A 70910-nucleotide genomic window follows, 5' to 3' on the forward strand; every position below is an offset into this window, starting at 1 on the left:
TTGTCAGGGGAAATAGCGCCTTCGCCTCTGTCTGAGGAGCCTCTTTGTGCAGACGAAGCTTCAGTGACTTCCTGGGGCAGGTGCCGGTCCCCCCTCCTGCACGGCCTTATCGTCCCCAGGACCGTAGCTAGGGTTGGACCCTGCACTGGCCGAGGCAGAGGGGCCGGGTCTTCAGAATAAACACCGGCAACTGCTGAACGCTGCCAGCTCGCGGCACCGGGAGTCTGCTGGGCTGGGAGCACGCGTGGGAGTCAGACCAAGGGCGATAAAATCTAGGCTAGTAATGTACTGATGTGCAAGCACTCATGGAACATTGTGGACTTAACATGTTGGCATGAGCCCTGGGAGTGGCGTGAATTGTCTGCCCAGTTGATCTGCTTAGTTGAAATCTAAACTCAATCAGTGGCCGTCAGTCCGTGAGGTTGAGGCGCCTGGAATTTCCCCGGAACCCTGCGGGAGTCTGACGGCCCGGGGAGCGGGAAAGGTTGGGGGGTCTGGTACGTGCAGCTGGATCAGTCGCCCCAAAACAAGCCCCTCTGGAGAACTCTGAGGACAACTCCTTCACTGAGAGGTGTGTTGGTAAGGAGGTCCCAACGTTCTCGAAGAGCTGTGCTCCGTAGGTTGGAGGTGACGGTGGGAGACGGGGCCGTAGTGTTTGGTTCCGTGTTCCGGCAGCCACGTGGGCGCCCAGGGCTGGAAGGGGGCAGCTGGTGCTTAATCGTAACAGACAGGCGGGAACAATTCCCAGGACATCAGCATGAGCAGAGCGGCAGTCAGAAAGTTCTGGACCACCGGGATCAGTGGGATGGTGGATTAATACAGAATATCTAGAAATGAAATAGAAAAATTCTAGGCCTTGTGGACCAAAATTTGACTTGAGTCACCCTGGTGAGGACTTGTGACCCCTCTCCCCAGACCGAGCCCCACGCGCAGACGTAGGTCCCTCGGTTGATGTGGAGCCTGTGAGGACGGCCCGTCTGACTTGGCCGTAAGTTTGTATTTTAAATTTCTTCTAAGCATTTCTCAGAGGGACCCGTGGCCATCTGCCAGGGAGACAGATCGTGCACTTGGAAGGAAATACCAAGGCTTTGCAGCAGTTCTTGAAAACAGTCAGAACTAAAGCGAATTCCCGGAGACCCAAAGGGCCACTCGACTCACTGGTCATTTGGGGGCTTATCAGAGTCAGGTGGCGAGAGTGACTCCTGGTGGGTCCAGCAGGATCGCAGACCCCCGGTGCTTCCTCCCCTGGTCCCAGAATGTGCAGTCGGCAAAGATGTGCTCCGTGATTGGTGGAATCACCACACTGGGGTTTTCACCCATGCAGTGACGGCTGTTCCTGCCCCGTGGAAGTCCCTGGAACTGCCTCCCTGGGCCGGAGCAGTGACCCACAAGCAACGCTGCATCTTCAGGGCACTGAACTGGGCCCCACCCAGGACTTGAGAGGTGGGGCACGTGGTTCACCGTCAGCATGCAAGTCCCCTGTCTGGCTGGGTCCTAGAGCATCACCAGGTGCTTTCACAAGAATAATCGGGAATTGACGCCGATCCCAGAGGTTGTTCTGGATCTGGTACCTGCACTAGAGAAGACCCGTTCAGCCCCAGCACCTGGCACGCACCTGGCACGCACCTGGCACGCACCTGGCACACACCTGGTATGCACCTGGTACGCACCTGGCACGCACCTGGCACGCACCTGGTGACTGACTAGACAGCAGCTCTCACAGGGTGGTCCTGGACCAGCAGCCTCAGCCTCGCCGTGGAACCTGCTAAACATGCAATTCATGGGCCTCCGCCCAAGATCACCTGAGTAAAGTCTGGGGCTGGGGCCAGAGGTCATGTTAGCGCAACTGCCCGGGGGATTCTGGTGCCAGCTAACGTTGGGGACCACGGCACTGGCAAGTACCTTGTACCGAGCCACAGTCACTACAGGTAATCAGGAGTTCCCTGCAACTGCTGGGAGAGCACGGGTCACCGTGACTGCGTGGCCGAGGGGATGTGCCTGCTGTCTGCCGTGTCACGGGGGACTCCCGTGATCTGGACGGCCTGCAGAACTTGGTGACTGCCTGTTGTACTTACGACATGGTGCTAACGGGATCTGGTGGGAGGGAGCTAGCGAGTGCCATGAATGGCTCGTGCTTGCCAGAGGGGGAGAGAAAACCCGTGTGTAAGTCAGGGACCTGCCACATCCGTGAAGTTTCTTGGGTTCTAGCAATCTGGGGCGCGGGGTTGAAATCCCCGCTAACGTGAGAGGCACGTTGCTTCACCTTGCATCATCTTCCATGAAGAAAGGGGCTCAGGGATTGATGGGCTCTGGATTTCTGAGGCTTGTGTAGGACGTCTGTGTGGCTCTGATGCACTTACTGGGGACATCATAGCCGCTGGTTTGAATGGGGCTGTGGGACAGGTCGGGCTGTGGGGACGGCCACCCTGCCATTCGGGCCTCAGACCAGCAGACGCAGTGGTCCTGGGCGCCCACTGCAAACGGAGACGCTGCGTGGCACCTGCCGCCCCCGTGGGAGGCCCGCCGCGCTGCCCAGCTGTGCGGGCGGGAAGGCTCAAGGCAGCCTCGGGACACGTGTGTGAAAGGACATCTTTGAAGGGCCCCGTGCGTCCAAGTATTCAAGGGCCATCGAAGCCCCTGCCAGAGGGCGCCCACTGCAGTCGGGGCTCTGATGAGCAGGTGGGTCAGATGACCCAGGCTGTCCACCTGCTGTCTCCTCAACAGCACCGTGAACACGGTGGCAGTGGTGGAGGGGACAGAGGCCACCTGTGGGCTCAGCAGCACGGGCTCACCCTCACCGGGCTCAGCGGTCTCCAGCACCCCTGGGTACGCAGCTGCCCGTGCACCAGGCTGTCGGGTGGGTGGGGGCGACAGGCCAGCCGCTGGGTGGCAGGTGGTGACGTTGGATCCCTTTCCTTACGGCGGGCAGCGGGAGCAGACACACGTTCTGGAGGTGGCTGGGCCATCCCTGTCCTCTCCGCCGTTGCTGTTCCGTCTGTTTCGTGGGCTGTAGCAGGACACTGCAGACTGCGTGATTTATAGCGAACAGAGATTTTTTGGCTCACGATGGTGGAGGCTGGGAAACCCGAGACTGAGGGGCCGGCACCTGGCGAGGGCCTTCGGCAGCGTGGTGACGTGGTGGAAGGCATCACGTGGGCAAGAAAGAGGGAAAATGGGGCCAAACTCCCCCTTTTGTAACAACCCGCTCCGAGGTAACAGCACTAATCCGTTCTCTCTGCCCTCATGGCCTGATCTCATGAGGTCCCACCTCCCGATATTGTTGCTTGGGGGTCAGGTTTCCAACACATGAACTTTGGGGACACATTCAAACCATCTCCGCGTCTCACACGTGACCTTTAATCGAGGAACTCCTCTGTGAAGCGAGCGCAGCGGTAGGGTCAACCCGCGAATCCCACTGTGTGCCACGGGTCTCGGCACCCAGATCCGCTGGCCCGGCTAGATCTAGAACCGCCTTGGAAGGCTCAGTCCTGGGGGCTGACCTGCGGGAGGCCAGTATAGAGGCTACGCGCCATCTCACCCCTCGCTGGGAGACCCCCAAGAGATGGTGGTGGGAGGGACTCTTCTCACCATCGTACCTAATAACCCGCCTGTGGAATTTTGTTTTCCATCCTTATAACCTTAGGTTTGGTGGGTTTGGGAATCCCTGGTGACCAAGAAGAAATGCCGCCACCAGGAAACAGAGTTAGGGTCTGTTAGATTCGAAGCTGACGTGGTCCTGTGCCGTTTGGGGCTCCTCATGTTGAACCAGGAGGCAGAGAGGGGGTCACCATGCTGTCAGGGTGGTTCACCCCACGTCCATGGGAAATGGGGTTTCTGCTATACAGCGGGGACAAGGAGGACTAACTCTGGAACCCGTGTCCCCTGTGAGTCTGGGGCAGGGACGTGCGTTCCGATTTCCAGCAGACCTCCCAGAGATGCTGAAGTTGTCCGTCCTCGGACACTAGTTTGAGTGGCACTGCCCGAGAGCACCTGGCTTCCAGGTGAGCCCTTCGAGGCGTCTTCATGTCCTTTAGGGATCTGGGGGCCGTCTGGCAACTCAGGAGACAGTGCACCAAGAATCTGGACCCTCTGTGAGTGAAGATCGGGGTCGTTCCACCAGATAAAATACCGCAGCAGGCAAGGCGCGCTGGGAGGGCGAGGGGTGGGGCAGAGCAGGCTGCGGTCCCCACCCTGGGCCTCGTGACCAGCTGTGCTTTCCACGAAGTATTTCCCGTACCTAGTGGGGGCTGCACGACAATTTAAGCTCCAGGTGGGTGTAGGACTAAGCTGGTATCGCCCCCAGACAACACGGTGGCTGGTGGGACTTTGTTTCCCCTTTGCTGGGGACAGATATCCCCTCCCCGACACTAGATGGTAATGGGGGGATCGTCTGGTTATCCACTTTTGCTCCAGTGTGCTGACTTGTACGGGTCACCCCGCGTCCCCTGAGCTGCAGCTTCTGTTGTTTGGGACCAGTGGGAACCCAGACGAGACACTGCAGGGCAGGAGGTGAGAGGTCAAGGCGTTTATTTCCCGCCTCCCTCCTACTGGGTGCAGTTTGGGGGGTTGATCCTCTCCCCGTGCTCTGCAGCGCCCTGCCTTCTCCGTGCCCGGCCGGCAGAGGTGGCAACGACCCCACCTGGGCCCGTCCTGCGTATTCACTGTTCCCTGTTGCTTCCCGTAACCTCGCCCGACCGCTGCAGACCCTCCTTCGTCAAACTCCCTCCGGTCAGCGCTTGGTGTGTGCCGGCTCCTTCCTGACCGAGCGCTGACAGCCCCAAGGGAACCCCCCACCCAGAGAGGGAATCCGGTCCGGCCGTCAGGGACTTAAGGGGCTGCTGTGGCTGAGGCTGTCGGTGTCTCCGGACATGGCAGCCTGTCTGTGAGGGGACAGGACAGACCGCCTGGGTGTGTGCATGTGACCAGGGACCTCAGTGTGGCCCCGGGACGTTGCAGGCAGCCGCCCACCACTCAGGGCCGGACCCGTCCAGGACAGCGGGGCCGAGGGGCGAGGCGCATACTGGGGGACACACCAGGCCCCGCCATTCTCGCCACTCCGGGGTTGACACCAGGCCCAGCCCCTTCGGAGCTGAGTTGCACCTGGGATTTCGGGACAGCTTTAGGAGACAGGGTGACACTGGACTTCCAATAAGAGCATGTGGCCATCGGAGCAGCTAACTGGGAAAAGTGAGATGACAGCCGTGATGGGAGTTGACGTGTCCGCGAGGCGAGGCAAGGCCCTCATCTCCATCCCGCCTCTCTCCGTGTCCTCGGGGCCTTTTTCCTTTGGGCGGGAGTGGGGAGCATGCTGACTCCTCGCGCCTGCGCACTTCCTCGCGCCTGGGGACTGCGGGCCCTTCCTGGCGGGGGTCCTCACGGTGCCACCACCGAGACGGCTGCGCTGTCCCCACACCCCTGCCGCGGAGCAGGCTGCACATCAGGCTGTGGCGGGGCCCGAGTGGCACGAGGGGCTCAGCCAAGCGCAGACAGGCAGCGACTCGAAGCTGTCCCATGTCCTCAGGACGTCATCGTCCGGAGCGTCCTCGGCCGCGCTCTCCGCGAGTCCTGGGCGGTGGCCGACCTCACAGCCCTGCGTCTCTGGATGCTTCTCGCGGCCGCCCAGCCTCCCGTCCCCGCCCCCCACCCCCACGCCCCGTCCCCACCCCCGTCCCCACCCCCCATCCCCACTCCCCACCCCCACGCCCCGTCCCCACACCCGTCCCCACGCCCCACCCCCACGCCCCACCCCCACGCCCCGTCCCCACCCCCGTCCCCACCCCCGTCCCCACCCCCGTCCCCACGCCCCACCCCCACGCCCCACCCCCACGCCCCACCCCCACGCCCCGTCCCCACGCCCCGTCCCCGCCCCCCGTCCCCACGCCCCACCCCCACGCCCCACCCCCACGCCCCGTCCCCACGCCCCGTCCCCACGCCCCGTCCCCACCCCCGTCCCCACATGCGTCCATTCCTCTCGCGAGCGGTTTCTGTCTCTGCGACCCCAACCTTGGCTCGGCGGGAGCCCGGGCTGCCCCCTACCACACAGGACCGTGTCCTCGCGTCTGCAGCGACACACGACAGCAGAAGCCGAACTGCAGCGGGTCCCTCCCCTCACGGGATCAGATCTTAGACCTCCCTCCCCGTCTTGGCGGGTATGAAATATTCGTTGTCCCCCGGGCGCCACCCCCTGTCTCCATCTCTGTGTTTCTGCGCGGTCCACGGGCAGCGGGGAAAGGAAGGAGATCCAAGTGCGTAATCGTCGCAGTCTGTCAATCACGTGTGTACTGGATGTCGCGTTCTGCGGCCATCAGAGGGAAGCACGGGGTACCGTCAGGAGAAAGAGCACGATGTCAGATCGTACGTGAGGGCATCTATGAAAAACGCATCTTGCACGAGGACAGTGGTCAGAAGGGAATGTGGACACAAAATGAAAGTCAGTTTCCTTGGAGGCTTGGGGTGGGAACCGTCTTTATGTTTTTCTGAAATGTCATTATTTCCCCTTGCCGTCAAAAAGAGTGAAGAGATAAAACAGGAAATACTGGCAAGTCTCGGCATGGAAAGGAATCACCTGGGACCTGAGCCCCAGGCAGAGCTTCCAGAACTTTCACGAGCATCCAACACACCTGGGGGTGCTGCTAACACAGATTCCTGGTTCCGGCCCGGAGACGCTGACTCCGGCCAGAGGGCGGTTCTGGGTGGCCACCAAGCCCAGGGGTTGCAGGTGCCGCCTGCCCGCAGCCGGCTTGAGCCGGACCTTGTTCCCACTGCCCAGTTCTAGGGGACTGACCTCTTCCCCCTCCTTGGGCCCGTTATCAGCTGACTCGGAGTTGGTTCTGATTATTTGGTAACCCCCTCCGCTGGGCTTTCCACGGCAGCGCCTGGCGTCTCTGAGGTCGGCTTCGGGCCAGGCACAGGCTCATTCGCGGCTTCCCGCTTATCCGGAGCCTTCCAGGCACCTCGGCCTTTGCCAGCTGTCCCTGAGTGTCCCGCGTAGTGGGTGTGGGCAGAGGGGAAGTGGACACACCCTGGAGTGCTGCCCCAACAGCTCTGGCCTTGTCCACCTTCAGGGGTCACCTATGGTGACAGTGCTTTGGAAACCCAGTTCCCGAGTGGCCGGGGTGGGGTGGGGACCCTTGGCTGGGAGGCGGGTGATGGGAGGGCAGCCCTGAATGTCGGCACAGCTGCAGGAGTCGTGGGACAGGGGAGGCCATGCCCTGGAGGGAGGGGACGAATGGGCGCAGGGGAAGGGGACTTCGGGAGGTCTGCTTCGGTGCCTTAGCATGTCTGTGGGCAAGCTGATGACAGTGACAGTGATGTCAATTGGAGACACCACATCCCTGGCGGTCAGGTGCCGGGAGGTTGCCGTGAGTCCTCCTCTGCCGGGGGCTCTGGCTGGACATCTGCCGGCGGGAGGTTGCCCGGGAGCTGAGGACAGCCCAGGGTGCCGGGCTCTGCGGGGGGTGGGGGGGGACCCTGCTGTCCCCCCGCGCTTCTCCTGGGCCGCGGATCCAAGGAGGAGCACTGCTGCTTCCCGGCCCCCTGCTCGTCCTCACAGCCACCGCGGGAGGGAGAGCTTATTCCCGCACTGAAAGACGAGGAAGTTGGGGCTACGCGAGTTATCTGGGGTCATGTAACAAGGAGGTGGAGGGGTTGGGACTCGCCACCAGGTCTGCGGGCTCTGGCACAGGGTCCTTGCTGCGAGGTCACAGATGTGGGGGGGGGGGGGAGGGGAGGGGGTCCAGAGAGGAGCCATTACGACATCATCGCCCCCCACCGGCACGGGGCACTCCCTCCCGCCTTTCATTCACACCAGGTAGATGCCAAAAAAAAAAAAAAAAAAAATTAAAAACTGGCAAGGCTTTTCTTCTCTAATTTACAATGAGGGAACTGAGGCACAGAGAGGGGAAGTCACTTGCTCAAGGTCACACAGCAGGACTAGAACCCAGGTCTCCCTGTCCAACATTCATCTCGCGGACTGTGCACCCTCAAAAGGTTACTGGGTGACATAATTTTGTGGGAGGAAAAGTTGGTTAAAAGAAACCGTCCACTCAAAGGACATGAGGAGACCGTGACCTACCCCCAGTGGGTTCCCTGCGGCCACCGGGAGCGGTGGCTGGGCGTGCTGGATGGAACGGGCCGTGTTCCTGCTGTCCTGCGAAGCGACACACACCAAGCACGGAGCGTGAGTTTGACTCAAACACGCGAGCAAAAGGCTGGGAGGAAATGTATCGGAGCGGTGGCTTCTGGGAGGGTCGTGGCTGTCACCTTCCCCCTTTGCTTCTATTTGTCTGGGTTCCTCCAAATTCCTAAACTGCACATTGTATTTGTAACGGGAAAGATAAGATCCCTCTATTTTCGTTTAAAACAAATACTGCTGGGCGCTGCCCGGGCCACATGCCTCTTGTGCGTTTCCAGGCGGGCGCCTGGGCCTCCGCTCAGCCCTCGCCACCCTCGCTGCTGTCCCTGGGCAGGGCAGGGGCTCCGCGGGACCCTTCCTGGGAGTCTCCATGTGCCACTTTGGGTTTCAAGGACAGAAAGCCCCCCCCCACCCCGCGCCCCAGGAGGTGTCTGGTGTGCGATGTGGGGAAGGGGTGTCTGTGCCGGATCCAGTTCCAGAAGGTGCCAGGAAGGCCACCACCCGTCACCCTGCGGTGGCTGCCCCACCGGGACCCCGGCCTCCTGGCCTGGCCCCTGCCCTTGCCCCCAGGCCGCCGCAGAGCGCCCCACTCCCTGTGTGCTGAGTGAGGGCTGGACCTTCTCCCCCGGGGGCCACGTCCACTCCTGGCCCCCACAGGCTGGCAGGCTGGTGGCAGGGGACACGGGCTCATCCTGCCGCCACGCGGGACCTCAGTCGTCCAGGTGCTGCTCCTCCCAGGTGGACGTGGGGATGGCGCTGTAGGGGTCCATGATGACCTTGGCGCAGCGGATGATCATCACCACGAGGAAGAGGCAGAGGAAGACGAAGCAGGCCAAGGTCAGCCCTTTGTCCACGTCCACGAAGACCGGCTCCGGCGTGGGCTCCTCCATCTCGCGGGGGCTGCTGCGGGCTCCTGCTGGGGCCTGACTGGAACCATTTTCCACCCCTGCGGAGGGAGCCGGGGCGGGAGCGCAGGGGGTGGCCATTCACCTGGGCAGGTGAGGGCACCCCTCTCCCCCGGAGCGTGCCACAGGCGCTAGGGAGGGGAAGGGGACAGCCCTAAGCCTTGCGGGTAACCGAATCCCACCTCTGCCACCGCCCGGCAGCGCAGGTCTGGGCACCTCGCGATTATCCTCAGGACCCTACTGCTGACGCCCACGCTGACACAGCGCTCACTCACCCGGGATGACTCACTCACTTCCCCCGTCCCACCTCCCTCCCTGCTGAGGACAGGTGACAATACCTGCTCCGTAGGGGTGTGAGGGCTAAGTGCACAGTCCCCCCTGGCAGGTCAGCTCCCTGCAGGCCCAGCTGCCAAGGGGAGTTTTAGGATGAGAACCCAGCTCCTCCCTCTCCCCACATGGCACTCATCCCCTCCTCCCTCTCCTCACAGGGCACTCATCCCCCTCCTCCCTCTCACACGGCACTCATCCCCTCCTCCCTCTCCCCACACGGCACTCATCCCCCTCCTCCCTCTCCCCACACGGCACTCATCCCCCTCCTCCCTCTCCCCACACGGCACTCATCCCCCTCCTCCCTCTCCCCACACGGCACTCATCCCCTCCTCCCTCTCCCCACACGGCACTCATCCCCCTCCTCCCTCTCCCCACATGGCACTCATCCCCTCCTCCCTCTCCCCACACGGCACTCATCCCCTCCTCTCTCTCCCCACACGGCACTCATCCCCCTCCTCCCTCTCCTCACACGGCACTCATCCCCTCCTCCCTCTCCTGACATGGCACTCATCCCCCTCCTCCCTCTCCCCACACGGCACTCATCCCCTCCTTCCTCTCCTCACACGGCACTCATCCCCCTCCTCCCTCCCCTCACACAGCACTGATCCCCCTCCTCCCTCTCCCGAGACAGCACTGGTCCCCTCCTCCCTCTCCCCAGACAGCATTGATCCCCTCCTCCCTCTCCCCACACGGCACTCATCCCCTCCTTCCTCCCCCCACACGGCACTCATCCCCCTCCTCCCTCTCCCCACACGGCACTCATCCCCCTCCTCCCTCTCCCCACACGGCGCTCATCCCCTCCTCCCTCTCCCCACACGGCGCTCATCCCCTTCCTCCCTCTCCCCACACGGCACTCATCCCCTCGTCCCTCTCCCCACACGGCACTCATCCCCTCGTCCCTCTCCCCACACGGCACTCATCCCCTCCTCCCTCTCCCCACACGGCACTCATCCCCTCCTCCCTCTCCCCACACGGCACTCATCCCCCTCCTCCCTCTCCCCACACGGCACTCATCCCCCTCCTCCCTGTCCCCACACGGCACTCATCCCCTCCTCCCTCTCCCCACACGGCACTCATCCCCTCCTCCCTCTCCCGACACGGCACTCATCCCCCTCCTCCCTCTCCCCACACGGCACTCATCCCCCTCATCCCTCTCCCCACACGGCACTCATCCCCCTCATCCCTCTCCCCACACGGCACTCATCCCCTCCTCCCTCTCCCCACACGGCACTCATCCCCTCCTCCCTCTCCCGACACGGCACTCATCCCCCTCCTCCCTCTCCCCACACGGCACTCATCCCCCTCATCCCTCTCCCCACACGGCACTCATCCCCTCCTTCCTCTCCTCACACGGCACTCATCCCCCTCCTCCCTCTCCTCACACGGCACTGATCCCCTCGTCCCTCTCCTCACACGGCACTGATCCCCCTCCTCCCTCTCCCCAGACAGCACTGATCCCCTCCTCCCTCTCCCCAGACAGCACTGATCCCCTCCTCCCTCTCCTCACACGGCACTCATCCCCTCCTCCCTCTCCCCACACGGCACTCATCCCCCTCCTCCCTCTCCCCACACGGCGCTCATCCCCCTCCTCCCTCTCCCCACACGGCGCTCATCCCCCTCCTCCCTCTCCCCACACGGCACTCATCCCCTCCTCCCTCTCCCCACAAGGCACTCATCCCCTTCCTCCCTCTCCCCACACGGCACTCATCCCCTCGTCCCTCTCCCCACACGGCACTCATCCCCTCCTCCCTCTCCCCACACGACACTCATCCCCCTCCTCCCTCTCCCCACACGGTGCTCATCCCCCTCCTCCCTCTCCCCACACGGCGCTCATCCCCCTCCTCCCTCTCCCCACACGGCGCTCATCCCCTCCTCCCTCTCCCCACACGGCGCTCATCCCCCTCCTCCCTCTCCCCACACGGCACTCATCCCCTCCTCCCTCTCCCCGCACGGCACTCATCCCCTCCTCCCTCTCCCCGCACGGCACTGATCCCCCTCCTCCCTCTCCCCACACAGCACTCATCCCCTCCTCCCTCTCCCCACATGGCACTCATCTCCTCCTCCCTCTCACACAGCACTGATCCCCCTTCTCCCTCTCCTCACACGGCCCTCATCCCCCTCCTCCCTCTCCTCACACGGCCCTCATCCCCCTCCTCCCTCTCCTCACACGGCCCTCATCCCCCTCCTCCCTCTCACACAGCACTGATCCCCCTCCTCCCTCTCCCCACACAGCACTCATCCCCTCCTCCCTCTCCCCACACAGCACTCATCCCCCTCCTCCCTCTCCCCACATGACACATCCCCTCCTCCCTCTCCCCACATGGCACTCATCCCCTCCTCCCTCTCACACAGCACTGATCCCCCTCCTCCCTCTCCCCACACAGCACTCATCCCCTCCTCCCTCTCCCCAGACAACACTCATCCCCCTCCTCCCTCTCACCACACAGCACTCATCCCCTTCCTCCCTCTCCTCACACAGCACTGATCCCCCTCCTCCCTCTCACACGGCACTCATCCCCCTCCTCCCTCTCCCACGGCACTCATCCCCTCCTCCCTCTCCCCACACGGCACTGATCCCCCTCCTCCCTCTCCCCAGACAGCACTGATCCCCTCTTCCCTCTCCTCATACAGCACTCATCCCCTTCCTCCCTCTCCTCACACAGCACTGATCCCCCTCCTCCCTCTCCCCACATGGCACTCATCCCCTCCTCCCTCTCACACAGCACTGATCCCCCTCCTCCCTCTTCCCACACAACACTCATCCCCTTCCTCCCTCTCCTCACACAGCACTCATCCCCCTCCTCCCTCTCCCCACACGGCACTCATCCCCCTCCTCCCTCTCCCCACATGGCACTCATCCCCTCCTCCCTCTCCTCACACGGCACTGATCTTCCTCCTCCCTCTCCCCACATGGCACTCATCCCCTCCTCCCTCTCACACAGCACTGATCCCCCTCCTCCCTCTCCCCAGACAGCACTCATCCCCTTCCTCCCTCTCCTCACACAGCACTGATCCCCCTCCTCCCTCTCCCCACATGGCACTCATCCCCTCCTCCCTCTCACACAGCACTGATCCCCCTCTTCCCTGTCCCCAGACAGCACTCATCCCCCCCTCCCTCTCCCCAGACAGCACTCATCCCCTCCTCATCCCTGCATTTGCAGAGGGCTGGAGCTGTGGATGGTGCTTTCACGTTGAGTTGATTATTAACATTTAGAGTCCACAGTAGCCTTGGAAGCAGTTAGCCACGCATCGACAGGCCCATTGTTAAATGTGGAAACTGAGGCCTGGAGCAGGGAGATGACTTAGCCAAGTCCCACATCCCACACCCTGGGTCTCTGCGAGTCTCTCCCTCCCCGGGGGGCAGACCGAAGGCGGGCTGGTTTCCTCTGCTCCCGGTGGGGCTCCGGGAAGGCGTCTGCACACTGTTGGCCTGTCTGGGAGCACAGGCAGCCGTGCCGTCCCTCCCTCACCCTTGTCTCTGTCCTCCCTGCTCCTGGCGACAGCTCACCTGCTGGCTGGAGTGGTCACCACTTCATGAGGACCTGGCCATTCCAGGGGGAGGGGAGCCGTGGAGAACTGGCCTTTCACTCAGAGAGCCGGCGCTGGAGGGCGGCTGGAACAGAAAGGGACAGAGGAAGAGGATCATTCCGGGGACGCTGGCCCCGCTGCTCTGTGCTGGCGGGAAGGGCTGGCCTGGGCGCTCCTCCCTGGGCTCGAAGGTGGGACCTGCCACATGGTTGGCTGGTGCCATTTTTCTTTCCTGTCTCTCTTTTTAAAATGTAGGTTTTAGAAACATGTGGCCAAATACATATAAAATTTACCATCTTAACCATTTGTATGCGTACAGTGGCATTGAAGTGTACTGTCTAGTGGCGTTAAGGACATTCACACTGTGGCGCGACCATCACCACCACCCACCTCCGGGACTCCTTCCCTCTCGCCACACGGAACTCCGCACCCGTTAAGCAGTAACTCCGCTTCCTCCCCCAGCCCCTGGCAGCCCCGCTCTACTTTCTGTCTCTGAACCTGACCCTGCGCACCTTGCGTGAGGGGACCGCACAGGGTCTGCCTTCCTGTGCCGGCTTGCTTCCCTCAGCGTGACGTCCTCCAGCTGGTCCGTGCCGTAGCCCGTGTCAGAATGTCCCTCCTTGTCAGGGTGAAGAACATTCCGTTGCAGGACAGACCCCATTTCGTTTACCCGTCCATCCTTCCAGGGGCGCCTGGGGAGTTTCTGCCTCTCGGCTGCTGCGGCCGTGGCCGTGCGGGTCCCTCTCTGGACCCTGATTTCAGCACTTCCAGGTATAACCGGAAGTGGAAATGCTGCGTTTTATGTGTTTAATTTTTTAAGAGTTAAATTTAACATTTTTGCATAAGTCACACTTGTATACAGCTCAAAACTCAAAAAGATGAAAAGAAAACCGTGAAAAGCAGCTTTTTTAACTGCCTCCACCCCCGGCGACCCTGTTCCTCTCCCGAGGCAGCGGCTGTCGTCAGGTGCTTACACGTCCTTCTGATCTGGGGACGGTCACGCTCGTAAAAGGATATATGAATATTTATGAATTTGTTTTTCATACAAATGCAAGATTATTATACAAACTGTCCCCAATGTTACTTTTTAATTTAACATATCTTGGAGATTATTTCATATCAATGCACAGAAGACTGCTGCTTTTTAATGGCCGCGTTGTATTCCATTGTGTGGATACACCACAGTATTTTTAACCGTTCTTCTGTTGATTAGACATTATTTCCAATCTTTTGTTTGTCATACAATGATAGAACTAATGTCCTTGTAGATATGTTATTTTGCTCATGTCTGAATATGTCTGTAGATTAAATTCTTTTAGGTAGAATTATTGTGTCTAAAGATAAATGCATGTTAATTCTCATTGGTATTATCATCCCTGGAAGCTGTCTCTGTATAAGGTTCCACTGGCAAAGGTTGAGAGAGACTGTTGTATTACAATCTTGAAAACAGAGTTATCCTTTTGTATTTTTATGTTTTTTCTTCATATTATAAACGTTTTCAAACATCAGAGAAGTTGAAAGGATTGTACAGACACCCACCATCTCAATTCTATGGTTAACATTTTGCTATATTTGGTTTATTTCATATTTGTCTTCCTATACATTTTTTTAAAATTTTTGAATGCATTTCAAAGAAAGATGCAGATGTTAGTACATTTCTCTTCAAAGCACTTCAGCACATAACTAGAATTCAATATCTGTTTATAGTTTTTTTTTTTTTTTTAAAGAGACAGAGTCTTTATCACCCAAGCAGGACTGCAGTGGTGCAATCAGCTCACTGCAGCCTCCAACTCCTGGGCTCAAGCGATCCTCCTGCCTCAGCCTCCAGAGTAGCTGGGACTACAGGTGTGCACCACCATGCCTGGCTAATTTTTAGAATATTTTTTTGTAGAGAAGGGGTCTCGCTACATTGCACAGACTGGTCTCGAACTCCTGGCCTCAAGCAAACCTCCCACCTTGGCCTTCCAGAGTGCTGGGATTACAGGTGTGAGCCATAGAGCACCCGGCCTATTTATAGATTTTTTAGCAGGTAAAACTTATGCACAGTGAAATGTATAAATCTTAAGTGTATAACTTTTGAGATTTGACAAATGTTTATATCCCTCTAACTCTCAGGGTGGTTTTAATTTTCATTTCTCTCAATGAAGGAGGCTAAACATCTTTGCATAAGCTTAAGATCCATTTGCATTTCCTTTGCTGTGAACTCTGTTAAAATCCTTTGTTCACTTTTCTATTGGATTTTTGGTGTCTCTCTTCCTTTTGGCCTTGGAAGCAGAGTTGGGATAAAATATACTGATTTTGTTTGTTTGATCTTTGCTTTCATTTAATCCTTTACCCCTGAATACAACTCTCATTTCTCTTCCTCTACCTAATGGGAGTTGCTAGAGCAGCTTCCTTGTTCACTTTTGTTCTTTTAAACGTGCTTCAGTTTCTGTGATTTGAGCTGTCGCGTAGGTGACTGTTTAGTCCATACTGGGACACGAGGGAGCTCCTCTGGCTTCCTCCTTCCCTGTCCCCGCCGCCGTCGGGCAGCTCTGTGCACGTGGCTGGCGTGTGTGACTACACCTGCTGCTCCTACGTCCACGTCACTTTCTTCTCAGTCTTACGGCGAAACCGACGTAGGGCTCAGGCCTCAGCTGCAGCATTTCCTCTCGGCGCCGCTTGGCCGTGGACGGCCGTGTGGCTTGTCCTTCAGGAGGGCGCAGGCAGTGACATTCCCGCGGTCTCACTGGCGCCTCCGCTGCAGGTGACGCACGTTCTCCTCTACCCACGTTAAGGATTTTCTGTCCTTGGTTTTCAACAGTTTCACTGTGGGCGTGCCTGGCGTGGCTGTCTCTGTATTTTCCTACCGAGTGTTTGTATCACTTCTTAAATCCGTCTTGATATCGTGTCAGCTGTTGAAAGTTCTTGGCCCTTTTCCCTGCAGATATTCACCCACTTCTCTCCCTTCTCTGCGCACTCCAAGCACACTGGGACCTTTCCAGACCTTTCCAGCGCGGTCTGTCTGCCATGCCTGCCTTCTGCATCCCCCGTGCCTTTGGTGCTGCAGTCTGCATGTTTTCTGCCGGACAAACTTCCAGCTCCTCAACCTTCTCTTCTGCTGCGTCCAGTCAGCTGTTACCCCTGCCCACTCGGGTTCCGCTCCAGCCGCACTTTCCAATTTCCGAGTTTCCATTTGATGCTTTAAAACCATTTCCATCTTTCCAGTGAAAATTTTCACCTTGTTACCTGTTTTTTTGGAACATATTAATTATTTTTTTAAAAGTCCACATTTGATAGCTCTAGTATCTGGGTCATCTGCCGGTCAGCTCCTATTGTTTGTTTGTTTGTTTGTTTATTTTTGGTTCGATTTCTTGATACGCCCGACACAAATCTCAGTGGGATGCTGAGCAGCGACGTGAAACGTGGCCGTGGCTCTGGACGCCACCCTGCAGAGGGTCCCCGCTCGCGTGGGCGGCCGGCGCAGTGCGGGGAGGTCACCCTAACTCAACACGGACTGACCCCACTCTGGGGGGGGGGGTTCACGTCCTATAAACAAGGCTAATGTCCACTGTTGGTTTGGCAACACAAGCGTGTCACACTCCAGAGCTCTGCGTTGCGAACCTGGGGTGTTTAGTTGGCTGTTCACTTGGCTGTTCCTTCCTGGCCTATCTTGAATTCTAGTTTTTTTTTTTTTTCTTAGTTGCTTAAGACAACTGAAAACCGTGTGGGGGACACTAGTCAGGCTCACTCAGCACCTGGCGTCCGACCCTGCGCCGTGGGCTGCGAAAGCACGACCTTGAGCACGCCGGCCGCCTGCTAACAGGCACCCGTGACGCATGGCCAGGCCCGAGGCCGGGGAGACTGGGTCTGGGCCAAGCTCTGCTGCGCCTTTGCTCTGGGGTGTTGAGAGCTGCTCACTGCAGTGTCGCCACAGCGAAAAACGGGGAACAAAATTAACTTCTGTCAATAATGAAATGGTTAAAACAGCCTGGTGTGTGTCGTGGAACACTCTGAAGCTATTAATAGCAACACACATGTGCACACACAAAAGAGGGTGGGAAATTGTGTTAAGTGGAAAAGCTAGTTGAGGAACAGTGATTCAAGGATGATGTCATTTATATAAAACGGAAAGAAACTGCCTTTGTCTGTGCGCACACGCATGCTGGGACGGGAGGCCAGCGCTTCCCTCACTTCTAGGTCGAGTCCGGCCCCTGCGCGAGTTGTTTCACTGTTGAGAAATCCAAGGCCTGGGACAGTCCACGCCCTAGCATGACAAGCACTTACAGCTCTGTCTCGCAGAATTTGCAATTCTTATGTAATTATCTTTGCTTTGTCTTTTTTAAAGAAGCAAATCCTAATATTGTCACTCCTAACCTACGAGCCAGTCCCCTCGCCCTCTGCGGCAGCGTCACCGTCGCGAGTGTGGCGTGCACGTTCCCCTGTGGGCGTCCGCCGAGTCTCTGGGGTTCCTCGGACCACGCTTTGGAAACACACTAGCCCACCTCCCTGCGTCTCCCAGACGAGGAGACGGGAGTGCGGGGGCAGGGCGGGCTTGGCTGAGTCTCCAGCAGGCGGCACAGCTGGGCCTGGGGCAAACCCTCGTTTCCCGCCCCCTCGCCCGAACCCCGGGCCGCAGCACGGATTCCACACGGTCACTCAGTGGCTGTCGGGGAGGACGGACGTGCTGGGGTTTCGTGCTCCGTGTTTGGCAGCAGGACGCAGGCTGGCCTCGCGATCGCCGACTCTGAAATCCCAAGCTGGTATCAGATGCGTCATCCCGGCTGTGGGTCAGACTTCAGAGGGGTCACCTTGTGACCCTCCCCCGTCTTGTCGGGGACCAGGACTGGGTCCTGTAACCCGGAGACACACCCCAGGGGACGGTTGCCAGTGCCTCCCGGCTGGGGCGACTGCCAGGAACGGGGCCTTACGGGACAGATTGGCCTCCCTGCCTTCCAGACGGAGAGTGCTCAGTAGCCCTCATCACCCGCGGCCCGAGCTCTGCCCGGCTCTGCTTGGAAGCGGGGACACGGCACCCAGGAGAGAACTGACTCCGAGCTCCGCTGCGGTTCCCTGGGCGCTGGTGGCCGGCTTCCCAGCGGCTGCCGCGGTCCCCGCGTGGCTGCGTCGTCCCTCAGCACCGAGCTGCCGCAGCCCAAGGCTCCGTCTGCCATCTCGGGGCGGCTGGAGGTGGATTTGCCGAGGAGTCGGGGATTCTAACCTGCGGGAACGAGTGGCCCTTAAGGGCAGTGGCCTCTGGGCTGAGCCAGCGCCTCGCGGCTCTGGGACTGTGGGGAAGCAGGTCCAGGTGGGAGAGCGTCCTGCCGAATCCCAAGGGAAAGCCAGAGGGAAAATGAAAAATCCAAACGCAGGACCCGACGCAGGCGTCTGAGTCAGGGTTTTAGGGGAAATACCAGCAATAAGGCAGCCACAGTTCAAAGGCTGCACAGACACAGCCTTGCGTACAAACCCGTGCGCCTCTCCGGGGCGGAGGGTGCTCGGGGGACGCGAAGGCCCCCACCCGTCCGCTGTCTTCGCAACGATCTCTTAGGGGGACCGACTACTCTGGACTCACCGCAGGTTTGGTGACATGGACTAAAATGCCAATCGGGGCAGTTTTGCATTTCAAAAATATGGCACCTTATTTGTATTTTTAAAATCACTGTGTAACTACTAAACTGAAACTTGAACTCAATTTTTTAAAAAGTTGTAGATTAGAAACCTGCTTGAAGCAGATAAGAGAAAAACGTCCTCAGCATTTTGGCTCCATGTGGGGAGTTCCGTCACTGATCACCCGGCGGCGTGGACACAGGCCTGGCCGGGCCCTTGTCCCTCCCCTGCCTGGGGACTCTGCGGTCCGTTTGCCGCTGTCCTGACGGTTTCCTCAGCTCTCTGGGGGCAGAGTGGTCTGAGGCACAGCCGGGCTTGTTCCAGCCGGTGCACCAGAGTTTAGCATTAAGTATTAATACTACATTAAATATTAATACGAGTAAGTATTAGTGCTCCCCACGTGTTTCTCCCCGGAGAGTCAAACTTTCCACCCTTGCTCTGCTGGATTCAAACCGGAACGAGCCGGAAGCTGTTCCCCGCTGGTCCCCACTTCCGTGGGTGTGTCCCCTCCCCGGCCAGAGGTCGTGGCACGTGGACGCCGCCTTTTCCGTCTTCACGCTGTTGCCGCCACGTCCCTCGCTCCCCCCGGACGTGTACCTGATGGAACGATACGACGATAAAGCTGCACCGTGAGCTTCGCTCTCTGTCTGGGGGATCCGCGAAGGGGCCGGCGCGAGGCTGTCCCTGCCCAGCCTCCCTCTGTGCCGTGAATTTATTTCTGCGTTTCTGTCTGTGCGTCTGCTGGGCCGCGTAAGGGAGCGCCGTAGACTGCGTGGCGAAACTGCGGGAGGGCATTTTCTTGCAGAGCTGAGCCTGGAGTTCCAGCTCAGGGTCCGGCAGGCTGACGCGTGAGGTCCGCTCGCGGCTTGCAGGTGGTGTCTCCGCCCCGTGTGCGCACAGGGCCTGTCCCTGGCGTGTGTCTTCCTACAAGGCCCCCAGTTCTGCTGGATTGGGACCCCGCCCTTACGACCTCATTCAACCCCCATCACCTCCTAAAAGCCCCATCTCTAAGCACAGCCACATTGGGGGTTAAGGCTTCAACATATGAGTTTTGGGGGAGGGGACGCAATTCAGTCGGCAGCGGACCTGCGGGCAGAGTCTGAGTCTGGCCGAGGGGCTCCACCCCTGGGCCCTCACCGTGGGTGCCCGGGATGAGAAGCGGGGCTTGGCTGGTGCCTGCAGCCACCCACAGCAGGAAGGTGCAGGGACTGGAGCTCCCGCCACTCATCGGGGGGATGGGCTGGGCCGCAGCAGTGTGACGCCTTCACCCAGGACAGCGAGGCCCAGCTGACCACGAGCACTAATCAGCCGGCTCCGTAAACAGAAGTGCAGCCGTCATGAAGGGACCTGTCGGATCACGTCCCCCAAACCGGCAAATGGGTCAGCAGACGGCGTTTGCTCAGGACAGAGATGTCCCGCGCTGTGACCCCCACGAATCACACTGTCCCCCAGGACTGTCCGTCAGAGCCATCCGCAGGCCTGTCAGAGGGAGACGACGAGTTTATGTTAACATGATTGAAGCCATGACAACGGCCAGGGCTGGGAAGTGTGGAGGGGCTGGGACTCATGGGACGTGGTGTTTGGCATTTGCTACCTTCCGACATTTAAATGCCCCCAGCCCCTAAGGACCCTTCCGGCGCTGGGAGGCAGGATAGAGCAGCACCATGTCAGATAACAGTGAGGACAGAGGAGAGACGTCATCATCCCCGCCTCAGACTTCTGTGAGCACCATGTTCACCCCGCTGGGTCACCCCATGACCCGGTGCGGATGCTCGAGTCCCACTCAGACCCCCGTGTTCCCTTCACCGTCCACAGGCGCATTTTCCTTCTACCAGCCGACACTCACCGCTCCCCAGGAGGCCACCCTCGGGGGCCACAGCGGCCGCGCCCATGCATGCAGAGCCCTGCAAGTGTCGGGACTTTGTGTCCCCCTGGGGCGGCCCATCGCTGACAGCTGGCTGCAGCGGAGGACGAGGGTCCCGCTCACAGCCCGCGAGGAGGACGATCTCTGCTGTGCCAGCCCCGCTCCAGAGGGCACTGGGCAGAGACCGTCCACCACCTGAGCCGCCCCTGCCGGGCTCCCTCCCCTCTCCGCCCTGCTCCCGTCCCAGAAGACAGAACAGTAATAAAAAGAGAAAGGTTCCCTGAGATGAAGAAAGCTTTACCTCTTTGGCCTAAAAGGACCAACTGCACACGAGGCATTTTTAGTGGAAAGAGACCTACACCTACATTTTTCCTGGTAATCTCTGATTTTCAAAAATAATGGGGAAAATCCCTATAAGGATGTAAAGAGAAAGAATAACAGATTATCTGCAGAGGAGGACGATGGTGTCAACTGGCTGGAGGCTGATTCTCGCCCCCGGCAGGGACGACCTGAGCATAGATTTCGACGTGGAGACCGTGAACGAGGAGCCTACGCCAAGTGGTGCCAGTCGCCGTGAGAGCAACAGGCGGTCTCAGACATTAACAGATTTTAAATCCCCCTCGTGCGGCAAGACGTCCACAGACCTTCCCGGCAGTAACAAATCGCGTGAAGACGAGTCTCTACCGCCAAGAAATCAATCAAAGTGAAGGATTCAAGGGCGGGAAAGAGGAAGGGAACAAGAAAACCAACCGGGTGCAGATAATTACAACAGGGGCATAAAACAATGTAAATGTTAAAAATAACTTGGGGAAAATGTTACATGACATAAAAGCTTTATACCCATAATTTGCATCTAAAATTCTATATTATTTCAATAAAAATTAGTGGGGGGAAGGTGAAGGAAAATTGGAGTACAATACATTTTTTGTATTATTTGGGTAAGGCCAATAAATAGTGTTTTATTGTAATATTGACAGAAAAGTGTAGGTTCAGACGTGTGTTTGAACATTGAAAGATAACACAGAGTGATGTAAAATATTTGAATGATGTAATTAATAAGTTGAACAGACGTTTTATTACCTGTAGGGAACACACATTGTTTTTAAATGGTCATAGAACATTTACAAAAGTTGACTAACAATAGATTTACAAAAGAAACATCCATAAGTTTTAAAAAGTAAAAATTCTGTGGGCTTCATTTCTGACCACAAAAGATTAAACAAACTAACAAACCAACAAGCTTCTTGATTTAAATAACATTAAAAAATAGTTACTGAGTCAATGAGAAAAGTGAGCTGCAGTTACAGAATATCTAGAAAGTCACTGTAATGAGGACACTACATACGAAAACTCACAGGGTTTTATTTAGGTGAGTGACAGCTGTTTACTCTGGGGCAAAACCAAAACTTCCATCGTTGAACAGAGGAATCACATGCAGCAAAAACAAGGCATCGACTTAGGAAGTTAAATATAAACGACATCAGGAAAATCCGGAAGATGAGATTAGTAGAGTTCAAAGTACAAATTAATGATTCACAGAACAGAAAACCAACAGAGTTAAAAATAAACCCCGGAGCAAGTTATTTGAAATAGTTTGAACCTGGACAAACTTTTGGCGAGTCTGATAGGAGCGAGACGCCGGGGAGACGAGAGACGGGACAGGGCCGCGCTCTGTAAAACCCCGCCAGTACCTTTGGAGGCTTCACTGATGTGGGTGTTTTCCCAGAAAAATGTAAACTGCAAACTGGCTCACAATGAGGTGGGAAACCCAAATTAAGCCGTGCCTGTGGGGTGTTGGTCCAGAGTGCTGCTCGGCCCACGGTGGGCTGGGTCCAGCGGCCAGATGAAGGCCAAGTCCTGGAAGCCGCCCGACGTCCTCGGTGCTCCCGGGACTGGGGGAGCGTGTCTTGTTCTGAGAGCTGGGACGGCCTGGCGGCCACCATTCAAATTCTTTCCCCCCATACATCTGACAGACACGTTCCTCCTTTCCCCACTGAGGGACAAATGTATTTCCTGTTAATATTTCCATTGCGCAGCTCAAGCTCCAGTATCACCTATTCTGAGTATGTTTCATATGATTAAAGTTCCCAAGGTGCTTATTTCTGACCACGGGGCCAGTTCACCTGTGCCTTCCAGGTGGAGCCCCTCCTTGGGGACGACGGTGCCCCATCTCCTTGGGAAGCTGCTGGCAGCTAGCAAGTCTGCTCCAGGCCCTGCTGCGGGGGCCTGGGTGGCCCTTCAAGGGGCGGGAAGGGGATTCCCAGCGTCCTCAGCTCTCTGCAAGAGTTCCAATGTCACAGCGCCTTGGACACATGTGTGCCACCCTCCTGGGCACTGGCCTCCAGGATGCCGGGTGGGAGCTTGTCCCGGAACCCGCAGCATCTGGGATCCAGAGCGGCTCCTCCCTCAGAGCAGCAGCCCACCCCATGCCTGGTGCTCGTATCCCCAGATTCTTCATTTCAGGGGCTGCGTTGCTCTCTCCTCCCCTGGACATTGTCAGGGAGCCGGGGCTGCGGGAGGGGATTCCTGAAGGGGGTGGAGTCCCGGCAGTTCCCGCTCAAGGCCCCCCCCACAGACGTGCCTGCCTCCCCGCCCACCCCCGTTTCCCAAGGTGTGCTCATCTGCATTCGTCTCCCAGAGAGAAATGCTAAACTTCCGCCTGGCTGACTGACCCCAAATGACGTTTAGAAATGTCTGTCTTGATCTCATCTCTCACTGGAAACTCTGAGTACCGTGTCCGTGTTCCGCAGGGCTGGCTGGGCCCACCAAGCTGCATCAGGCGTGTTTTGTGGTTCTACTCCTGTTAGACATGAAAATAGGACACTTAACTTTTGCTAGTATTTCGCCCAAATTCACGCAAATATCCTCTGCAGAGCTGCATGAACTGATTTTCTGTGTTCGAAGGGCAAACCGACAAAAGCTCAGAGTTTTGCCAGTGAGGGAAGAGATGCTTCTTTCCCAAAGAACCTATTCCATTTGTTTCCAGCCACGAATTGAGACGTCCTCCTTTCCTTCCCACAAACTTGACAACGGTTGGGTGGCAGCAGGGGCCAGCAGGGTGACACGCACTTTGCTGCAACTGAAGAAGTCATTTGCGCCTTGTTTTGGGAGCATCAGTCTTTTCGTGTATTAGCAGAATCAGCAGTGAGGGCTTTGGAGACCACCCAGTCCAGCGCCGTTATTTTAGATTCAGGAGGCCAGCGAGGCTCAGACAGGGCAAATGATCTGGTCAGAGATCCCCGTAGGGGACCAGACCTTGAGTTCTGGTCGCTGACGAGTGCCGTGACTTGGCACTACCCAGGGGGCCTCCCACCGACATCGATGGTTTCCTGGAGTGGGTTCCGATGGTGGAAGGTGGGCTCTGGTGCCAGGACGCGATGGGAAAAAGCCATCCTGTATTTGTTCAGGGCCAGTTGCAAGCGGGGCCTCAGTTCTGGTACGGGCTGAACAGCAACGTGCTGAGCCTTGGGGAGGCAAAGAATAATCTAGGAAATCGAGACGGGATTCCCAGGGATCAGGCAGAGAGCTGGAATCCTACTCGATCATTGTCATGTTGGCTATTAATTTTGGTAAATAATTTCCTTCAAGCTAAGGAATTTCTATTCCTAGCCGGGGCAAAGTATTTAAATTCTCTAAGTTTTAGTTCTTTTATGTGGAAAAAAGGAGTAATAATACTACCAGCTCTGTAGGCTTGCAGGGAGGATTAAAGCAAGCGTGAGGCTCTTCCCGCGGTGTCTGACGGACGCCCAGCACTCGGTACACGCCAGCTGCTCCCAGTATCCTCACGACCTTCAGAACTTTTCCAGGGTGTGTTTTTCTCCGCTGTCTGGGAACAGACATCCTGATGTTGAACCCGATTTATATCCTGGAGCAGAGCCTCCGTGGTACGCTACTTCCTAACACCCTGTTGGATTCAAATGTTAGTATTTTATTTGTGGTTTTTATAACCATTACTAAGAAAATGGAATCTACTTTTTGTGTACTATTTTGTTAGATTTTTATATCTAGGTTATGCTAATTTCTTAGCACAAATTGGAAATATTTCTACATGTTTATGTGCTCTCCGGTGGGTTAAGAGGAATTATCAGTTCCTTATAAGTTTTTAACTTAGCTTGTGACTGGGGTCGTTTCCGGAAATGGGTGGTCAACGCTTTTCAGTTTCTTGTATAGAAGCCAATGCATTGCCAGTTTCTACCTCGACTTGTAACAGTTTGGGGAATTTATGACTTCCTGGGAAACTGTCCATATTACGTACATATTCAACTTCACTTACATCACATTACATACACAATGTTATTACTTTCTGTGTCCTTCTTGGCTGTGATTATTTGCTTATTTCTTATTGTACTCGTTATTTATTCGTGTTTCCTCTTGGTCAGACTTTCCAGAAGTTTCTCCATTTTTTGGTGTTTTAAAATTATTGAAGTTTTACATCAATTGTATACTTTCTTTTGCTTTCCAATAAACTTTCTTATTATTATTTTACCTTTTTCCCTAAATATTATCTATTATCTTTTTCTGCCAACATTTTATTTGAAAGAGTTAAACATGCAGAAAATTAGAATATCTGTTTACCTACCATCTACTTTAACCAATATTTACATTTTGTCATGTTTATTTCCTTTTTACAGAAGAAAGAGAACATCCCGGACGTGGTTCAGCCCAGCTCGTATTCAAACTGGAGCCCATTTCCCACTTCCCTTTGCCAGAGGTGAGTCCAGCACCGCAGTGGTTACGAATCATTTCTGTGCACATTTAATATTTTTGCTATATAAGAATGTATTCACACACCACACTGAGCGTTATTTCCTGTGGTTTTAAAACTTTAAATATTGGCCGGGTGCTACTGCCATGCCAGTCCAATTAATGGACTTTTAAGTTATTTCAAATTTTTTATTTATAAAAACAATGCTTCAGTGAACATTCTTCTGCAGGTAAACGTGGGCCAGGTTTTTCCTAGAGTCCATGCATCGGTACGGAATTCCCGAGTCATGTAACAGGCACATCTCCAGCTTTATTAGATGTGGCCTATTTTTCCTCCCAAGTGGTCGTTCCCGACCAAGGCTGTCACCAGCAGTCCTTGGAAGCCTCTGCCATTTCCCAACCTTGGCATGACCTGGTATCATCAGCCTGGAATTTCTGCCACTATGGTGGGCGTGAATCGTATACCATCACGGATTTAGTTTGCATTTCCCTGAATTCTAATGTCTTGTGCATCTTTTCAAACTTTTATTGGGGATTTAGTTTTCTCCTTTTCAAATTATTGGGTTGATTTTCTCGCTTGCCGTTTAGACGTCACCTTTATTCTAGGTGACATTTCTTCATGGGTCTCGTGCTTTGCGGGTTTTCTCCCTGTCTGCGGGTCGTCTTTCAAGGTTGCTCTTAGAATCCTGTTTGTTCGTGTGCAGATGCTTTAAATTTTCATGCAGTGAGCCCCGTCAGTCTTTTCCTTTATAATTTATGCTTTTTGTGACTTCTTAAATCCTTTCCTGTCCTTTCGTCGTAAACATATTCTCCTGTATGTATATTCTAGAATTCTGAGACGTTGTTTTTCACATTTAGGGTTTTAATCCATCTGAAATGGATTTTCGTGTGGGGGTTCAGATTTATGTCTCCTCATGTGGGTAAAAATTCTCTCCTCCGTGTTTATTGACTGGTCTGTCCTTTCCCTGGTGATTTGATGCCACTTCTGTTCCCATCTGTACGTTGGTCCATTTCTGGGCCTTCCAGCTTTCTGAAGTTGTTTACTTTCTGTCCCTGTGCCCATGACATACTATGTCAAACTGCATTAAGATGGTTTATAATACATCTTGCTCTGTGCTCCTCCCAGTTGCCCGCCGTGTAGTTTCTGTTCAAGAGGACTGTGGCCTCGCACGCTCTGATGTGTGTTAGGATCGTCTTGCTGAGTCCACGAGGAACTCTGCTGGGATGCTGATTGGAACTGCATGAATTTAAAATTTAATTCGTAATGAATTATCATCTTTATAATATTGAATCTTCCCATGCATGATAAAAGTCTTCAGACTTTAATTCATGTCTGTTAATCATGTTTTATAGTTTTCTCTATGAGAAAGCACAGTTTCTGTTTATTTCTAGGTACTTTGTGGTTTATAGTACGGTATCGATTTTTAAAAATTTTATAATTGTTCATTGTCAATGTGTAGGAACAATATAAATTTTTATAGATAAATTTTGAATCCAGCAAATTTATTGAGCACTATTATTAATCTATTTGTTTATAGTTTCTATTTAGAAAATCATAGTCTGCAAAGAACAGTTTTATCTCTTTCTTCCCACGTTGCCACTTTTTTCTTTTTCTGTTCAATTGGCTCAGATTACAAGCAAACTGAAGTTTTCCAGTTTCTCCCAGTCCCCCCGGGCTCAGAGCTCCAGGGCCTCCTCGCTGCCGTGCCTGACGCTGTCCGACCCAGGGCCTTCTGCTGCCCTGCTGGGGACCCTGCGGACAGCCACCCACTTCTCTCTCTTTTTTTATAAGCAGCTCCATTTATTTGAGTAAATAGCTTGTAAATAAATCACTGGTAGACATTACAAAATTAAATACATTTTCAACAGCTTGTCAGTATATGTAAAATTCACAAACATAGTTCTTTCAGAAAATAAAGTATGTTCAGAGCACCCCTTTTATAAAATGCCCGATCCCCGACCTTGGACAGGGTGCCCTGGACACATGTCACCGTGGGTGGGGTTTCTGGGGGGGGAGGGGGGCGGGGGGTGGGGGGGAGGCGGAGTTTCTACTCTGACCTTTGACCCTGCCCACATCCCATCTAAATTTTGATCCTTCTCCAGAGAGCTGAGGGGCGGGCAGGTGCCCGGGCCCAGCTGCCAGCACAGGGGTCAGGGTGCAAGCTGGGGCCCGGAGAGCCCAAAGTCCTCGCGCGCCAGGAGCCATTGAGAGGAGCAGGGAATGCGATGGGCACACGTCCCAGCCCGCAGGTGCCCCGTGTCGGCTTCCTCCCACCTGCCCGTCCGCAGCCACTCACGCAGGCCTGACGCCGCGGAGAGGTGCAGCCTCTCTTGACCGAGGCCGCCCGTGACTGTCAGTCTGACCCCACGCGCGTCCTGAATTCCAGAAATTCCTCCCCTTTCTCTCGAGAGCACCCTCACCTGTTTCCAAGCACCACTGCGAACGTTCCCAGGCATTTTTTACTTCTTTGGTGATTTCAGTGTGATGTAAAGAAAGAGCAGAAAGAGGAATCAACTCATCATTAGAAACGACTGGGATGTCTCCCCGGCTCTTTGCTCTTTCGCCCACGTGCTGGTCTGTCCTTCGTGTCTTATTCAGAGGATCACGGTTTACGGAGCTTTACTGAGTGTTTGCAGCAGATTCTATTTAAAATTTACTTCTGGTTTGTGAAATGCATCATTTGCTACGTGTTTCCCCTGAATCTTGAATTCTAGCTTCTTATTTCATGTTACAAAGAAAAGAAAAACCGGCAAACGACTGGCATGCAGGAGCTGTCCACACTGCCCAGCGTGTGGGGCAAAAGCCCTCCGGCTCCCACGGCGGCTCGAGAGCCCCGTGTGGGCGCCCAGCTCGCCAGGCGGTGGAGCAAACTTACTAGTTAACAGCATCACAGTCTTTCACACTTAAACGTCTCTTTTCAGTTTAAATATTTAGTCATTCAATTTTCCACTTCCCACCAGGGAAGATGTCAACGGTCCGTCCTTTAGGAACACGTGCAGGCTCTGTGGGTTCTGCCCCTTCTCCTGTCTGCCCCCCAGGCTGACGTCTGGGCGCACGAGGGGTTACTACAGGGACACCTCCGAGATGTCAGACCACTGCGGTAGAGCGAATAGCGGAACCAAGTGAGTTGCACACATTTTTTGGTTTCCCAGTGCATATAAAAGTTACGTTTACACTATACTGTAGTTTATTAAGTGTGTAATAGCATCATATCTAAAAAAAACCCCATGTGCATACGTTAATTTAAAAATACCTTCTTGCTAAAAGATGCCCATAACCATCTGAGCCTTCAGTGAGTCGTAATCTACTTGCCGGTGGAGGGTTTGCCTCGATGTTGGCGGCTGCTGAGTGGGCGGGGTGGCGGGGGCTGCAGGCTGGGGCGACCGCGGCAACTTCTTAAAAGACGACACCAGTGACGTCAGCCGCATCAACTGACTCTTCCTTTCCTGAGAGATTTCTCTGCAGCGTGTGACGCTGTTTGACAGCATTTTACCCACAAAACTTTCAAAACTGGAGTCCACTCTCTCAAACTCTGCTGCTGCGTTATCAACTGTGTTCATGTAGTTTTCTAAATTCTCTGTTGTCATCTCAACAGTGTTCACGGCATCTTCACCAGGAGTAGATTCCACCTCAGTAAACCACTTTCCTTGCCCATCCGTAAGAAGCTCCTCATCCACGGAAGGTTTATCGTGAAATTGCAGCAGCCGCCACCTCCGCAGGCTCCTCGTCCCCGTCTCCCTGCACACTGAGAGGCCGCGCTGGTCACTCCGGGTCTCCGGCCCTTTCCACGTTTCCAGTTACTTCCCCGGCTGAAGTCCTGAACCCCTCAAATTCATCCCGGAGGGTTGGAATCAGCTTCTTCCAAATTCCTGTTAATGTTGGTATTTTGACCCCCGCCCCATGAATCATGAATGTTCATAATGGAATCTAGAATGCTGAGCCACTTCTAGAAGGTTCTCAACTTACTCTGTCCAGGTTCATTGGAGGAATCACTGTCTATGGCAGCTACAGCCTAACAGAACATATTCCTTAAACAGTAAGACTTGGAAGTCACACTCACTCCTTGATCCATGAGCTGCAGGGTGGATGTCGTGTCGGCAGGCGTGAAAACACGTTCACCTCCGTGTACAGCTCCGTCAGCGCTCGCAGGTGGCCAGGTGCCTTGTCAATAGTAGTATTTTGAGAAGAACTCTTTTTCCTGCACAGTAGGTCTCAACAGTGGACTTAAAATACTCAGGAAACCATGCTATAAACAGATGTGCTGGTGTCTGGGCTTTGTTGTTCCATTTATAGAGCACATGCAGAGTAGATACAGCATAATTCCTAGGAATCCTGGGATTTTCAGGATTGTAAATGAGCATTGGCTTCAACTTAACATCACCAGCTCCATTAGCCCCTAACAGGGGAGGCCACTTGTCCTTTGAAGCTTTGAAACCAGGCATTGACTTCTCCTCTGTAGCTATGGAAGTCCTAGATGGCGTCTTCTTCCAACCTAAGACTGTTTCATCTACATTGACAATGGGTTGTTAGTGTAGCCGCCTTCACCAGTGATCTCAGCCGGGTCTTCTGCATAAGTTGCTACTGTTTCCACATCGCCGCTTGCTGCTTCCCCTGGTGCTTCCATGTTATGAGACGGCTTCTTTCCCTAAATCTCACGCACCAGCCTCTGCTGGCATCAAACTTTTCTCCTGCAGCTTCCTCACCTCTCTCAGCCTTTGTAGAATCGAGGAGTCAGGGCCTTGCTGTGGACCAGGCTTCGGCTTCAGGGAGTGTCGTGGCTGGTTTGATCTATGCAGACCACTCAAACTTCTCCACAGCGGCAACAGGCTGTTTTGGTTTTTTATCATTCATGTGTTCACTGGAGTAGCACTTCTAATTTCCTTCAAGAACTTTTCCTGGCCGGGCGCGGTGGCTCACGCCTGTAATCCTAGCACTCTAGGAGGCCGAGGTGGGCGGATCGTTTGAGCTCAGGAGTTCGAGACCAGCCTGAGCAAGAGCAAGACCCCATCTCTACTAAAAATAGAAAGAAATTATATGGACAGCTAAAAATATATATATAGAAAAAATTAGCCGGGCATGGTGGTGCATGCCTGTAGTCCCAGCTACTCGGGAGGCTGAGACAGGAGGATCCCTTGAGCTCAGGAGTTTGAGGTTGCTGTGAGCTAGGCAGACGCCACGGCACTCACTCTAGCCTGGGCAACAAAGTGAGACTCTGTCTAAAAAAAAAAAAAAGAACTTTTCCTTTGCAGTCACAACTTGGCTGTTTGGCACAAGAAGCCCAGCTTTTGGCCCATCTTGGACTCTGACACACCCTCTTCACTAAGTCTAATCATTTCTAGCTTTTGATTTACAGAGAGAGACGTGTGACGCTTCTTTTCCTTGAACACTCAGAGGCTACCGTAGGGTTGCTGATTAGCATAATTTCAATACAGCTGTACCTTAGGGAACAGGGAGGTCAGCGGGGAGGCGGAGAGGTGGAAACTGACCAGTCGGAGCACACAGAACGCTCACCGATTCAATTCACCATCTCGGATGGGCCCGGTTCCTGGTGTCCCCACCGGTTACAGCAGTAACATCAAAGATCACCAGCCACAAGTCACACTAACAGATACAATAATGATAAAAAGGTCGAAATGTTGCAAGAATTACCCAGCTAAGGCACAGAGACGCGAAGTGAGCACGTGCTGTTGGAAAAACGGTGCCGACTGACTTGCTGGGTACAGGGTCGCGCAAACCTTCAGCTCACAGAAAACGCAGACCCGTGGAGGGCAGTGACGCGAAATGCAGTGAAATGGGCTATGCCTGCATGTCCCCGTGGCAGTGGACAGGGAGCATCTTCAGATCTGTGCCCTGTCCCCAGGTCCCTGCTGGCTTCTGCTCCCTGGGAGGTGACGGTTGGGTGTGTCAGGTCCCTCTGGCCTCTTGGGCTGGTGGCCATTTGCCCCGGTCTCCAAGTCCTCACTCACGGCTGTGCCTTCGTCCCAGCCCTGAGCCTTTGCGCCTCTCCCGTCACGTCTTGGAATGACAGTGCCGTCTGGTGCCCGCTCGCCCCACACAGGCAGCAGGGTGCCTGCGTCCAGCGGGCTGGCCCGGATTACCTGATTCTCTGGGGCTGTGCCTGCTTCTTGCTGTGGATTAGATATTTCACAGCTCAGAAGGGTGGCCGTAACTTGTGGAGAACGGGTAGCAGCGCAGACAACTCTTGCCTGGTGCAAGGCAAGGACCTTTGGTAGCAGACACCGTCCCGAAGCCTGCAGTTCTGCTGTCCTGGGGGACGTAAGCCGGCGATCTTACTCAAGCAACCTTTCTTTCGCTCTCTTCCATTCTGCGCGAGCCAGCTGTCTCAGCCGGTGTGGGCTGCCGTAGCAAAAATACCATAAACCGAGTGGCTTATAAACAAGCACTCATTTCTCACAGTTCTGCGACCGTGGGTCAGAGAGGGCAGGTTCGTGTCTGGGGAGGGCCCGTTCGGACCGATGGCGCCTTCCGACTGTGTCCTCACGTGGCGGGAGGGGCGAGGCACTCCCGGGCTGCTGTTAGCAGGGCCCTGACCGCACGTGGGGGCCCTGCCCTCACCCCTCCTCGCCTCCCAGGCCCCGCACGCTGCTGACTGGAGATCAGGTGTCAGCATAAAAAGTCTGAAGGGACACAGACATTCAGACCAAGCCCCGGATTTACCATTTTGCCGGCTTCCTTCTTAGGGAATTACATAAACCATTGCCACTTGCTTACTTTGTATATTTGCATGAGAGTCATAATTTTAACCTTTTGAAAATTATACTTTGACATTTCTATTTTCCCCTTGGAAATAAGGCAATGTATCAAAATTGAAAATCATTCATACCACAACGCTGATGTGCAGAGAAAATGTAACGCCTCTGTTTTGCCTATAATTGAAGTAATCTTTCTCCTAGTGTCTGACACAGCCTAGATTTCATCTGATTCAATGATTTCGTGCAGTACCCTAAGGCAACGTCCAGGCTCTCCAGGGAAAAGTCTGAGGTCCTTCAGATAGTTTTCTTTTTCCTCCTTCCCTAAGATGTGCCTGGATCTGAGAGGAGCCCTGTGAGGGTTCTGGTCCTCGTGGTCTCCAGGCAACGCCCCTGCTGCCCGGCCTGTGCGCCCCGCAAGCCCCCAGTGCTCCAGCTGTGGGCCCCAGTCGCTGGGCTTTGTATCACGGTCTCTGGCTGCAAATCTCTGAGGCCCCTGCTCTCCGCCCCCGCCCCCTCTCCCCCCCTCCTCTCCCCCTGCTCCCCCCCCCTCGCTTTCCACCTGGCCTGGGGGCCCTGCCGCTCACCCCGTCTCTGCCACGGGGTGCTGAGCCCCCTGCGGGCCCCACAGCTACACAGAAACTGAGGGCAGCTAGAAAAGCTAAACCCAGGGCCACTCCCATCCTGACGTAGTTGGTAAGCCGTGTTTTAAAAGAAATTTGTCCATTTCATCCAAATTGGTAAATTTATTGAGATGAAGTTGTTCACGCTGCTGCCTTCCTATGTTTACTGCCAGTCATAGCCACAGTGACGCCCTTGTCACGCCTGACTCTGGTCATTCACATTTTCTTTCTTATTTTCTTCATCAGTGTATCAATTTTATCAATCTTTTAAAATAATCAACTCTTAGCTTTGCCGTATGTTGCTTTCTGATTTCAGTGATTTCCGCCCTTTTCTTTATTATTTTCTTCCTTTGACTTTCCCTGGGTTTGCTTTGCCAGCCTTTTCTACCTCGCTAAGTTGGAAGCTTCCGTCGCTGATGTCAGACCTTTCTTCTTTTCTAACATCTGCATCTGGTGCTATGCGTGTTCCTCTGAGTGGTGCTTTGGCTACAACCCATGAGCCCAGAATATTTTCTAACTCATATCATGATTTACTCTGTGACTCATGGGTATTTAGAAGTATGTTGCTTAATTTCCAAACATTTAGAGACTTTCTAGTTACCTTCCTGTTGTTGGTACCGAGTCTCATTCTGCCCGGAGTCTGACCCCTGCTCTCTGTGTCTGCGTCACCCCAGGCTCACACGGCCATCATGAGATGTCCCAAGTGGCCTCGGTGCTTCTCAAGTTATTTCATGCACCCGGCCCCTTCCGAACCTAGGTGGGGAGAGGAGATGAGGAGACACAGTCTTGCCACTTTCTCTCTCTCACCGTCCCCTCTGCCATTTCTGTCCTATCTTTTGTTGTCAACTCCCCCTGTCAACTTCTCCTTCCGGAATGCAGCTCACGCCTCACTGAGGACATGAACATGGCTCCAACCCAGGGGGAGGAACTGATGAGCCAACTCCTCTAAATTGCTTTGTGATATGCTAAATAAGGAAGGCAATGAGGGAGTTTGGAAAATTTCTTCTCGAGAAAAAAGCCTGGCTTGCAAGGCTATTATTCTGCCGCACAATCGCATTTCTGATTGTGAGGAGCTGGCGGCTCCCGTGCCCTCTGTTTCCGCGACACCAACTCCCAGGCTGGGCCAGGCCGGAGGTCACAGACCCAGGAGGGAGGAGAGAAAGCACAGTGACTTCTGTGGAAATGTCCCCCGTCCAGCGACAAGAGGAAGGTCTGCACACAATGAGGACAGCAGCTGCTTTCTGTGCGTAATCTGTGTTTCAGAAAGGGTTTTCCATTCACGGTGGTGTTCAAGCATTCACGATGGCTGTTATGGTCATCAAGCCAAGCAAGGTGACTACAGTCCCTGTCCCAGGCACCGGGATGGGGTGGCACTTCAGGGCCACAGCGAGACACGGCCGTGGGAACTGTGGGGTTTGGTTGTGGCTGGAGAGAGAGACTTGGGATGGGCGTGGGGAGGGGGGGTGCCGCAGGGACGCAGTGACAGGCACTGAGTGTGGTGACGCGTGGCTGTGGCCAGGCAGCGAGGACGCGTGGCGTGGATGGAATGCTGCCGAAGGGGTGACCCCTGCTCCTTCGCACCCCACCCGTGTTGAATCCCTGAGGAATCGCGTGACAGTCTCCTGTGTTTGGAGATGTTCGTCCACCTTAGATCAGACCAGTGGCCAAAGCAATCCTTAGGAAACAGAGCTTGCATTTCTAATCCGATCACCATTCCGTCTGTGGTCTTCAGGCAATCATTTACTGGTTACTTCACTAAACACTGGCAGAGAGTCTCTGACGGATTTTCGTTGTTGTTATCGTTAATTCAAAGAATCAGCCTTTCTCCTGCAAACGATGAAAAGGAGCTGAGCAGCAGGGACAGCAGTGGGAGCCATCCCGGCAGGGTGACGCTGCCCTCGCTCAGGGGGCCCTTTCACGCCTCCCCGAACCCGTGCTGCTCTGTCCGCGGCTCCCACTCCCTTGAGTCAAACCCTCCACCTCCCCAGCGCACGAGCGAGGAGCTTCTCGTCCGTAGGACAGGCAGGTGTGCGCAGGTGTGTGTGCCTCTGCGGTCACGCCCCCCGGCACAGAACCCCAAAGCCCCTTCCGAGTGAGGGCAGATCCCGGACGCCTGCAGAAGGCTCACGTGTCAGCCAAGGCGTGATGGGGGAGGGGGGTGCTAAGAACTCGGGTCCTGAGACGTGACACCCAGGCGCAGGTGTGGCTGCCTGGCCACCCGCACGGTGGCACTGCACAAGCCGTGCAACTTCCTCCAGTCTCAGTTTCCTTTGCTTAACACGGGGATGATGATATCCCAGTGCATCTTGTTAGATCTCTGAGAAGAATAAACGAGAATACCCGTCTGAAGCGCCCAGCACGCTCCTGACGCAGAGTAAGCTAAGACATTGACGCAGAGACAGCATCAGCTGCGGGTCACACTTTTGTTCGACGGTTTCCGCTGTAGGGGCCCCACCCCGAGTCTGGCTGCGGGAGTCCAGGACGCTCCTGTCCTGCAGGCTGCAAACCCTGCCCGGCTCTGAGCGGCGGCCTCCCCCGAGCACAGCCCCTGGTCTCCTTTGACAAGGGGACATCCCACAGTGACCAGGTCTTCCTCCCTGCCCACAGCCAGCTCAGAGGGCTGGGGGGGCCGCACCATGCAGGCTCTGATTCTGCCGGTACAAAGGGCTCAGGAGAGCTCCGCAAGCCCACGTACCCCACCATGTACCCCACCGTGACTCAGACCGGCCACAGCAAGCTGCAAGCAACTGACTTGGCTGTCTCGGAGAGCAATCAATCTCCCCGAAACTGACGGCCCCTCCCAGGCAGGCAGCTGTGGTGCTGTGCGCGTCTGAGCTGCAGGACCGTCTGTGTCTGTGAAGGCATTACCAGGACAGACAGCATCCCTGTGGGTGCCCACGGCCCTTGGGAACCCACGGGGCTCACCCAGGGGCTGCTCAGGAATGGGGTCACCGTCCAGGGCTCCCTGCCTACCTCCTCCCTTCCGTAGACAGAGAGCAAGAGCATCCCTGGAGGAGCAGCAAGCCTGCTGTGGAGAAGCTGAGTGACCTTGGGCAGGTCGCCGCGCCCAGGTCCTCCCCGGCAGCGCAGCAGGCACCGAGGACCCAGTCCCGGTGCGCGGGGCAACGCCCAGAAACCGGGAGACAAAGAAGACACAGCCGTCGCACCTCATCGCATGTGCAAACTTCCTGGGGGGAGGCTTTGGGGACAGAGACTGATTATGGAAACCTGACATTTTGGAGGCTGCTCCTCTGAGACCTGGGGCTTAGAAAACAAATGATTCAACACGTTTTGTTCTCACTGGACACTGTGCTACATCAGCAGGGTGATTAAGGTCAGGGAGGGTGAGAACCGGGGCAGAGGCAGGGCTGGGGAGGGTGGGGCGGGTTGTGCACTGCACACAACATCCGGACACAACTGTGAGTCCACGATTTGCACAAGCTCCTTTGACGGTGCTGTGTTAATCACCTGTGTCAAGATGTCCAAAATGTCCCTTTTATCAAAACCACTGTGTCGCGTGGTCTGCGCCCAGCACCCCACGGTGCCCAATCGCTCAGGCCAGTGTGGACAAGCCTGCCAGGTTTTGTTCCTTGCTTCTTGAACACGACCTTCTTCGATGAGGCAGTGACAGTGGGATGCAGAGAGTGGCAGGCTGAGGCTCCGTCCCCCAGAGTTTGAGTAATGGCTCTGCCCTTGGTGGCTGTGTGAACTTGGGCAGGTTGCACGACCTCTCTGTGTCTCACAGCCAGGGCTCTTCCTCTGCCCCCAGCTGCTCCTCCCTAGAGGGTCAGGGGGAGGCAGGGAAGGGGATCCTGCCCCGTTTGGCTGGAGAGCCACGGGCAGCCCTCCCAGCCTGGCCGAGCAGACGGAGGACCGGTGCGCCGGCTCCTGTGCTCCTCCATTCAGGGTGCGCGACGCACTCAGCCTCGGGTGCCGTCCGGGGCCCATTCGAGAGCCTGACCGGAAGCCTAGGGTCGCTTCTCCCTCCTGGAGTTGTCCTGCTCAGGCCAGCGGCAGAAGGGGTGCAGGGCAGCGCCCTCCCGATCCATGGGACCCGGTGCACACGTGCCCCTGGCGGAGCCCTGACCGGGACGGGCTCCTGACTCAGCGGCTCGGAGGGAGCTCGCCCTGGATCGTGCCCATTCGCACAGCCCGGCCGTGGCAGGGGCGGCAGGCGTCCCGGGACTGGCATGACGAGGCTGCGGAAGGCTGCAGGGGAAATCGAGTCCCGCTTTGTGTTTCAGCCTGGCCTCTCTCCTGGGGCCAGGCTTGCGACTGGACGTCTTCACTGGGGCACCCCGGGATGTGGCTTTCAGCCCCACAACGCCGTCATCTGTGGTTCTGTAGTTAAGACCCAGAGCCTCCTGCCCGCCACCATTGCACAGGACCCTGCCAACCCCTCCCTGTCCCCAACAGGCTTCCCTGTGCGTACGACGTTTCTGTCCATGACGGTGGTCCCGGAAGATTATGACGGAGCTGAAAAGTTCTATCGCCTAGTGATGTCATAGCACAAGGCGTCACCATTTGTTCACGGTGACGCTGGTGTCAGCAAACCTACTGTGCCACCCGTTACTCTCTGCCCACCCGTGTCCCAGCCCTGGAGGCTCTGCTTGCTTTTTTTTTTTTTTTTTTTTTTTTTTTTGACAGGGTCTCTCTCTGTCACCCAGGCTAGAGTGCAGTGGCATCACCACAGCTCACTGCAGCCTCAAACTTCTGGGCTCAAGCAATAATCCTCCTGCCTCAGCCTCCCAGGTAGCTGGGACTACAGGCGTGCACCACCACACCCGGCTAATTTTTTCTATTTTTAGTAGAGACGGGGTCTCACTCTTGCTCAGGCTGGTCTCACACTCCTGAGCTCAAGCGACCCTTCTGCCTCGGCCTCCCAGAGTGCTAGGATGACAGGTGTGAGCCACCGCGCCTGGCTAATTTTTCTATTTTTTCTAGAGACAGGGTCTTGCTCCTGCTCAGGATGGTCTCGAACTCCTGGCCTCAAGTAATCCTCCCACCTCTGTGGCTTTGCCTTCTGAAGCCCTTTCCCCTCAGCTCTGCTCCCCAGGCTCCCTGAGCCACACAGCCCTCTGTGCCCGGTCCTTCCTGTGGTCTCTTGCCGCCCACCTACCCACCCCAGATGGCCACATTAATCAGCGGTAGCTCCCCATTATCCACAGAGTGAAGGCCGACCATGGCCCGGCTCCATCCGAGCCTCCCAGCCTCCTCTCCTACATGCACCCCCATTCCAGCCCAGCTGCTCTTCTCCATTGTCCCTGAACCAGGAACGTCCATCCTCATTGACCAGCCAAAGTCTCCAAGGCCTGGCTCCATTGCCCCTTCCTCCAGGAAGCCTTCCCTGACTTTCTGCGTCCCACTTCAGAGGTGCGTTTACTATGAAGCTAACGGGCTTACGATCCAGAGCACTTCCCTTGCTTGGGGCCCTTCTAAGACCCTGGGAGGCACGCTCCCTGACAGTATGTTCACGTGGTCATATATTTTAGTAAAATTTCTGAAAGATATTAACTGCAATTGATTAAAACTACTGCCTCTTTCTGTTCCAACCCCTCACCACTGGGCTCACTTCCCCTCCAGTCTGGAAGCCTTCGAGAATCTGCAGCATTTGGGGGATCAGGCCAAGGAGAAGAGTTGGGTTACGTTTAGTCTGGGTTTAGTGGTAGATATTAGGCTAAGTATGAAACGTCCGATTTCTTTAAGCACTAAGTTTGACAGTTGATATCTCTGGCATTTCACATTGACGCTTCCTGTTTTATTTTTATTGTGAAGGTACATTCTCATTCTTTCACAAGCATGGTTTGGCTTGTGATTATCTTTCAAATTTTTTTGAGAGCAATTTTTGTGAAACCACAGGTAACTCAAAAATTCGTGTTATTTTCAAATATGAGTTCCGTTGTGAGATCAATGCAGCACACACAACTCAAAATATCAATGAAGTGTTTGGGAAGGATGTGGCTAACGAATGCATGGTGTGTAGATGGTTTGAGGGGTTCTGTGCTGGTGATTTTAATCTTGAAAATGAGTCACGTGGGCGACCTGACACCAAGGTGGATAATGATGGGCTGAAAGCTGTAGTGGAAGCGAATCCATCTCAACCTACGTGTGAATTAGCAGCAAGGTTTGATGTTTCTATTCCAACAATATTGGACCATCTGAAACAAATGGGCAAGGTAAAGAAGCTGGGTAGATGGGTTCTGCATGAATTAAAGGAGCGTCAGAAGAGAAATCGTCTCAAAGCTTGCCTTTCTTTGTTGTCACGACGTAAAGGTGAACCATTTCTACACAGTATTGTCACATGTGATGAAAAATGGATTCTCTTTGACAATCGCAAGTGTTCGACACAATGGCTGGAGAAAGATGAAGCACTGAAACACAGTCCAAAACCAAATATTCATCAAAAATGCTAATGGTGTCCTTTAGGTGGTCCAGGGCTGGTATCATTCTTCATGACGCCTGGTCAGTCGATGACAGCGGATGTTCACTACGGCCAACTGGATGAAATGATGAGGACACTTGCGATTAAGCAGCTGAGACTGGTCAGTAGAGACAGGTTGATCCTCTTACAAGACAATTCTGCTCAACCGCGTGCCGCACACACAGCGCTGCTCAAACTACAGCAGCAGGACTTGGAAACTCTGTCATCCATGGGATTCACCAGACCTCGCACCAACTGACTGTCACTTCTTCCGCGCTTTGGACCCCTTCTTACAAGGACAAATATTCAATTCTCAACAAGCTGTGGAAGCCACATTTTGCGATTTCATCACCACTCGCTCTCCAGGCTTCTTCGCTGCTGGCATAGACAAGCTACCGCTAAGATGGCAAAACTGTGTCGCCAGTTTAGGCGCACACTTTGATTAACTGCACTGCTTCTTGTTTGAGATATAATAAGCTAAACTTTTGATTCAAAAAAGACATTTCACATTTTATGACCTAATATATACTTGGCTCTCGGTGACTCTTACATAAAGAGGTCACAGAGAGCAAAGTTCCGCAGGCTGTTTACTGAGTGGCAGGGAGGACTCAAGCGAGGTCTGTCTGTCGGCCGATGACTCAAAGAACACACTCCACTGGCTTTCCCACGCTTCGAGACTCGCGGACAGGCCTTTGGCTCGGCAGCTGTGGGTGGGCCTGTCTGTCCTCGCGCCCCTCCCGCTCCGGGCGGCCTCTGGCCTGCCCGTCCCCTGCACCGGCCTGGACAGCCCGGCCCGGCTCCTCCCTTGGTCTGAAATGCTGCTCTTACTGAATCCGTGCTGGTTTGACATGAAACACCGACACCAGGGAAGACGAGAGGAAGCTCCTAAGGCACCACGTAGTGTGGACGTCAGAGACACCTGGTCAGGAGCGACGTCCAGTCAAAGAGCAGCAATGGGGATTCATCAGCACCTGAGAAAACTGGACACGCCGGACATCGTGCAGCTCACGTGCGGCAGAACTTTGGTGGAGGCTTCCCCAGAAACGGTATCGCCAGTACTGGGTAATGAAGCTAAAAGAAGCAATTCTAAACCACGTCTCAGCGAAAATCAAAGATTGATCAACTGTGCAAGAAGACTGCCAATGTTTCTATTTTCTGCAGAAATGAAGTCACAAAAGCAGTTGAAATGTGAAGAGATCAAAGGTCAGCCGGGAAGGGGAGGAATAAACATGCCCAGAGGCAGGTCAGGCACGCGGTTAACTGGGAAAATTACGTTAAGTTTTTATGGATTCTGTGATGTCTGTGGTATCTATATTTTTATCTTTCTTTACAACTGAGGTTTTTAAAAAATCTTTTTTATTATTTGTAATTTGCTGTGACTTATTTTCTCATCCTATGTATTCACTTTTGTACTTACTTTTGTTTTCATAATTTTGCATTACTTTACTAAGGAGGGTTTATGCCCAAATGGCATAAACTTTAGGGCCCAGAAAACCGGGATCTGCCCCGTCCCTCCCCCCAAGTAGGACCAAGTTCTCCGTCTCTCTGCAGCCCTGCTGCCTTGGCCTGTTCTGCCAAAACATCCCGCATCCCAGCTGAGGACGTGGCCTCTGTCCCCGCTGAACTAATCCGCAAGCCCGCACCGTCTGTGGACCTGAACCGCGTCCTGCCACACCCCGCCAGCTCCACAGCAACAGCTCTCGGCAACAGCATCGGTTCCTGACCATGTGCAAGGCCCAGAGCCTCTCCTGAAAACTCCGTCTGGAAGTCCTGAGAACTTTCCAGATCTCGTAAGGGGAACAGGATTTTAGAAGCTAATTTGTTTATTATCAATTTGTTTCATTGATAAGAGCTCTTGAAAATGCATCTGTTTATTGGACACATTTTGTACAACGTATAAAAATCAGTGGCAAATGTCACATGTAAGTAAAAATAGATCCAACAAACGAAGGCTCCAGCAGCCTTGCTCGAGGCGCCGTTTCCTCACAGGCAGCAGCAGGAATCTAAGTCAAGGCACCCAGATGCCCTGGGACCCAGAGAAGCCCAGGACGAAGCTGTTTTCCTTTGCGTTTTCACCTGCTCCGAGCCAGGCCTCGAGGGGGCCCTCTGGGGAGACAGTCGACAGAGACAAGCTCCACTGCACGGAAAGTGCTGAGATACAGCAAATACCGGCTGCTGCTCGCCGAACCCTTAAACCGGCTTCGCGCGGCACCCTTGGTTCCTGCCCCTGCGCCTCACCATGGCCTCACCTGTCCCTTCCCAAGGAGGCTCCACCTGGAGGGGCTTGGAGCATCACCGTCACTGGGGCACAGGAGGGACCCTTCTGGGCATGTCCAGCCGCAGAGGCACGTGTTCAAGGACACACAGAGGAAACCTACAGGGCACCAGTGTCCACAGTGCAGGGACAGGGCAGACCACGGAAGGGAAAGGTTCGCAAGGGCTGTGTTTGTGAAGCACCTACTATGTGCTAGCTCTTGCCTACACCATCAGCTATGACTCCCACGACAGCCCAGCAAGGAAGGCGATCCTTCCCTAAATTTGTAAATGGGGAAACTGAGTCTCAAGGGCCGTGAGGAGCTTCCAGAAGATAACTGATGTAGTCATGACCTTTAACAGACGGCCCAAACATGAACGATCTCATTTAATGTAATCCTCACAGGGTGGAAATGGTAATCATCGTTAAATGCAGCTACATTTTTTTTTTTTTTTTTTTTGAGTGCTGGCGCCCTCTCCAAGGTATTTTTCTTTGAGCAATTCCATACAGTAGGTGCAGCACAGGTGGGAAGGGCACAGGCTTCCAAACCAGACGACCCCGGTTTAGAATCCCAGCTCTCCCCGCTCCGTGAGCCCTGGGGAAGCCGAGCAGCTTCTCCAAGGACCAGCTTCCCCAAGGACCAGCTTCCCCATCAGGCAAACCGGATGGCGATCGTTACTCTGAGGGTTAAATAGCCGCACACACAAAATGCTTAGCGCGTGTAAGTGCGTAATAAACGGAACTGACCTTGAGGTATCGGGCCTCTCGGGGTTTCACAAATAAGAGGGCTGACACTCGGGAGGGCAGCGAGCTTAAGGTTCCCCGACCAGTGGCAGAGCCAGGACTATGAGCTGACCTGACTGACACGCAGGCCAGTGCTCTGTCCCCTGTGGACACCAGACAACCGCTTGTCGCCAGGCCGGTCCCCGTCACCAGGAAACACGCACATCCCTGTTAGCCAACTCGCCACATGCAGGAAGCCCATAAGGCACTTCAGAAATATTTCCTTCCAAAACAGCCCACGTGGTTGAAAACGGTGTCACTTTTAATAGCGAACATCAGTTACCTAAAAAGTTCACCGACACGGACCAGTTCCAGAGTCTTAGATGCCAGAATTCAGAGCCATTATGGTCTTTTTCTACATTAGAACTTATTAGAAGCTGTAACCTCAGAGTCTTGGAACCATGTCAATTTTATAGGCACTGTTCTTTCTACTGTGGCCAGACAGGATAATTTAAGGACATTTTCCTTGATATCATTTCATTTTCCATTTAAGTCATGGCAGTAGTATTGGATTTGAACAATTTACTACACACAGAGCAGCTGAGGGCTGCAGATTCTGAGTCTGCTCCGACCGTGTGCCTGGCAGGGTAAATATTTGCGGGAGGAAGATTAACTAGCAAGCGGCGTGTTCCGAATGGCGGCGTGTGTCATTAACCCAGCAAGGAAAGAAACCGGAGAGACAGCAGTTCTCCGCATCACAACTTACACGCAGCAACTGGACTTCTGTTTGAGCTATTTCTTTTTCAGACTAATGAAGGTCCACGTTATTTTTTAAAATTACCCCCATTTCCACCATAACCTTGTTTATTTTAAGTTCACATCCTAAGCCTGTGATGGCCATAAATCTAGTACAATTTTCCACACTTATTTGAGTTCAGAGACACATCATACTTTATGCATTCATCGCTTGCATTTTGTTCAGAAAAATAAACGGCATTACTGGAAAAGGTGATTGGGAAATTAATCCTTTGGAACAAGAATGCATTAATGCAAAGATTACAGGGAATGAATGAATAGCTTACCTGTGATTTCTCCTTTGGATAAATGTAGTCATCTGTTTCAGAGCAGTTTTCCTAAGGAGGTAGGGTTTTGCTCTTTCTCCCTGTTTGTCCACATAGCTGGAATGTGGCTCAGGCTGAGCCATCCGTGAAGATGTGGCTTAATCAAAACCCAGCGTATAAATCACATCAAAGCCAGGGCGCCCTGGCTACAGGATGCCCTAAACCCACCGTGCAGGCTCCCGCAGACCACAGGCAGAGACTGCGGCTCGTGCCAAGGGGAGGCTCAGCGGGGGCGAGGGGACGAGAAGACGAGCCCCAGAGCCTCGGGGACCAGATCCCTAACTCACCGGGGACCTGGTTTATGGGAAAGAGCAAGACTGCATCCCTGCTAAGCCAGAAACGCGGGTCCTCTGGCTGGGGTCCCGGGGGCTCGGGAAAACCCACCGGGAAATTAAGGAAAACCTGGCAGTCGGTGGGTGCACAGTGGGTGGGAGGAGCTTCTCCCAGGAACAACGCTCGAGGGTGCGAAGGGACTTTTCTCCTGGGCCCAGGGCCATATCCTGACGGGTCACTGTGACCCCACTGTGCATCTGTGAGGAGGTCTGTCACCTTGGACTGTCCAACAGCTTCCTTTCCAGAACTTTCCCCGTGGGCGACAGAGACTCTCTTACGAGATTCAGCTCCATAACACAGTCCCCAACACAGTCCCCAGAGCCGGTCTCCACCTCCCCAGGGACAATGGGGATCCTGGAAAGCCTGGAGGAAGCTTTCCGCCAGGGACCGGGACAAATCCCACGGAGCCTGGCGAACTTTCCCTGAAGTTCCATCGGTGGTGACCTTCAGCAGCTGCGCTGAGAAAAATCCGTTCTATGTCACCGCCAGTCACAAGAAGAGACTGAATTTTGGGGACCGAACTTGACAAGAAGGAATTTCTAACTTTGATTCAGTTTCCCCTCGCACTGCCCAAGCCCCCGGCGGCAGGGGCGGAGGGTCCCCAGGTGGGAGGGTCCCCAGGTGGGGAGGCTTCCCGAGGGGGGAGGCGTCGATTCGGCCCTGCGCCCCGCCCGGACACGGCGTCGCGCTCCCGCGCGCTTTGGCGACCCGAGCCCCGGCGTGACCGGGCGCTGCAGCGCAGGAGCCGGCACCGGGCAGCTGGTACCGCCGCGCCGCAGCCTTCCGCCGAGAGGGGACCCGGCCCGGTGTCCACGCGGGTCCCCTCGCAGCGGCGGCGGCGGGGCTCAGCGCGACTTCCGCGGGCAGATCGTCCCCGCGGCCGGGAACCCGCGCGGCGCCCTCGCGGCGCCCACGATGCTGAGCCCCCGCCCGGGAAGCTCCCGCGTCCCTTACCTGGAGAGGCCCGTCCCGTGCGCCGCGGGGTCCTGGCGGGGCCGGCGCCGAGCCTGGGCGACCGCGGATCGCTCGCTGCGGCGCTGCCCGGCGCGGGGGGCGCGGGAGGCGAGGAGGGTGCTGGCGAGCTGGGGACGCAGACGAGCGGGGCGCGCGGGGCGAGCGGGGGGCGCGGGGGGCACAGGCGCGGGGCGAGCCGGCGGGGCGCTGGCGAGCTGGGGGCGCCGGGGCGCGGGGGCGCAGACGTGGGGGCCACGGCCCAGGCCGGCTCGGCGGAGCGGCTGAGTCAGCGCCGGGAGCCCGGGCGCCCAGGGGTTCGGGGCGGCCGCTGTTCCAGCGGAAGCGCGGAGAGAACTTCAGACCGGGAGGGGCCGCGGCTGCTGCGGGCGCACGAGACGGTCTGGGCGCTTCTGACGTGCCGCTTCCTCCACATCCTCCCTGACGGGTTAAGAAGAAAAAGAAAAAACAAACAGCCCTCTCCAAGGCTCCGCCTGCTTTATGCGTAACAGCAGGACAAATATTTCCATGAAAGTTGGGGCAAGACCAGGAGGCAGGTTTGGAAAGTCTGGTCCATGCCATGAGGCAAGAGAAGGAAATGAGCTGTAAAAATACGGAAGTTGTGCCTTTGTTTTTTGTTAAATATATATATATTTAAATTTATTTGTTAAATAAATATATATATTTAATTGGAAAGCAGGAGAAAAAAAGATGACTATTCGCAGTGGATGTGATTGTCCAGTTGGAAAGTTCAGGCTGGAGACCGAGTCTGATGAAGTGGCAGGTTCCAAGATGCACATGCGGGTTAGCAGTGCTCTTGCGCCGACCAGCTGGAAATGTGGATGAAAAATCCCATTCTCACTAATGGCAAAACCATAAACAGCTGGGAATATACACTCATCAGAGAATGTGTTCCGTCGCAGAAAAGAAAACAAGCCAACAAACACCTCCACTCTCCACTGGCCGACTGGAGATGACCCTATTAAAACATAAGCCTTTCTCTTGGTCAAGAAGCAGCAAACATCGTAACCCATCTTGTCCTTTGTGTCTCTGAATTCAGTGCAATCTCCATCTCATCCTGGTGGGATTTCGTTTTTAACCTGGCACGACTCTAGGTGTCTCTGGAAGAATAGGGACAGGAAACAACACGTTGATAAACGAGAGCACAAGGGAATTATCCCTGCCGGCTATTAGCATGAAGACACGGGTGCACATAGATGAATAAACACAGCACCACGTTACCGACTGCTTACTGGTAGTATGGAAGCAAGTGTTTCACGGGTATGAATGCTTTTATTCATCACAACAGCCCTAAGAGGCAGATACTGACGTTGCTGCCACTTCCAGAGAGGAAGTGGAGGCCCAGTGGGGTGCGTGTCACATCCAAGGTCACCGGCTGGACGTGGGGGCCCAGGGGTTTGATTCGGCATCCTGCCTGCGGGACCTGTGGTCCGTCTGTCACACTGCGCTGCCTCTGTCACAGAGGGAGAAACAGCCGGTGCTGCCCAGCGCTGGTCATTCCGTGGGGCAGAGGCAGAGTCCCCGTGAGAAGTGTGGGAGAGACTGCGGTGCTCGAGGTGCCACCTCACGTCGATGGGATAGATGGATTTTTGCATAAATGACGTTGGAATAACCAGTCATTAGCTCCCCAGACCAAAATTAATTCCAGATCCATCAAATATTGAACATAACAAAGTGAAGCCAAAAAATAATTAGATAAATATATAAGTAAATATTTGTCCTGAGCCTGGGATTCTGAAAGCCCTTCTAAATAAGCCATGAAACCATAAAGGAAAAGACTGACAGCTGTAATTATAAAAAATCCAAATAAACTTCTTGATGGAAAAAGTCCCCGTAAACAGAATTAAAAAATAAATGACAAACTGCAAAAGAAATTTCCTGTACATATGACATGCATTTGCTAAATTTAACAAATAGAAATATAAGCCCAGTTAAATTTGAATTTCAAACAGACTATGAATCATTTTTAGTATAAGTGTGTCGCGTTCATTGTTTGTCTGAAAGTCACATTTAACTGGATGTCCTGTATTTTATCTGGCAGCCCTACTATGGCAGCAACATTTTAATGTGGGTAATTTACAAACAACTCTTGTAACCATTAAAAACGATTATCCAATAGAACAAGGCATAAAAGAGATGAAAAGAAAATTTACAAAAGAAGAAAAATAAAGGTTCAACAAACAGGACAAAATAATGGCCTCTTAAGCAATGAAATATATGCAAATAATTTCAGAAAGTTTTGCTTTTTACCCACTAGCTGACAAATTTTAAAATATTGACAAAAGTCAGTGCTGGGAGTGGTCTGGGGAAATGAGCTTCCTCGTTGCTTATGAAAACGTAAGTTAGTACAATATTTCTAGAAAAGTTTGAGAACAAATATCAAATTGAATACTTTATGTGCACAGCAATAAATCAAGCAAATTCATCTTCAGGAGTTTATCTAAAGAGATCACTTGATAAGTGGACAGAATGTATACAGCAGATGTTTACTGCTTGGTAGAAATAATTCATAATAGCAAAAAATTGGAAACAACCTAACTATGTATCAGTAGGAGGCTGGTTAATGAAATATAATTAAATAACAATACCTAACGGGACTCTACTGTGATGCAGGCGCTGTTTTAGGAATTTCCTGGGTATTAACTTGTTTAATCATCGAAACAAAACGCAAGCACTGTGAGCAGGAAGGTACTATTTAGTATTAGTGTCTTCATTTTGCAGAACGGGAAATGGGACAGGGAGCAAGGCTACTTTCCCAGCGTCTCCCAGCGGGCAAGTCGGGGACTGGAATTTAGAGAAAGGCAGCGTCACCTCGGAGGTCCCTCAGCTATTATGCCACGTTTTGTACATAATGGGGTCTCAGCATGGCGTTCCAAGATAGTTCATCCAGAGGGTGAAATGCCACACAGTTATTAAAAATGACAATATAACTCTATACTTATTGACGTAGAAAATGTTCATGACATATCATCAAGTGAAAAAAATGTTCAAAACCACATACATAGTATGATCCCATTTGTATGAAATTGAATCTCTTTTTATGTGGCTACATATGGACAGAGAAATATCTGGACGAATAATCGCTAATACATCAATGGCTTTTCTTCATGAGCGATGGGATTTCAGGTGATTTTTTACTTCTTTATACTTTTCTAAACACCTTAGGTTTTAAAATTATGAATATAAATTTTTAAAAATATTAGGAAAACAACATCCTGGGAGGAAACTCTCATTTTGTGGCTTGGTATTGCGGGCTTTCCCCGAGCTTGTCGTCTCTCCCCCAGAATGTGGGGGCTCCGACGCCCGGCTGGGGACCCGGCCCGGGGGCCGTGGGAGCCCCCACACACGGGGAGAGCCCGGGTACGCCTAGCCGCACCTGTGCGCTGCCTGTGGCTCGGCGAGGAGAATCCCGCGCTGGACCGTGTTGGGTGCTGAGGACCCAGTGTCTCCTCTGCAAAGTGAGAGGAACAGGCCAGGGGTCTCCTGGGAGAAACAGAAATGCACCTTCCGCTGCTCTAAGATGAAAGGTATATTCTCTGGCAGGTTAGAGAAGAGTGAGACGGAGGCACAGTAAGAAACAAGGTGCAGTTTAGTCTGAAGACCTGCTGTCACCGTCACCTCTAGCTGCTCTCTCCCCTCTGCTCTGTCTGGTCTCAGTTCCGTTCTCCCCTTTAGCTCTTCACTGGCTTCCTCTCCTCCTTGATGCCCGAGAACACAGCCATCCTCTGAGTTTAATGTAACAGCCTCAGTCATCCAAAGAAATTAATTTTCTTGGTCCTCAGTTCTGTAATTTGCGGAGTGAGCTAGAGAGGAGCACCCACTGTCGGGGCCGCTGTCAGCACAGGCCAGGCCAGGCTGCAGTGACGAGCAGCCCTGAAATTGCAGGTCTCCAGAGCAAATCGCACGGCCAAGCCCAGTGTCCGTGGGGCGAGGACGTCTACAGCCCCGTCAGAGCGACAGCACAGCCAGAAGTACAGCTCGCACACGCATGGACCGTGGCCAGGGGGATGGGGTCCTAGCTGGAGCGTGGCTTTGGTCACCACGACCACTGGGTGGAACAGACAGTGATGCCGTGTTCTGATGTGTCTCTGTTTAAAAGAGGAAGAGGGTGGGACTATTGGGCTATTGGGCAAACAGTTGTGTAAGTCCTAACTTTACAATCACCGCCCAGTAATGGTTAAGCCAGGGCTCTGGGAAACTGGAAATCCGCTAAAGGGCTTCTGGGGGAGACTGGGGTGCACTGGAAGGACAGCTGGACCTGGAGTCAGTCTGGGGTTCGGGCTCTTGCCGTGCAACCCGCTGCACGTGTGACCGTGGCCACGTCACGGGGCAGGTTGCATATTCCTCGTCTGAAATGCTTGGGACCAGCACTATTCCAGATTTCAGACTTTTTCTGATTTTGGAATATGTTCATACACATAAAGAGATGTCTTGGGGATGGGACCAAGTCTAATAAACACAAAATCCATTTGTGCTTCACATACATCTCATAAACGTAGCTTGAAGATAATTTTACACAATATTTTAATTGATTTTGTGCAGGGACCAAAGTTTTGACTATGACCCATCACGTCAGGTCAGGTGTGACATTTTCCACGTGTGGCTTCCTGTCAGTGCTCAACAAGTTTTACATTTTGGAGCTTTTGCATTTCAGATGTTCTGATTAAGGATGCTCAACCTACGTTTAATGTCCTCTCAATCATGAACAAAGGACGACATTTTTACAGGATAATTGTAGAGATCAAATGTAGCAGCAGGCGTAGACCAGCTAGAAGGTGCCGGGTGAGCTCAGCCCTGACTTCTGACCTTCAGCAGTGGCAATTTCCCACCTGTCCCTGCTCAGTGTCCCCCGGGAGCAGGTCAGCGTGAGCCCCGGGAAGGGACGTCTCGTTCACGTCTGGGTTTTGGCTACGGCACTTCCTCTCTCACTCCCAGAGTTCGAAACAGGTCACCTCCAGCAGGATTAGTCAGGTCTCAGTCCCTCGTGTCCCTGGTTCTGGTGGGTGTGTGAGCACCGGAGCCAGCTTACGTGGGAGCCCAGCCTGTGCGTGGTGGGGACAGAAAGTTCTAGAGTGGCACCAGCGTGACCTTCCGGACTAGTCTATTTGCTCTGCTCTGCTTGGAGGTGTCGCCTTTGGCCTGGGCTTGTCCCTGGAGGTACCATCAAAGCCCAGAACCTGCAGCTGTGGGCCCTTAGTGACTTCACAGCTGTCAACACCCCTGTGCAGCAGGTGACTCGCATCTGTGATCACCATGTCACAAAGCAGGCATGTCCTTCTAGCTTCTGGACCCCCAATTCCTGCTGAGGGCCCAGGAATTGTTGGTTTTTTTGGGGTTTTTTTTTTTCAATGGTGAGATTCACGAGGAGCCAACTGGGGGGGAAACTTCCAAAGCCTTTTGCTCTGGCCCAGGCTCAGATGGATCACGGCTGAGCGCCGTCGGTTCCTGGCTGGGAGGGCGCTCAGCTGGAGGGTAGGCGGCAGCAGTGCCCAGAGCCGGCTTGTACTGGTTTAAGGGCCAGTTGTTACGTTTTGAGGAATTTACCCAGCTGGTTTTTAAGCCATTGGCAGCCTGACATCAGCCACAGGGGGAATATTTACACCACAGAAATTGGCCAACGCTGCAAATCAGACTCCCCGACTCCTGCCCAAAACCAGCTGCTAAACACCCCCAGCACGGCGGGGGGGACGGCCACGGTCCGGAGGGCTGCCAGGGGTTTTGGCTCCGGTGCTGGGGGTCGGCCTCTGGCTCCCTCCCCGCCCCAGCCTCACATGGGCCCTGGGCCTGCGGACGGGCGGCTGCTGTCTGGGCTGCCAGGCTCGGTTTCCTCCACTGGAGCCTCTCCTGAGTCCCACAGGGGAGCAGGTCCCAAGAGTCCAGTCCTCCAGGGGTCCCGGCAGCAGATTCCTTCTGCTTCAAAACCTGGAGTCCTCTCTGATGCTTTCTCTTCCTCCCCACGTGCAGTCGCTAGTTAGCTGAATTGACTCTACCGTCAAATACGCTCTGCGTTCGAGCCGCCCACAGCAGCTGGAGTCGCCCCTTTAGAACCTCCGTCAGGAGCTACCACTGCGGCACGGAATCTGCAGCGGCTTCCGTTTCACTCGGCGTGAAACCCAGTCTTTTGCTGTGACCTACAGCGCTGGAAAAGACCCCCAGGCCTTGCCCAGCCGCTCTCCCCCCACCCTGTTGATGCTCCCCCAGCCGTGACAGCCAGCGAGGACCCTCCTGGCGCCCCCGGTTCACTCCGACCCCGGCCCTGCACTCGCCGCTGCGTCTATGTGGCCTGTTCTCCCTCCTGCACGAGGGCTCCCCCCTCCTTCCTCGTCTGCTCAAATGTCCAAGAACGTCCGTCCCGGATCTTCCCTACAACGTGGCCACTGCCCCCCCCATCTCTCCTAGCTGCCGTATGAGTGGGTGGCGTCTATAGCGTCTCCCCGGCCCCGCCACACGACAGGCTCACTCGGGTGGCCGCCTGTGGTCTGTCCCTGCCCACGACTCACGAGGGTGGGGACTCTGTTGGGTTCTGTGTCACGGGTGCCTGGCCCTGGCTGAGGGCACGGACGCTCAGGTGGGGTGCCCGGCACAGCTGCCTCGGGGGGGAGGAGGGGCGCTGGTGGCAGGCGCCGGCTCCGGGAAGAAGGTCTGTCTGTAAAAGCCCAGCTTTGGGCTTCTGTCCTGTCTGGCCGTGTCCCACCCGACGCCGGGCTGAGTGCCTCCCCGACCCGGGGAGGGGAGACCCAGAGACCTTGAAAACAGATATGGGGGCCAGTGCAGGAGGCAGCTTAGACAGGGCACATGCGGCCTTGGCCTGCCCCTCACTCTCTCTCTGGCTTCCTCTTCCCCCCAGACCAGGGTCTGGGGGCCCCGAGCCTCCTGTCGCCCCAGCCTCCCCGTCCCCTCCCTGGACGGGCTGCGGAGGCAGCTTTTGAGGGAAAGCTTTGGAAAGCGCCCCACTGCTGGCCGCTGGTTCCCTCAAGGTGCTTGTGCCTCTGCTCTGGGCTCCCTGCCTCTGCCGATGACACAGCACAGCCACTGCGGGGTCATCTGCTCCTCCGGCCTCACCCGCTCTCTGGGCCAGAGCCTCCAGGCTGATTCACGCCCCCAGGAGGCGAGAAAGGCGGCAGGAAGCAGGTCCCTCCTCCGCGTTTTGGGGAGGGCTGACGGATGACCCCGTCCTGAATGAAGACACTCAGGGGAGAGACGATTCCTGCCAGCTGGGCCAGCCTGACGGTGTGCCAAGCCCTCTCTCGCGTCACCCATGCGTCTCCCGACGGCTTCACAGGCAGGGCCAGCCAGCCAGTGAATCACGCCAGTTTTACAGATGGGGAAACCGAGGACAAAGGCCAGTTAAGCAGCTGGTCCAGAGGCTCGAGATTTAGTCCAAAATCCCAGAACCAGCACCCAAGTCTCCTGAGTCCTTGTCAGTGCAGTTTGTGCCTCATCCAACGGCCTCACCTGGCGCATTGTCACTTGTCACCTTGCGCACTCTTAATATTCAGGTTGTCATGTGTGGCCGAGTAGCATCGGATCCCCTGGTTTATGCCTCCCTGGGTGTCTCCAAGCCCAGGACTCGGGGCATTTAGCTGAAAAGGAAGACTCCAGGGTGTCACTGTGCCAAGTGCCTGGGGCCCGTGGTGCAGAGAGGGGCTAGAGCCAGCAAGAGGCTGTGCCGGGGGAGGTTCGGCTCACGGACGTGTTGGTGGTCCCCGCACAGGAGTGCGCTGCTTCCGCAGCCGGTTTCTAGACATTCTGGATGTGCCTTAGGGAGACAAACCAAAGTGGGAGGGAAAGGACACCCTTTCCCTGGAAGGGAAGCCTGGAAGGACACCCTGTTAACTGCTGAACACATGCTCGACCCTCTGTCGCTTAGAGAGGGGGGCCTAGCAGCTGGCCTGCACCCTGGGTCTGCGTCTCGGATCAGTCCTGCCGCGTGGGGTGGGGGCAGGACCGCAGAGCCAGGAGCGGGACGCGCTGTTCTGCCCGAGGCGGCTGCGGAAGCAGCCAGGCGACAGCTGGGAGAGGAGTGGGAAGCAGGAACAAGCCTGCCAGGGGCGGCAGCTCTGAGGGAGGATTCTGAGCCGGAGGCGGGGCCAGAGCAGGGAGAACTCGGGGGACAGGCGGTGGGGCGGGGGAGGAGGCTGTGGTGGAGTGGGGGCACTGACACTTTGTCAGAGAGAAGGACACACTAAAAGCGAACGTCTAGACGTCCGGCTGGCTGGGTGGTCTGAGGCGCAGCCCTTCCTTGTCCACCCACGACAGTCTTCAGTGAAGAGCCAGGTCGCCTTGAAAGCCTCGGGACTGTTCAGGGAGGGACTCACCGTGCCAGTGCCGGGGAGCAGGGGCCGAGGGGTGCAGGGGTTGAGGGGAGCAGGGGTCGAGGGGTGCAGGGGTCGAGGGGAGCAGGGGTCGAGGGGAGCAGGGGTCGAGGGGTACAGGGGTCGAGGGGAGCAGGGGTCGAGGGGTGCAGGGGTCAAGGGGAGCAGGAGTCGAGGGGAGCAGGGGTTGAGGGGTACAGGGGTCGAGGGGAGCGGGGGTCGAGGGGTGCAGGGTGAGGGCGAGAGAAGAGATGAGGTGCTGCCGAGCCTCTCTCAGCAAGATCCACGGGGGAGAAAACCTGGCTCCCGCCGGGGGTGCGAATCCTGGCTCTGCTGCTTGTTGGCCGAGAACGTCTGGACTCTGTTCCCCACAGCGGAGTCTCAGGCTCCTCCTGTGAACGAGGACAAAACGGTACTGCGTTCAGGTGTCGCGGGGCTTAAACCAGGTGACGCGGGCGAGGCTCACAGCGTGGAGCACGGTGAGTGCTCAGCCCCGAGCCGTGGAACCTGGACCCGGTTGAAGCGGTCACCGTCATTCGCGTCCCGCTAACGGAGATCGGGGCAACGTGGCAAAGTGTTTGGCGTACGATATTGTGTAACATTATTTACACCAAATCGTGTGACATATTTGCACAGATGGACAGAGCAGGGAAAAGAAAAAACAACGCACAACAGAAGCACTCGATTCTTTAGAGCGATGGAGTTGGAGCGGGTCTTTTCCACTTTTATTTCTTACATTGTCGTGACATTTTGTACCATGAACACAGAGGAAATGAGTGGTCCCAGGAGGCGAGGGGTGTCCCCTGCTGGGAACCGTGTGAGAGTTGTCCAGCACTCGTCACAGCCGCCCTCCGCCCTTCTGGGCACATGGGACAGTCACGTTCCTGTTTCTGGCTTGGGGATCGTGAGTGGAAGTGAGTGTGCTCCTTCCAGGCTGGGCACTAAGTGCCAGCAAAGCCGTCTTGGCTCCTCCTCCCGCCAGGGGGACCCGGAAATCGCAGCTGCGAATGGTGGAACCTCCTCGAGCCTCGTCAGGGTCCGGGAAGGGCCACGCGCAGTGGAGGGCCCTGCTGACTCTGCCTGGTCACGTGAGACTTGAGCAAGAAATGGATTTGTAGCATCAGCCGCTGACGTTTGTCGGTTAAATTTTGCACAGTAAACCCCGGCCCATCCCATGCCCAAACCTCCGCTTGCCGCCCCGACGAGTGCTGCGCTTCCCTGACATGGACGCAGACAGGCGGTCAGGGGGTGGCCTGCGTGCCAGCGGGCAGCGGAGAGGCCGCTGGGTCAGGCCTGACCCGAGAGCCCGGCCCCACGTCTCCCTGGCACTGCCTCTCAGTGCTGCGGCTCCGGGAGCTTCTGGACCAAGGAGGTTTGGAGACCTGTTCTCTAGCTGTAGCCCAAGGTTCAAAGACCCCCGTGCCATGCACAGGCTCTGGGTAGAAGGGCGTGAAACAGCAAGGATGTGGCCCAGGCTAAAGCCAACGGGAGAACTCTCGGCGGCGGCTGAGCCTTGCCCAGAGGGTCAGATGGGGAGGGGAGGGGAGGAAGCCAGAGTCTCGCTGGGATCCGCGAATTCAGAGCTGTGGTGCCAGCGTTTGCTGCTGGCCCTGCTGTGGGCCCTGCTGCCGCCTGCTGGCCCACAGCCTTGTCCTCTGGGGACCTCGTCCTCCGTGCCCGTCAACCCTCACTGGCCAGCTTGAGCCGGGGCAGGCTCTCCTTCCTGGAGGTGAAATGACATTGTGCTGAAGAGGGAAGTTAGGAATCGGCCCTCATGAGGTTTCTCTGCAGCCAAGAGGGAGGAGGAGGAGGCTGCTGTCCAAAGCTTTGGGTGCTGAAACCCAACACGCCTAGATTTGTCTATTTCTGAATCTCTAATCTTATACACTTGAGATGCTTTTTAACGCATAATTTATTTACTTCAAGCTATTGAAGTTATTATTTTACTCCAAGTTCAGAGAGATAAGAGAGAAAACAAATAGCATGTTTCTTAGAACCATCATTGTATTATACCAAGAATGCCTCCCATAGTTTAGAATAAATACAAACAAGCTACATTTACAAAAAAAAATTGCTTACAATGACTTCTAAAAATAGTCCTGTTTTGGAGAGCTCAGAGAATCTGATGCCTCGTGCAACATTATAAACTTAGGTGAGTGGAATGTTCTGGCATTTAGCAGATCACAAAGCACTTTCACATGTAGATAAAGAAACCGAGACTCGGAGGGGTCAGTGGTGTCACCAGTCACGGCAGTAGCAGGTGTGGAACCTCACGTAGGAGCCAGGCGGTCCCCACGTGGGGGGTGACTGGACAGGAGGCTCCCTGCGGGCAGGGCCCCGCCTTGCGTGTGGCTGGCGCAGGGCCCGACACGCAGACGTAAACACTGGTGAACACGTGACTGAGTCTGGGTCTCTTGCAGGCCCAGTGTTAGGCACAGTGACTCAGGGTGGGACGAGTGTCCGTGCCGAGTCTGTGTCAGGCTGCTGGCTCACAATCCAGGTGGCCGACGGCCCATCCTCCTACCGACCCCATAAAGACAGGCAGCCTTGGTCCCCTCGCTGGCAGGAGCTTGTCCCCAGGAGCCCGGCTGCTGCCTGTAAGAATGTTCACTCCCGGCTTAAAAGGCTGGAGGCAGGGAGGCTGGCGTTGCTCTCCTGTGTCACACGGGACGAGGGACCATTCTCCGCCCCTGAGGGGACAGGAGTTCCTGACCACGGCAGGTGAAGGCGGGGCGCTCACTCAGCCTCTTCCCCATGTCTGTCCTTCCCGGTGCGGACCCCCCGCAGCGAGTCCTGGACTCAAGCGTAGCCCCCCAAGGGGGAGAGACAGGAAACGTAAGCAGGCACCTAACAGTTTTTTATTGAGGTAAAATGTGCATGACATAAAATTCACCATTTTAAGTATTTTAAGGTGCGCAACTCAGTGGCTGTTCGTACACTCACAACACTGCACAACCGTCACCACTGTTTAGTTCCGGAACCTTCTCATCACCCCAGACAGAAACCCTGCAACCGTCACCGTCGCGCCCCGTTCTCCCGCCCAGCCCCCGCCACGGCAAACGTAATCCGCGTCTCGTCTCCACGGATTTGCCAGTTCTGGGAATGTCACACGTGGAATCACGTGACAGCCTTTCGCGCCGACTTCCCTCCCTCGGCGCGTGTTCAGGGCTCACCCACGCCGCGGCCTGTGCCAGGCTCTCTCCCTGTGTGGCTGAGTGACATGTCGCTGTGCAGACCCAGGGCGTTGGTTATCAGTCCTCAGCTGACGGACCGTGCGCCCTCTCCCGTTTTGACGGTTGTGAACGAGGCTGCCGGAAAGATTCACGCACCAGTGTCTGTGCACACGCCTGCTTTCTGCTCTCCTGGGTCTGTGCCGACGCGTGGAATTTCTGGGTCGTGCGGTGACCGTGTGTTTAGCTTTTCAAGGGGCAGAACGGGGCGTTAGAGAGCATAACGGTGCTGTGGCTCGTGGAGCCTCAGGGCTGTTTCGGGTCCTCCACACAGAGGAACTTGCTGTCACCCGACCCTTCCTGCCACTCCCGGTGTGAAACTCTTTGTCTAGGCCCCTGCCTGGTATCACACCCCAGTTTCCACGACTCCTCTCTGTTCCAGGGTCTCCCGAGCCCACTCCCCTCTGTCAACACCCCAGACTGAGCTCCCTGCAGCCTGACCACAGTCCCCGGGAACCCGAAGGTGGGCCCCAGGCCCCCGGCATCAGCTTCCGCATCCCCTGGGAATTCCCACTTTTGTGTGTGATGTAAGTTCGCGGCCCCATCCCCCATCTGCCGAGCAGGGCTGGACCGTCTGGTCTCACGTGCCCCCAGGGGGTGGCAGGCACAGTTTAGTCTGAGAAGCTCAGGCCTGAGGAGTCCGTGCTCTCTGGGATCTGGACCGTATGACAAGCTGGCTGTCCTGGCGGCAGGCACAGGGTTCTGTAACCCAAGGGGGAAGGGAAGGGACTACTCTACCGAGGCCGGCCCGGCAGCCCCAAAGCCCATTTCATGGTGGGATTTTGCATAGTTTTGACTTCTTTCTTCAAATCCCCTAAGGCGAGGTCCCGGGGACGCAGGGCCTCGGACCCGTTGTGATAAAGCGCGAAGGGCTGGACACCATTAGCCGCCATGACGGCCGCGCACATGGCCTTCCCGCCAGCCTGCCTGGGCGCCTGTCAACACCTGCCTGCTGGGGGCTTCCTCAGGGGCTGGACCCCCTTCCATCCCCTTCTCTGCCATGAACCAACGTCTGCGGGAGCTGCTGGGGCCGCCGGATACAGCGAGATGAAGAGGCAGAGCCAAGCTATTCACGCCGGCGCAAGGGAGGGACAATTTGGCCCAGGGTTTAATCTGACCTCAATAAAGCCAGCTCTGTGCTATGCCGGAATTAAAATTCTTGATGAAGAATCCGAATTACCCGGAATCCAAAGTGAACCTAGTCACTTTGCTGGGGTTGAACAGGCGACCCTGTCCTGTCCCAGGCAAGGGAGGGCTGCCCGAGTGACACATAGAGGGGGTGACAAAGTCAGGGCTGGAGCAATTCCTGGTCTCCTGACCCGGCGCGGGAGGGGTTCTAGCTGGAGGTTCGCTGCAGCTGGAGGTGTACGACCTAAACAACAGGCCTGACCTGGCCGGGGGACGGGCATCAGGGCCGAGGACCTCACAGGGGGCTTGGGGCCCCGTCTCCACGCGAGGGCTGGACACGGATGCGTGTGCTTCTGTGTGTGAGTTTGAAGTGTTGTTTGAGTAAATGTAAACATTTAAGATATACTGTGATTTTCCTAAACCCATTCTGGAACTTTTAAAACATTTTTCCATATATTTGGCTAAAAAAAAAAAGCAATTGGTTTAAACTCTTCTCAACAAAGAGAGGCCCTGGCAAATTAGCCGTCACATTAATCAGCCGTCAAGTATTCAAATATTCATACAACACCCACTGGGTGCAAATGTGAACAAGAAACGTAGGTTATGCAAATCAGACATTTTAGTCCTTTTAAAATAATTTCCTGTCCATATGGGTCCTGTTGTTTTAAGTTTCAACCGAGTGATGCAACCGTCCTTGGCCGTCGCTTCCTGGGAGTTGCGGCCGCCCAGGAGCTGTTCGAAGGCCGGGGGGTTTCAGGGTCTCCACGTGCAGGTGGGTGGGAGCCGCCCGGTTCAGGCCGGGCCCCGGCACACTCGTCCTCTACACCCTGGCAGGGGCCGGGCACCCCGTCTTCCTGGGCAGTGAGAGAAGGGGTTGGTGGGGAGCGGGCCTTGTCCAGCCTCATTGTTTGAGGGGCTTGTCCACGTGTCACCGACGGTGGGTTAATGGCAAGAAGAGACTCAGACTCAGGTGTGCAGGTTCCTGCTCCCGCACCCTTCCTAGCGCACGTGCACAGAACCGTGCGTCCCAGCGCAGGCTCGGGGGGACGTCCCAGGTGAGACAGGTGCTGTCCCTGCTGTCCCAGGTACTGTCCCTGCCGCCAGCGCTCCAAGCAGCAGAGCCGAGTCGTCACTTGCCAGTGGGGGTGCCGAGTGTTCCCCTGCGGTGCACACTTCCCTCCCGGTGGAAGCTCTTTTCTGACTCTGGATGCGCCCGCACGTTTCAGCACCAGCCCCCTCGGCCGCCTGCTGCTGTTCCCCAGGCTCTGCCTCCCTGCCTGATGCCAGAGTTCGTGGCCAGTCCCTCCACTTCCACCGGACAGCCCGGCCACCCTCCCCTCAGGGACAAGGCAGCCCCGTCCGTTCTCTCCCGCATCGTGCTGTGACGCGGCTCCTAGGGCGCAGCGCGTGGGTGGCTGGGGACGGCACAGCGGGTCGAGTCCCAGCGTCGGGGGAGCAGATATGCGCCAGGCTCCGCGTCGGGCTGGGGACACAGCGGTGAGCAGTCGACCAGTGTCCTACTTCCTTGGAAGTTAGAGTTTGTTGGAGGCTGGCAGGCCGGCTCTGGGCAGATGATAACTGGAGGACCTTAGGAGGTGACGGTGGTCTCCGCGTAGACAGGACGAGGGGCTGGAGAACGGTGGGCCCAGAAGGTGGAGGGTGGGCTGCTGTTCACGGGGAGTCACCGGGGAGGGCCTGTGCCGGGGACCCTTCCCCAGACGCCGCCCCATCCCTCAGGGCTCGGCTGGAAGGTGACCTCTCCCGGGAAGTTGGTTCACTTCCCTCCCGGTCACCATCCCACTGCCCCGCGGTGAGCCCCACAGCCCCCGGCTCCTTTCTTACTGAAATGCACTTCGACTGTCCGTCTGACATGTATGTAAGTGGCTGCTTGGTCGCAGGGTGGGGCCCGCAGGGGCTGTGCCCACCGCCGGGGAGCCGTGCGGGCTGCGTGCGTGGAGGGTGGGGCGTCTCCTGCCCAGACCCGCTGTCCCGGGTCTGCTAACGTCCCGAAGGCTCTGACCTCACAGCCGGTCGCTCCTCCCTCGGCCCTCACCTTCCTCGGGTCTGCACCTTCCTCTTCCTCCCTGTGCCGCTGCCCGACTTCGAACCCCATTTCCCAGGCCCCTTCTCTGCACACCCCCCCGGTCTGTGTCTCCCCCGTGTGCAAATCCCCGGGGCACGGCCCTTTCTGCCGCGTCTCCTGTGAGCAGCTCAGAGCTGGGTTTGCGGTCGCCCGTGGGCTGCCGTTCGTAATTTGCCGAGAGTCTGTCTTTCCACAGGGGACAAGCCAGCCGGGCCTCGTGTGGCGGTCGGTGAGCCGGCGTAACCGAGGGCGTGTCATGTGGCCACCGACAGGTCTGGGATTGGAATCCTGGAATTTGAGGGGCTTGGACTTTGGATTCTGACTGCGCAGGTTCCAGGCCCGTCTCTGCTTCTCACTGGCCCCGTGACCTCGTGCACCTGCCGAGTCACGCAGACAGCTCCGTTCCCTCATCCGTGTGCTGCGGGCGTGACAGGATCCACCTCGCATGTCGTTACGCAGGTGGAGTCAGGGCACACGGACCCGCAGGGCGGTGCCCAGCCCTCGGCACGTGCTCGCGGACGCCCTCATCTGGGCTTTTGCTTTCACGCTTGCTTGTTGCTTCTCCCCAGTTATTCTTCGCTATGCTGCTAATAGTTTTCATGTTGCTTCTTTCTTACGTGTTCTAGAAGCTCTGTATCTCACCTTACTGTTCTGGTTATTGCCTTTAAAGAGAAACATACGGTTGAGTGTGCGTTTCCCTACATAAGTGAAAAATCGCTCTCCCTAAGTATAAATAAGAAACTTACTGCGCTTTCAGATTTCTCATTCTCCCCCCATTTAGCACCGTATTTTGTTGGAATAACCTAGGCTTTTAGATGCGGATTATTATTGGCAGCCTTGTTTTTTCTTTGACTCCTTTGACGATGTATTGCAGGTTGGCACTAAGTTGACGTCCATGTTAATAGATGTTGTTCAGACACTAACTCTACGCCTCACTGGTGTAACGTGTAGAATGGTCTCTGCCGTTCTCGCAGCTTCGTGTTGATCAGTTCTGGGAGGGAGCTGGGGCGTGTAGGGTGCGGCAGCCTGGCTCCGTCCTTCACGCCCCTGCCGGCGTCCATGCGGCTGCTGTGGCCTTGAGGGGCACAGAGCGCCTGTCCCCTTCCCTCGACTTTGGCGTGAGTGGACGTGAGTGGACATGAGTGGATGTGGGTGGACGTGGGTGGACATGGCTGGACGTGCGTGGACATGAGTGGACATTAGTTTACATGAGTGGACGTGCGTGGACATGAGTGGACATTAGTTTACATGAGTGGACGTGCGTGGACATGAGTGGACATTAGTTTACATGAGTGGACGTGCGTGGACATGAGTGGATGTGAGCCTTGGCCACGTGGCTTGTGTTGGGCCGTGGCACTGAAATGAACACATGTTGGCTCTGAGCTTGGACCTCCAAAGTCCTTGCTGGTTTCTGCGTGTCCTCTTGCCCCTCTGCCGTCACCGGGAGCAGAGAAGCCCTTGCTCACCTGCTGGTCCAGGCGGGAGATGGGAGACACGTGGAGTGAACTCCCAGTGCACCCGCAGAGCTCGGGGAGCAGCAGGGCCGCCCTGCCCGCGCCTCCTAGGTCCGCCAGGCCAACAGGCGACTGTGCGCGATGGTGGGTTCCATGTGTCGCCCGTGGTGCGGCTCACACTGGTTCTGGGTGTGTCTGTGAGGTGTTTCCAGAGGCGCCAGTGCCTGAGTGGAAAACGTCAGCCCAGAAGTGAGTCTGACATTGCACACCTGGTGCCACCTGCTGGGCAGTGGGACTTGGGCCTTGGCAGGGCCGGGCACAGGGGACCTCCGGACGGAGATACCCGACTGTGTCCCCAGAGAGTAGCTCTGCGCCATTCTTCAGTCGAGCACGGTGACCACGGGAGGCAGCCGCAACAGGCACAGGGAGACAGATCATGACAGGTCAGAGGTGGTGGAGAAATTGCGGTTTTACAGCCATTCGTTCTTTTAGATCAGTGATTTCAAAATCAGAGTAGTAACCTGAAGGTGATGGAGCTAGAAAATGGAAAATGGAAAAGGGCTGATGTGTGGCTGAGGGAGTGATTCACGGGCTGCTCTTGGGTTTAATTTCCAGCACGCTCGCCCAGCGCCCCTGCCTCTGCCGCCCACGGAGATGTTAAGTGTGATTCCATCTCATTGATCCTGAGTGATATTAAATAAAACTGAAAGCTCAGCAGCACATTAACATGCACTCCGAGTGTGGTCTGCAGTTTAATAAGCCTAATCTAAAAGTACTCAGGCCATGGCACTTCTTTTTTAATTAAGTAAAAGAAGAACTTGGACGTATTCTCCTGAGCAAATGCATCTCCTCCTTCGGATAAACCGGGATGGTCTGCTGGAGCCGGTGCTGTGCGGCGCACGCTTCCTACACTGACACGCAAACAAGGCCGAGAGACGGTCTCCACGGGGATCACAGACCCCAAATGTCAGGGATGGGGGAGGCTGAGATGCCGCCTCACTCCCCTCCAGCTTCACCTCACAGACGAAGGGTCAGACCTGGGCTGAGAAACAACCACCCCAAAGGGACAGCACCCAGCGCCGCCAGGTCCACACGACGAGAAACAAAGTGATGTGCAGAGCAAAAAGACTCTCAGTTCAAACGAAAGCAAGAACAAAACAGGACTTAATACAAACCCTGAAATGTTCTGTTGAAGATTAGTTGTTAGGGCAACTCGAGAAGAATTTCCCTGTAGAAGTCATGTATTTCATTCGAGGCGTTTGTCTTCCCTCTCTAATACTCTGCAGCAGGAATTTAATATCTTTACTCTAAAACAAACAGCTCCTGCAAGGCTCCGAGGACAGGGAGATATTACAGTCCACCAAGTCCAATAAGATAGGTAATTATTTGCTGACCCTTAAGCTCTGGTCCTTGGAGGTGGTTGAAAACTTGTGGGCTGAAGAATATCATCTTCAGCATGTCCCCGTCACGGGAAACCTGTCCCCAGACTCTGGGCAGATTGCGGGTCCTCAGTGGACCGTCTACCACCTGCTCTCCGATGTCATTTCTGATGTCGTCCAAGACTTTATCTTTTGGCTTTTCCGGTCTTCGGTACTCAGGATCTGCCAGTATTTCCTGGTCCGGACCTGACTCTGCCTCGTCTTCAGGTGGGCTCCCACCTCCTGGTCCGGCGCTCATTTCTATCTCCCACCGAGCCCACCAGCCAGGCCTGGAAGAGCATTTCCATAGAACTCCGAGCACCCTACAAGGGAAGTCTGCCGCCCACGAGCTCTGTTCCCAGACGGCGTCTAGACGTGCGTGGACGCCGCAGGGAATTAGCAGGAGCCTCCTCGGAGCCGGCGCCGGTCTCCCGCTTTGGTGCAGACGTTGCAGCTACGAGCCCGGGATGCCCTGGAGCAGCCACAGACAGCGGTTCCCGCTGAAAACTTGGCAACAAGCCCCCAGTCTCCAGTGACCTCGGGGCATTTTTAGGGAATGGCAAGAAGGGACCAGAAAAGCAAAGATTCTGAGTGATCATGTGACCCTTTCAGGAAACACTCAGCCCCCAATGCACAATTTTCCCGTCTTCAAGTCAGAGGAGAGACCCCTCCCCCACAGAGGGGACGTTCTAGCACCGCGCAGGTGGGAAACTGGCCAGCCCCTGTCACACCCCGTCACAGAAGGCCACGGGCAGAAGAGCAACGGCAAGGTCTCACAGTCAAGGCACTTTCTGTTCTTGGGATCATGCTTAGGTCATGTGCTGACCGAGAAGCTGGGAATGTTCTGGAGCCAAATTGTCCGCTGTGACGCTGCCAGCATGTATCCGCTCAGGACGCAGGAGCAGGTGGCAGAAGCAGCCGCGGCCAGGGCACAGCCGGACTGTAGCCATTGCTGAACGTCCCCTGGCGGAGAGGACATGCACTGCAAGCCAGCGCCGCAGCTGTCGGTGCCAGGGCTTCAGATGATTCCTCATCACCGGGTAGGGCTAGGAATAGGCTTATCCTAGAAAGGAGCAACTTACAAAGCTAGGGTCAGTAAGAAAAAGGTCTGGGGTCCTCTCTCCTCCCAAGGTCCCCATGGAGGGGTGCCGGGCAGGGCGCTCTGCTGCACACGCTGGGGTCTGTGGTCTTCCAGACCCTGCTGGCCTTTGGTGGCAGGGCTGCCCGTCCGTGATGGCAGACACTGCAGGTGATGTGACCCAGGGCCAGGTGGGAAGTGGGGGACTGACAGGTATGATTTCTGGCCAGTCACCAGTCCATGTGTGTCTTTGTAGCTGAAGCGTGTTTCTTGCAGACAACATATGGTTGGCTCTTGCTTTTTGAATCCATCCAGACACTCCATGTCTTTTTTCTTTTTTTTTTTTTTTGAGACAAAGTCTCACTCTGTTGCCCGGGCTAGAGTTCTGTGGTGTCAGCTTTGCTCACAGCAACCTCAGACTCCTGGGCTCAAGCGATCCTCCTGCTTCAGCCTCCCGAGTAGCTGGGACTACAGGCATGTGCCACCATGCCTGGCTAATTTTTTCTGTATATTTTTAGTTGTACAGCTAATTTCTTTCTATTTTTTAGTAGAGACGGGGTCTTGCTCTTGCTCAGGCTGGTCTCGAACTCCTGACCTAGAACGATCCACCCGCCTCGGCCTCCCAGAGTGCTGGGATGACAGGTCTGAGAGACCACACCCAGCCAAGTCAATTTATTTTTATGAAATATCATTGCACTGTCTTTTGTTTCCTTATGTATTAATAAACCTATCTTCAAGGACCAATGTTAATCCAAGAGCTGAGTTTGGGAACTGTCGCACTAGAAGTTTATTTTTGGTTTTCAAAACTCCATATCACTCTTCCAACCTGAAATTCACTGCAGATGCAGCCATGCTCAGCAAAGAGCGTTTTATCCATTGCAAACGTGTCTTTATCTTCTAATTAAGCTGCTTAGGATTTCGTGAATAGAGAACCCATAACTATGCTTTATTCCCCATTCATTACACAGATGCTACTTGATGTGCCTTTTGAAGCTGATTCACTGACTTTATATTTTCATTTCAAAAAGAACGGCTTTAGCTCTGTGAAAACTACATGAAAATAAAAACCCAGCTTAGTGATAGGCACAGAAACGTGGGACTTAAGCTCCAATGAAATAAAAAAAAATTGTACTTACACAGATATTTTCTCCTGAATTAAATGTTTACTCAAAGTACAAAAGTAAAACAGAAGGGCATTATTCTGTATTTATAATTTCATTCAGCTGCACGTCTTTGTCTCTGTTTATGTCCTGAAATTACGGTAACCAGGGTAGAGCGTTGTTTGTAAGCTGCCCAGAGCGCCAAGTAGAGAAGAGAGAATTTATTTTTACGGGGCGAAAACTATACGTATTCAGGACGGTTTATGCTATACTTGAAGGGAAAACAAAAGATTCACGAAACCAATGGTAGGAAATGTTCTATCATGAAAGGTCCTTGCCCACTGAAATCAATTATGCCCTTTTAAACCATTGCAACAGTGTATCCATTTACACAATTAAGCTAGTAGCACAGTCATCAGATAAACACAGGGTGACAGAATCATTTCAGAATCAGAGTAATCAGAAGCTAAAAAGGCATGTTAGAAATCTTCGTAAATGTGTGTTTTCTTGGTGCCCACAGAACACCTGACCAATTCACGCTGTCAAATGCACACACTCACCATTCATTCGTGTTTAATTTAAAATTACAGCTTTGTTCAGTAACTACTGACGTACAATGAACTGCACACTTTGAAGCACAGTTAGAGGAGTCTTGACACGTGCACCTACATGAAACCATCGCCATGACGAAGACAATGAATCTTTATGTCCACTCCGGTTCCGTTGTGTCCTCTGTGCTCATCCCCCCGTCCCCCGCCCTCGCCCCTCCCTCCGGGCAGCCACTGACCTGCGGCTGAATTATAAATCAGTTTGCATACTCCAGAATTTTTTATAGATGGATGATTCAGTATGTATTTTTTGTTGTGTGGCTTATTTCACTAGCATGATTATTTCATATTTCAACCATGTTATTGTGTGTCAATAGCTTTGTTCCTTCTTTCTTGCTGAGTCTATAGTATGAATATACCACGGTTTGTTTATCCACCTGCCTGTTGAACATTCGGGTTGTTTCCAGTCTTTAGCTATAAAGATATATATATATATTTTATATATTATATTATACATTAGTCTCCCGATAGTTGTGGCAAAGGGCTATAAATAAACAGAACTGCCACTGACATTCGTACGCGAGTGCTTTGTGGGCATACGCTTACATTTCTCTTGGGTGTGTACTCACTACCCACCCCTGCCATGCACACCTGTGTACTCACTACCCACCCCCTGCCATGCACACCTGTGTACTCACCACCCACCCCTGCCATACACACCTGTGTACTCACTACCCACCCCCTGCCATACACACCTGTGTACTCACTACCCCCCTGCCATACACACCTGTGTACTCACCACCCACCCCCTGCCATACACACCTGTGTACTCACCACCCACCCCCTGCCATGCACACCTGTGTACTCACTACCACCCTGCCATACACACCTGTGTACTCACTACTCACCCCCTGCCATACACACCTGTGTACTCACTACCCCCCTGCCATACACACCTGTGTACTCACCACCCACCCCCTGCCATGCACACCTGTGTACTCACTACCCACCCCCTGCCATACACACCTGTGTACTCACTACCCCCCTGCCATACACACCTGTGTACTCACCACCCACCCCCTGCCATACACACCTGTGTACTCACTACCCCCCTGCCATACACACCTGTGTACTCACCACCCACCCCCTGCCATGCACACCTGTGTACTCACTACTCACCCCCTGCCATACACACCTGTGTACTCACTACCCCCCTGCCATACACACCTGTGTACTCACCACCCACCCCCTGCCATACACACCTGTGTACTCACTACCCACCCCTGCCATGCACACCTGTGTACTCACTACCCACCCCCTGCCATACACACCTGTGTACTCACCACCCACCCCCTGCCATACACACCTGTGTACTCACTACCCCCCTGCCATACACACCTGTGTACTCACTACTCACCCCCTGCCATACACACCTGTGTACTCACTACCCCCCTGCCATACACACCTGTGTACTCACCACCCACCCCCTGCCATGCACACCTGTGTACTCACTACCCCCCTGCCATACACACCTGTGTACTCACTACCCCCCTGCCATGCACACCTGTGTACTCACTACCCCCCTGCCATGCACACCTGTGTACTCACCACCCACCCCCTGCCATGCACACCTGTGTACTCACTACCCCCCTGCCATACACACCTGTGTACTCACTACCCCCCTGCCATGCACACCTGTGTACTCACTACCCCCCTGCCATGCACACCTGTGTACTCACTACCCCCCTGCCATACACACCTGTGTACTCACTACCCACCCCCTGCCATACACACCTGTGTACTCACTACCCACCCCCCGCCATACACACCTGTGTACTCACCACCCACCCCCTGCCATGCACACCTGTGTACTCACTACCCACCCCTGCCATACACACCTGTGTACTCACTACCCACCCCCTGCCATGCACACCTGTGTACTCACTACTCACCCCTGCCATACACACCTGTGTACTCACTACCCCCCTGCCATACACACCTGTGTACTCACCACCCACCCCCTGCCATACACACCTGTGTACTCACTACCCCCCTGCCATACACACCTGTGTACTCACCACCCACCCCCTGCCATGCACACCTGTGTACTCACTACCCCCCTGCCATACACACCTGTGTACTCACTACCCCCCTGCCATACACACCTGTGTACTCACCACCCACCCCTGCCATACACACCTGTGTACTCACCACCCACCCCTGCCATACACACCTGTGTACTCACTACCCCCCTGCCATACACACCTGTGTACTCACCACCCACCCCCTGCCATACACACCTGTGTACTCACTACCCCCCTGCCATGCACACCTGTGTACTCACTACCCCCCTGCCATACACACCTGTGTACTCACCACCCACCCCTGCCATACACACCTGTGTACTCACTACCCCCCTGCCATACACACCTGTGTACTCACTACCCACCCCTGCCATACACACCTGTGTACTCACTACCCCCCTGCCATACACACCTGTGTACTCACTACCCACCCCTGCCATACACACCTGTGTACTCACCACCCACCCCTGCCATACACACCTGTGTACTCACTACCCCCCTGCCATACACACCTGTGTACTCACCACCCACCCCTGCCATACACACCTGTGTACTCACCACCCACCCCTGCCATACACACCTGTGTACTCACTACCCCCCTGCCATACACACCTGTGTACTCACCACCCACCCCCTGCCATACACACCTGTGTACTCACTACCCCCCTGCCATGCACACCTGTGTACTCACTACCCCCCTGCCATACACACCTGTGTACTCACCACCCACCCCTGCCATACACACCTGTGTACTCACCACCCACCCCTGCCATACACACCTGTGTACTCACCACCCACCCCTGCCATACACACCTGTGTACTCACTACCCCCCTGCCATACACACCTGTGTACTCACCACCCACCCCCTGCCATACACACCTGTGTACTCACTACCCCCCTGCCATGCACACCTGTGTACTCACTACCCCCCTGCCATACACACCTGTGTACTCACCACCCACCCCTGCCATACACACCTGTGTACTCACTACCCCCCTGCCATACACACCTGTGTACTCACTACCCCCCTGCCATGCACACCTGTGTACTCACTACCCCCCTGCCATACACACCTGTGTACTCACCACCCACCCCCTGCCATGCACACCTGTGTACTCACTACCTACCCCCCTGCCATGCACACCTGTGTACTCACTACCCCCCTGCCATACACACCTGTGTACTCACCACCCACCCCCTGCCATACACACCTGTGTACTCACTACCCACCCCTGCCATGCACACCTGTGTACTCACTACCCACCCCTGCCATGCACACCTGTGTACTCACTACCCCCCTGCCATACACACCTGTGTACTCACTACCCCCCTGCCATACACACCTGTGTACTCACTACCCCCCTGCCATACACACCTGTGTACTCACCACCCACCCCCTGCCATACACACCTGTGTACTCACTACCCCCCTGCCATGCACACCTGTGTACTCACTACCCACCCCTGCCATGCACACCTGTGTACTCACCACCCACCCCCTGCCATACACACCTGTGTACTCACTACCCCCCTGCCATGCACACCTGTGTACTCACTACCCCCCTGCCATACACACCTGTGTACTCACTATCCCCCTGCCATGCACACCTGTGTACTCACTACCCCCCTGCCATGCACACCTGTGTACTCACTACCCCCCTGCCATGCACACCTGTGTACTCACTACCCACCCCCTGCCATACACACCTGTGTACTCACTACCCACCCCCTGCCATGCACACCTGTGTACTCACTACCCACCCCTGCCATGCACACCTGTGTACTCACTACCCACCCCCTGCCATGCACACCTGTGTACTCACTACCCACCCCTGCCATGCACACCTGTGTACTCACTACCCACCCCTGCCATGCACACCTGTGTACTCACTACCCACCCCTGCCATGCACACCTGTGTACTCACTACCCCCCCTGCCATGCACCCCTGTGTACTCACACCCTGTGCCCAGCTCTGAACACACTGGGTTGCATTTGTTAATTACACTGGGTTGTGTAGTTGTCACCCACTCTTCCTTTTTCCGTGTCTCCATCCTTTAACGTGACTGTCCTGCTCCTTTCGTCGAAAGCAGAGTTTTCTCACCCCTTACTCGGGCTGACTCATGACGGCCTTGACCGTTGGCGCACGGCGACCCCGACGCAGGCAGAGAGCCCTGAGCACCCTGGGAGCCCAGGCCGGCCCTGGTGGGTGGGAGACCAGCGGAGACGGCATCCAGCTGATGTAGCTGAGCTACCATCGAGCAGCCCCCAGCTGCCTCACCCCAGCCCACCCGGCAGCCGACTGCAGGCTCATGGGCGAGTCCCGCCGTGAGCAGAGCGGGCGTCGCGCGGAACTGCAGCGTGGCAGCCTGCGCCGTCACGAGCTCCTCGCTGCTCGGGCCACTGCGTGTTGGGCCGTTTGTAACAGACGCCTGGTGTCCATAGCTTGGCTGCCCCTCCCCCTCCCCAACTTTCGGGGACCTGCCCCCACCGTTTCCGTATCGACGTCCCCTAGCAAGGCTCTGACAGGTCGCTACTGTGTAGCAAGTCTTTGCTGACTGACGGGATCAACGAATGACATGGAAACCTAAGTGTGAATCTGTGCAAAAATCATGGGTTCCGAAGCCCGTCTTATTTATATTTCTTTAAATAAACTAACTTCAGCCCCGGATCTCTGCTTCCCAAATTAATGGGAAATTTCAGCTCATTTATTCGTGGGGTCCTCCCCACCCAGAGCTGCACAACTCCCAGGGTCTGAGGAGGGACCGAGGCTTTGGAGAGGAGAACACTCAACATGGCCTCTCTCCTGTCACCCGTGGCGTCTGCGAAAGTGTCGGTTCTGTGGCTTCCGTTCCCTCTCGAGCACACGCTCCCCGTGGAGCCAGGATTCCCAGGACGGCCTTTGGCCCCTCCAGATGCTGCCGCTGACGCCGGGCACTGCCCACAATCAGGGGCCGCCTCTTCCCCGAGTCTAGGACTGGCCTCTCCCCGTCCCACCTCCCCGTGCCCCTCAGCCTGCTGGTCCCTCCCCAGGGTCACGTCCACGCGCTAAGGTTTCGCTTCGGCCCTGCAAGCCCAACAACCGCCTTGAAATGAAGTCGGGCGGGCAGAAAACACGGGAAGGTTTTACACACAATTTAACGTGTCAACACATTACCTCGCCCTGCGTGTTCCCAGGGCCTCTTCCAAGTCGCAAGATGAGGAAACAAGAGCTTTATGCTGCGTCCTCACCTACAGGGCGGGATGCAGAGAGAGAGACAGCCCCGTAGGGCGGATGCAGTAGGGGACGTCGACTCTTTGTGGCATCCTCATCAGCACATGGCACCTCTTAGCAGTCACCCAGGTGCTCCCCAGGTCCTCACCCTCCTCCGAGAGCCTCTCAGACTCCATGGCAGCGATCGCCTGTGCTCCACCTGTAGCTGCTCATGGAACTACGGTTAAAAAAAACAGGCGATACAGCAGGAGGAAGGAAGGAAGGGGAGGGAATGAGCCCTCTGCTGTGAGGGGGTGTCCTGAGCAGCCCAGGACGCCTGGTGGGCCCCTACCATCTGCCCACGAGACGCCAGCAGCACCTCTCCAGATGTGACAGCCAAAAATGTTGCTGGATGTTGCTGGATGTCCCCGGGGGGTGGAGAGGGCGAAACCGCCTTTGCCTGAGGACCACTGGCTCAGACTAATCCTCTGCTGAGGGACGGGACTGCGACCACCGTGGCCACTGCAGACCCCACGCTAGGGTCCGTGCGGGACACAAATGAACCTTCCAGAATCCCGTGTTCAAGTGCCTCCATGCTGAGCACCTCTGCTCGTGCTACCGGCTTCCTCCCGGGAGACGTCAGACCCACGGCTGCCTCCGCGTCCGGCCGACACAGGACCCGCGGACCTGGAGATCGGCCGCAGGTACCTGCGGAAATGACGGAAATGACGCTGCCTCGCTGGCGCAGAGCTGCGGGGCCAGAGAGCTGCTCACGTCGTCACTCAGAGGCTTTCATCTCATTTTCAGGTCAAGGTGATATTGAAAATCAGGCTCTCATTTCCCTTTAGGTCCTTGACTCTTTTAGGTTCTTTTCTCCCAAGGTTCTTTAGAGATCCTTGAAAACACTGCTGAATGTCAAAGCAAGATGTTCCTGGTCTAGTTTTTCCTCCCAATTTATATATAGCATGGGCTGATTTTCCATCTTCTGTTTCGGGGACAGTGACGTAGCGTCCCCAACAGGTGGCAGAGCTGCCGCCAGCTTTCTCCGCAGTTATGGAACCGTGTTCTA

General features: G+C 55.2%; 1 protein-coding gene across 3 annotated transcripts; it reads right to left on the bottom strand.

The window, feature by feature from the left end:
* Positions 1–7853: 7853 nt before the first annotated feature.
* Positions 7854–44323, bottom strand: CTXND1 (cortexin domain containing 1). 3 transcript variants are annotated; one of them, XM_069465629.1, is made up of 3 exons: positions 44195–44323; positions 12878–12982; positions 7854–9080 (listed from the first exon to the last, which is right to left on the bottom strand). In XM_069465629.1, exon 3 carries the CDS (start codon positions 9022–9024, stop codon positions 8845–8847), a length of 180 nt encoding a protein of 59 aa, XP_069321730.1. In that variant the 5' UTR covers positions 9025–9080; positions 12878–12982; positions 44195–44323; the 3' UTR covers positions 7854–8844. The 3 variants fall into 3 exon arrangements, with proteins under 3 accessions (XP_069321730.1, XP_069321729.1, XP_069321731.1); XM_069465628.1 differs by lacking the exon at positions 44195–44323 and adding an exon at positions 13410–13868; XM_069465630.1 differs by lacking the exon at positions 44195–44323 and adding an exon at positions 9378–9445 and having other exon boundaries at positions 12878–13028.
* Between the last annotated feature and the right edge of the window lie 26587 nt (positions 44324–70910).

Source organism: Eulemur rufifrons, chromosome 3, assembly GCF_041146395.1.
Source record: "Eulemur rufifrons isolate Redbay chromosome 3, OSU_ERuf_1, whole genome shotgun sequence".
Lineage (NCBI taxonomy): Eukaryota > Metazoa > Chordata > Mammalia > Primates > Lemuridae > Eulemur > Eulemur rufifrons.

What these genes read in the sequence shown, in the direction of transcription:
- CTXND1 (XM_069465629.1), bottom strand. Translation starts at nt 9,024, where the DNA reads ATGGAGGAGCCCACGCCGGAGCCGGTCTTCGTGGACGTGGACAAAGGG.